General features: G+C 35.4%; 7 protein-coding genes across 13 annotated transcripts; all 7 read left to right on the top strand.

Moving 5' to 3' along the window:
• Positions 1–7,651: 7,651 nt before the first annotated feature.
• LOC108226422 (serine/threonine-protein kinase STY46) lies at positions 7,652–16,074 on the top strand. The gene is made up of 16 exons (XM_017401375.2): positions 7,652–8,068; positions 8,537–8,651; positions 9,394–9,467; positions 9,569–9,688; positions 9,771–9,825; positions 10,986–11,096; positions 11,387–11,437; positions 12,203–12,378; positions 12,453–12,560; positions 13,368–13,441; positions 13,572–13,747; positions 14,034–14,129; positions 14,774–14,854; positions 14,949–15,002; positions 15,108–15,242; positions 15,715–16,074. Exons 1-16 carry the CDS (start codon positions 7,875–7,877, stop codon positions 15,778–15,780), a joined length of 1,686 nt encoding a protein of 561 aa, XP_017256864.1. The 5' UTR covers positions 7,652–7,874; the 3' UTR covers positions 15,781–16,074.
• Positions 16,075–18,823: 2,749 nt separating this feature from the next.
• LOC108225963 (mechanosensitive ion channel protein 8) lies at positions 18,824–21,444 on the top strand. Its single transcript, XM_064080101.1, has 3 exons — positions 18,824–20,548; positions 20,934–21,057; positions 21,145–21,444. The coding sequence occupies exons 1-3, from the start codon at positions 18,957–18,959 to the stop codon at positions 21,442–21,444; spliced, it is 2,016 nt and encodes a 671-aa protein (XP_063936171.1). The 5' UTR covers positions 18,824–18,956.
• A 1,891-nt stretch (positions 21,445–23,335) lies between these two features.
• Positions 23,336–41,994, top strand: LOC108226421 (serine/threonine-protein kinase ATR). 6 transcript variants are annotated; one of them, XR_010284529.1, is made up of 18 exons: positions 23,337–23,598; positions 24,350–24,494; positions 25,777–25,889; positions 26,526–26,854; positions 27,056–27,180; positions 28,268–28,412; positions 28,562–29,137; positions 29,212–29,287; positions 30,356–30,671; positions 30,889–32,148; positions 32,655–36,042; positions 36,135–36,698; positions 36,890–37,513; positions 37,876–38,070; positions 38,526–38,776; positions 39,191–39,493; positions 39,666–39,701; positions 39,998–41,994. XR_010284529.1 is itself a non-coding variant. In XM_017401373.2 (15 exons), exons 1-15 carry the CDS (start codon positions 23,421–23,423, stop codon positions 38,691–38,693), a joined length of 8,202 nt encoding a protein of 2,733 aa, XP_017256862.1. In that variant the 5' UTR covers positions 23,336–23,420; the 3' UTR covers positions 38,694–39,167. The 6 variants fall into 6 exon arrangements, 1 of the variants encoding a protein (XP_017256862.1); XR_010284530.1 differs by having other exon boundaries at positions 39,924–41,994; XR_001807664.2 differs by having other exon boundaries at positions 39,630–39,701.
• Positions 41,995–42,720: 726 nt separating this feature from the next.
• LOC108226423 (uncharacterized) lies at positions 42,721–47,398 on the top strand. 2 transcript variants are annotated; one of them, XM_017401379.2, is made up of 5 exons: positions 42,721–43,022; positions 43,409–43,660; positions 43,848–43,991; positions 44,589–45,335; positions 46,912–47,398. In XM_017401379.2, the coding sequence occupies exons 1-5, from the start codon at positions 42,912–42,914 to the stop codon at positions 47,122–47,124; spliced, it is 1,467 nt and encodes a 488-aa protein (XP_017256868.1). In that variant the 5' UTR covers positions 42,721–42,911; the 3' UTR covers positions 47,125–47,398. The 2 variants fall into 2 exon arrangements, with proteins under 2 accessions (XP_017256868.1, XP_017256867.1); XM_017401378.2 differs by lacking the exon at positions 46,912–47,398 and adding an exon at positions 46,362–46,810 and having other exon boundaries at positions 42,757–43,022.
• A 272-nt stretch (positions 47,399–47,670) lies between these two features.
• On the top strand, positions 47,671–49,129 carry LOC108226424 (24-methylenesterol C-methyltransferase 2). Its single transcript, XM_017401381.2, has one exon. It carries the CDS (start codon positions 47,780–47,782, stop codon positions 49,016–49,018), a length of 1,239 nt encoding a protein of 412 aa, XP_017256870.1. The 5' UTR covers positions 47,671–47,779; the 3' UTR covers positions 49,019–49,129.
• A 2,089-nt stretch (positions 49,130–51,218) lies between these two features.
• On the top strand, positions 51,219–52,809 carry LOC108226426 (24-methylenesterol C-methyltransferase 2). Its single transcript, XM_017401383.2, has one exon. The coding sequence runs from the start codon at positions 51,472–51,474 to the stop codon at positions 52,537–52,539; it is 1,068 nt and encodes a 355-aa protein (XP_017256872.1). The 5' UTR covers positions 51,219–51,471; the 3' UTR covers positions 52,540–52,809.
• A 6,237-nt stretch (positions 52,810–59,046) lies between these two features.
• On the top strand, positions 59,047–60,581 carry LOC108226425 (24-methylenesterol C-methyltransferase 2). The gene has a single exon (XM_017401382.2). The coding sequence runs from the start codon at positions 59,129–59,131 to the stop codon at positions 60,308–60,310; it is 1,182 nt and encodes a 393-aa protein (XP_017256871.1). The 5' UTR covers positions 59,047–59,128; the 3' UTR covers positions 60,311–60,581.
• Positions 60,582–71,862: the final 11,281 nt, after the last annotated feature.

The raw sequence follows: 71,862 nt of genomic DNA, 5'->3' as shown, positions 1-71,862 counted from the left end.
AATTTCTGGCCTTACAATTGCGTGAATGTGCATGTCCATCAAATTTGGGACAGTTTTCAAATGTAAGCAACACTTCGACCATGCAAAAAAAGGGAAGAAGACGCTTACCAAACAATCCAGAAGAATCATATTGTGCCTAACAACGTTGCCTTGATTATCAAGTGTCGGCCACATCCTTGTAACCCTCACCTCTAGTGTCCATGTCAGCTTACTTGTGTCAATAGAGAAGATATGTTCGTGGAAGCTCATCACTAGAAGAGATATATGTAAAAATACAGGGTCAGCACATTGAGGAATGTGTATGAAAGAAAGCACTCAAGAACATAGTAACTGTGACAAAAGAAAACACAACCTGTATGATTGGCGTGTCCTGCAGGAGCCTTGGAGAAAGATGACAATTCTGCATCTTTATTTATAGCATTGATGTATTAAAGGAGGAAACACGGTCAAAGCCACTGATTTTGCATGTCTGATCATGCATTTCTTCTGTATTCAATCGGAAGGATATCACAGCTGCTTCAACTAAATTGTATAAAGATATGTAAAGAAAGATTTAGAGTAGAAGCAGCTCATAATTTGATAATTTTGTCGTGCTAATTGATAATAACAAAGATATCAAATATTTAAATTAGAAGGACTGTTGAAGAAGATCACTGATGATTGATATTCTTTTCAATGAAAAGGAACTCACAAATAAAAATACCGTATCACTAATGGATATTCTTGTCAATAATATCAGTAAACATAATTTTCTATATAAAAATTTGTTTGATAACATACCAAAAATCTCATCTCATTATGATTGGGACATCATTTGTTTTGTGTCACATATGATTTTTTGTATTCCTTTTAGAATATACTGAAATTTAGTTATAAATTTTATTTTGAAAACATACAAAAAATAATTAGACTTGTCATACAAAAAGCGTAATGAATGGCATGATCGAAGGAACAGCATTAAATGCAACGCTCTTGATATGGCAGGAACATGCTGCATATCCAATGGAAATCGGGTGGGTCGCATAAAAACCCGAAATATGCTTTCATAGTGTTAATTTGAATGAGAAAACTGCTGGGTCGATCCGGAACTTAACGGGTTGATCCAAGAGAATGTGAAATTACTAAAACAACCTTAAAAAATGACTCATGCTTTAAGAATTATTATATAGATTAGTGTTGTGTTGCTCTAGGTTAGTTAGATGACAAATTCATAATGCAATCATTTCCTATGCATTGACATGATCTATGATACTATCGGGTGACACAAGGGATCTAAATAAGAGTCCAAATTTATTTTAATAATATATTTTTATTTTGAATTTAATTTCACAAAAATGTATATGTTTATTTTATGAAATAATTTGTGATTTTAATATCATATAACCAATTTTATATCTAATAAATTGTAAATTACTGATAAATTTATTTAGATACATAAACAAACAATTATTTTTCACTCATGAATAAATAGTACTTTTGTATAGATAAATAGTCACGGGCTATCCGTTTCGTTTATCAGTATGCGTCCTATCAGTGTACAAGGAAAAGAAGTAAATGGATCTGGACTGAAAATCAGAAACTATACGTTATGGGCTAAAAATGGGTCGTGTTCATCTGCAGTTTCTATTTCCAGAAAATAGACAGTATCAGTTTAAATATCTTTAGTTCGCACTTGATAAATTATACATGTCCAACCTTTTAAATCCCGCTTTTCTTATTCATCTCTCGTGAAAGAGGAGAACAAGCATCTCGCAGGAGTGGGTCAAAAAATATTTACGGTTAGAAATCAATAAATCACAGAAAGATTATTACTTGATGAAAAAGGAATACTAGTCCAAAGAAGTAAAGGGACTTGCAAAATCAGTAAAATATATGGGGTCCTGCAGTCCCAGAATATGTGTGTCAGTAAAACCTACTATAAACACACAATTTTATAATTGTTGATTTTGTTGAACAACTAGAATAAGTATTTATATATTTTGTTAATTTGTTTCATTAACCGTTAAATTGATTATATATCTAATCAACAAACAAAAGATTTTGGAAATACTTATACAAAAACACATTTTATAACCGTCGATTTTGTAAAACAACTTAAATAAGTAGTTACTTTATGCGATTTTTCCTGTTAATTACTGAATTGATTATTTATCTAATTTAAGAAAAAAATTGTTGGACATTACGGAATTTTATTATATTCAACCGTCCAAAATTCATGTATCATTTAAGACTCGTATAACACCCAGATTTTGCCAAACAAAAAAATTAAAAGAAGAGTTGTACGAGTACAAAACCGCAGGGTAATTAGATAAAAGTCAGCTGAAAAGGTGAATTAGGGGGCGTTTGGTTGAGCTTAATATAAGTGCTTATTGCTTAAAATAAATGAATGGAGTAGAAGTTAGAAGCAATATAAGACTTATAAATGATTAAAGTGTTTGAGAAATAAGTAGAAACCCTGAAATAAAAACTAGCATTTCTAACTTTTTATAAATGCTTCTTAACTTATTACACAAACGGTACAAATAAATGCTTTAATTTATAATCTCAGAAGCTGGACTTATAAGTGTTAAACAAACACTCACTTATTCTTGAAGGTTTTACTAAAATACTCCGGTCTTTTCTAAGAAAGCAAGTTTTTGTAAGGTGGAAGAATGGTCATAGGTCCCTACACATTGGAGTAGATAATGAAGATTGTATTTGGGTGAAACTGAACCTGAACCTGTTAATTCGGGACTGTCCTCATGTCAAGTATTCCCTCAGTCCCACGTAATGTATATTGGTGCACGGAGAGGCCAAACGTCTTTTTTTTTTCTTTTCAAAGAATTAGTTCAACAATGACAAGCCATATGACATCTACAAGAACAATCGAGTCGAATAACATAAAACAGATTATATCACTGATTAATTTAGTTTTTACAAAGACACAATCAGACGATTTGTTGAAATTGATATATATACATGTATTGCCTTCACTAGAACCTTCACCAAAACCAATTTGAGCTATCGATTGTAGTTGCAATTTCATACCATCACCGAATCAAAGCCATGACAATCCGGCAGATCTAACGTCGCGGACATCAAATCACACCAAAACACACCAAACTCTCACAACGAGAATAAATAAAACTCAAATAAATTGCGAACAAATTTCAACCAAAAGAAAAATTTTATTAAACAAAAAGACAATCTCCAAATATAGAACTCAGGTCTCAGGGGAGGAGTATTATCTTTGGCGATTATTTAAAATCTAAATTAAATACATTCCTTTGAAGAGTGCATGTAAAAGTTGTGCACATGACTCTTTGTATATCCTATAAACTAATTTTATAATGTACTTATTTTAAGATACTAATGTATCTTGAGTCCTTGACGATTCTCCGTGTAAATCTCAAATATATATTTAGATTTCATGTTCTAAAAACATTTTAATATTTACAGTAGAAACTCTTTAAATTAATACTCGGTAAATTAATAAACTCCCTAAAATAATAAATATGTCCGGTCCCGACTTGGGCCAAGATAAAAAAATTGAAAAACTCGATAAAATAATAAGATAATAATTTTTCGGAAGATCCCTTAATAAATTTCGGTCCCAAGAAAATCATAAATTAATAATTCATAGAAATTAAAAAAAAATATTACACTCGATTGAAATATATTACATTTACTGTACAATACTTCAAAAGTCATTATTGATTTCCATTATATATGAACGTTACGAATTTATGTTGTCGTTATTGATTTCCAATATATATGAACACAGTTACTAATTTACATTGATTCCCAAGGTTCGCTGCAATGTAATTTCTAAGAGAAATAGACTAATTTGTCTTTTTCTTTGGTATGCACAATATAATCGGTTAAAAACTCTTTAAATTAATAACTATTAATTTATGGATAAATTAATAACAATCTAAATTAATAAATTTCTCCGGTCCCGATATTATTAATTTATAGAGTTTTTACTGTATATTGTTTGAATCTAATATGTTTTTTGGCGAGACCGGGCACATATTAATATCAAAAGTCAAAAATGTTCGAAAGAGAAGAACCACATGGACCATGGTTGTTGCAAAACCCTGGGAAGATAATACAACAACGTCACAATCTACTTTGCCTGCAAGGCTGCAAATATTTGTACTTGTAAAATATCTGATGCTCCTCTTATCCTTCCACTGTTCATTTTCAACCTTAAAAATTTAGCATCACCTTTATTTTTATTCACATTTCTCGCATGAACTACTCCTTACTTTTCTCAATAATTGACCTCCCACCAGAAAGACCTCAAAACTATTGAAACAAACCAGACAAGCCAGAAGTAGATCCATAAACTTATAACTAAATTAAATAATTGGACAGAGCGATTCGTATTCAAAACACTTTCAGACTTGAAATTGATACTACATCTTGTATTAAAGTTAAATGATTAGAAACAAATTTCTACTACTATAGTTAAATAATTAGAAACAAATTTCTACTACTATTTAAATGAATAGTAAATTCATCTTAAATTTTAATCTTGTCATATGAAATTTAATAAAATTTTATAATATTTAACAATTATAATTTTTTTATCGGCATATATATTCGTAGATGAATTGTATTATCTAAGGGATTTTCTTTAAGTTTATCATAATCCGAAAATCATGCAGTATATCTCGAGACATTTAGACCATAACATTCTAATGAATGAGAAGAAAAATATCCATAAAAAAAAGTCACATGTATTAAATCTCTCATTACTAGAAATATTGATTCTTCGGTACAGCTTCGTCCTTTTATAACGTGAGAATGTCATACACATAAAAATATTTTTCAAATAGCCTAAAGGTAGAAACAAACGAAACAAATAACACATAAGTTGTCAATTCCATGAGCCTCTTCTTGATTCTCGATATATAAAAAGATTATAGATATTACAAAACTAATCCTAAAAGATAGTATATTCAATAATAAAACAATAATAAAAGCGTGTGTATCATAAAAGAAAGAGAAATAAAAAATAAATCGGCATATATATTCGTAGATGAATTGTATTATCATGATAAGGGATTTTCTTTAAGTTTATCATAATCCGAAAATCATGCAGTATATCTCGAGACATTTAGACCATAACATTCTAATGAATGAGAAGAAAAATATCCATAAAAAAAAAATCACATGTATTAAATCTCTCCTTACTAGAAATATTGATTCTTCGGTACAGCTTCGTCCTTTTATAACGTGAGAATGTCATACACATAAAAATATTTTTCAAATAGCCTAAAGGTAGAAACAAACGAAACAAATAACACATAAGTTGTCAATTCCATGAGCCTCTTCTTGATTCTCGATATGTAAAAAGATTATAGATATTACAAAACTAATCCTAAAAGATAGTATATTCAATAATAAAACAATAATAAAAGCGTGTGTATCATAAAAGAAAGAGAAATAAAAAATAAATCGGCATATATATTCGTAGATGAATTGTATTATCATGATAAGGGATTTTCTTTAAGTTTATCATAATCCGAAAATCATGCAGTATATCTCGAGACATTTAGACCATAACATTCTAATGAATGAGAAGAAAAATATCCATAAAAAAAAAAAAATCACATGTATTAAATCTCTCCTTACTAGAAATATTGATTCTTCGGTACAGCTTCGTCCTTTTATAACGTGAGAATGTCATACACATAAAAATATTTTTCAAATAGCCTAAAGGTAGAAACAAACGAAACAAATAACACATAAGTTGTCAATTCCATGAGCCTCTTCTTGATTCTCGACATGTAAAAAGATTATAGATATTACAAAACTAATCCTAAAAGATTGTATATTCAATAATAATTAATAAAACAATAATAAAAGCGTGTGTATCATAAAAGAAAGAGAAATAAAAAAATATAAAGGAAAAAAGCAAATCTAACCAAAGGAAAGTCTTTGCTTTGCTTAGACACAAGAGTAAATAAAATATTATGCGTATAAAATGGATGTTGATTTTTGGATTTCATAAAATGATGGATTTTGTGAGATTTATCAATATATTTTAATTTTTTTGAAATACCATCAAAATCCATGAAATTTTTAAGTATTGTACGTAAATTCTAAAAAATCCATATCAATTCCATGACACTTTTATCAAAAATCCTTGAAAAATTAAAATCACACCCAATTCATTAAATCCGTAAATTAAAAAAAATCCATTAAAATCCAATCAAATAAATCCCCTAGTTTAATGTTCAAAATTATTAACTGATTTAATCCCATAACTCCACCATTAATCACTGCTACATCACCACCAGGAATGAAGTTACCATCCAAGATGTACTCAATTTTTTAATCAAACCATATAAAACTAATATCAAACAATAAGATTTTACAAACAAAATTTTATGTTCGAATTGTTAAAAACATAATCTATTTGAGCGTTTGAATTCATTAATAACCTCTCCCAGTATAGTAAATTAGCAACTAAAACACATCCGTTACTTGCATCTGTGATCTGAAGAGTAGAAGTTGAAGTGGAATTTGCTTAGGCCGCAGATTCACAAACAAACAGCATTACTACTTTCTATTAGCTTGTTCTAAAGATAATACAGTACTATCTAAACAAAGTAAGTAGTAACAATAATAATTTTGTAAGAAGGGGATGAACATAATTTGATTCGCATTTTAAGTATCCACGTTTGCATGACACAGCACACTGTTTGGCTACGCTCGGGGTTCAGTATTAAGCTTACTACTCCGGTCTTTTATACAAGGCATCTTGATTTTTTGCATATTATTTTAGGAGCTTTGACCATATATTTAAAATTAATATTTTTAAAATTTTCTTTTTCTGAATAAAAATATAACATAAATATTATTATTCAGAAAAAGAAAATTTTAAAAATATTAATTTTAAATATGTGATCAAAACTCTTAAAATAATGTGCAAAAAATCAAGGTGCCGTATATAAAGAACCAGAGGGAGGAATAATTAATTACCAAGAATTAATTAGTTCTATTCTTGATTTTAATTTAGTTTGTAAGTTTTATATTCTAAATCAATAATTTATTGAATTTTTTTTATGTCGTGATTTATTATTCAATAATAAAATAAAATATCTTTATCTAATTGCTATGAATATTATAACATATATTCCTTACACAAATAATTTGTACACGTTTTGTTATTAAATGATATCGATATGATATATTGTTTAATCTACGAAACAACTAATACTTGTATAATAATCACTAATTTAGTAAAAAAACTGATTTAATATTTTAAGATATTTCAAATATTATATCAAAACTCAAATAAAAGATGTCAATATTTAATTTGTATACTAGATTTGATTATATTCCCAAATTAGTCGTGATTTGTCCTTTGACACAAAATAAATTTTAATAAGACGGTAGCAAATCATTTGACAAAAAAATAATCGGCAAATCCTACTCCTAAGCAAGCTTAAGTGCCTGACGACCAAACGCCCCTTATAATGCTTCAAACAGCAACATTCTTATGAACAACAGCCTGCTTTAAAATCCCTTTTAATTAAATATCATAACAGTATTATGCGAATAAAGAATACAATTAAGAATATTAAACTAGTAAATATAATTCATAAAAAAATACAACCAATTTAAAAAAAAATCTTGGACCTAGGGGAAACGGGGAGAGTACATATATTAACAGGTGGTGGTGGAGTATATACACACACATACTTACATTCTCGCACAGAGAGATACACACAGCATTTGTGTGTATGTATAATGCAAATAAGTGTATTAATAGGTCTGATTGATGTGTTTTCTGTTTAGTTTCTACCCTCAATTTTTCTGTTGCATATCCCAGGGAGAGAGATAGGGAGAGAGATTGGGAGAGAAATCAGGGAGAGAGGATGGTGATGGAAGACAACGAGAGTTGTAGTAGTAGAGTGGTGGAATCAATGGGTGTGAATAGTAGACAAGAAAGAATGAAACTTGAAGTTTATAATGAGGTTCTTTGGAGGCTTAAAGATTCTAATCATCCTGAAGCTCAAGATTCTGATTTTGATGATCAGCTTTGGGCTCACTTTAATAGACTACCCACTAGGTACTTTACTTTTTACTCCTACACATGTTTTTCTATGCATATGTTCTTGTTCTTACATGTGTTAATGGGCTAGATGATGTTTGTTTTAATGTGTTTTCTTAGTGGTGAATTTATGCGATTTGTGTTTGTTTTGTTTAATTGGAGTCTTGCTTTGTTTTTTTATTTGGGGATAGGATTGCTTGGTTTTTGTTTTAAAGTTTGGATTTTCATGGTTTCTGTTTGATAGAGTTGTGATTTACTTGTATTTTGATATGGGTAATTTATGAGCTAGGGGTTTTTGTTTGAACTTGATAAATGGGAATTGGTGTAATTTGTTTGAGATTCAGGTTGTGTGATGGTTGGTTATATTTGTTTTTGTGTTTCTTGTTTTCATTTGGATTGTTGTGCATAAACTTGTTTTTAGCCTAATTGTTAACGCCATCTATTGAAACTATGACCATGTTAAGGATATGATATTTGGATATGAAGGTATGCGTTGGATGTGAATGTGGAAAGGGCGGAAGATGTTCTCACGCATAAAAAGTTACTTCTTGAAGCCCATGATCCTGCTAATAGACCTGTATTTGATGTTCGTCTAGTGCAGGTGAGTCAATTTTGAAACAACTTTAGAATTCATTTGTTGGTCCTAAGGGTTCAGTGGCAGTAAATATTTGATATATTGTTAGCACACCTAATCAAAAAATTCTGTGCATTTCCATAAACAGTCATCTGTGTTGATTTCTCATGAGCTTGGTAAATTTTTACTCTGGTATCTATGTAATAAACAGGACTTCTGTTTGTAATTTTCTAAATCAATTGGCAAATTTGAATCAGCTATTTTTGTATTAGTGATCATAATTGCTTTCTTACTTCCATGAAGATAGAACAGTTTGTTCATCACTATAAGTTTTCATCAAATTGCAGCTTTTCAGAGTTCCAAGGACATCACATTTAAATACTCTTATCATTGGCTTGCAATGATACGTTTTGTTGAATTTCAACAACTGATTATAATGATTCAGTTGATATGTGTTCTGCTATATTTCTAGTAAAATATCCAGTTGTGAGCTTTTATTGTCATATTATTATATTTTACTTGTTCCGTGGACTTGTGAATTTGCGTATGAAAGATTAGGTACGAGTCTTAATATGTCAGTCCATGAGGTGACATTCCAAATTGTCACATTTTTCCACAATGCACAAATATTTTTTCTATAGATTTGGCTATCTTTATTGCTTTATTTTATGTGTAAAAGGGTTCACCCTCAAGAAGTAATTTGGTTTGAAGAAGTCTGATGTTAATGGATTTTTGGTATGTAACACATATACGTGCTGCTCATTCGAAGGTTTCTCCTGCTTCAAATGGACACACAGATGATTCTATTGATTCAAGTTCTCCAAAAAAGGAGGTTGTCCAAAGGTCTGATCTTTTGGTGAATAAGTATTTTTTTACTCTGCTTTCGTGCAGTTGTTTCTTTGATATTTAGCGAGGCTACTTATATACTATCTTTGTCCATACAGCATTCATCCACCTCCTGCATTTGGTTCTTCACCAAATCTTGAATCCCTTGCAATCGATACTAAAAAAAATCATGCTCAAGACAGGGATAGTGCAACAAATGCATCTACAAAATCTTCTAGGTATGTAATTGTCATTTTAAGTTTTGATATGCTATAGTCATTGCCAAGCTTCATATTAAGCCCCTTCCTGCTAACTATATAGGCCAATGCATGAAATCACCTTTTCAGCTGATGACAAGCCAAAACTTCTTAGTCAGGTAATTTTTTTATCAAAGCATCATTTATATCTTTAATAGATTATCAAGAGTCTTTCACTTGCACCAACTCCAAAATTATGCAGTGTAAGCAACAATTCCAGTATGCATGTACATCACAGGTAAAGGTATATAGGCTAGAACTACATATAAATATGCATTTTACACTGCCATTTGAATCAATTTCTGAATGGGCATGTGTTTGCTAATTATTTGTCTTCTACCTCTATTTCAGAGTGGGCATGTGTTTGATAATATATTAATATTCATATTACAAATGTAACAATGGAGCTCGAGTTATTTTTTAAAAAAGCTATCATTATAATTTTAATGAACACTCCAGCACCATCAAGCCTAAAAATCTGAGAGTTTATTTTATGACATTGCATGCATGGTCTTAACAGTTAATGCTATAAAAGTTAAGCTGCCTAGTGATTGTATACACGACTAAAGCTCCATAGTTAAAATGGTTCTTTGGTGGAAAATGCATGTTTTAAACTTCCACCAGAGGTTATTTCGGTACAAACCCAGTTCCCACTTCCCAGTACCAGTCCTTCAGTATAACATAAACTCCCTCCACCCCATTCATTTTTCCATTCAATTGAAATCCATGTTCTTACCAGTTTACCATTTATAATTTATTTTCTAAATATTTTTTTAATAAATACCATATTTGTAAAATCTTTCCAGAGCTTATACCTTAAATATTGAATGCGGACAAACTTTTTCGGACAAATAATATAGAACACATGGTCAAAATGAATGGGCGAGGAGTATAATTTGGTGTACTGAAGGATACATGTTCAGGCATCCAAGTGTCGTTATTCGTCAATAGTATGCTAACCTAAGACGTTTTGCTTAACTTCTGTATTCCAGGGTTCCACTCCATTAGAACTTGGCCTCCCTATTTCCAGTTAAATTTAAAATTTGATCAAAAGATACAACTGTATAAGAAAGCTGTATCTAGTCTTGTGCTATAGACGATGCCAAAGGAAGCGCAGATAAGATGCTTAAAAGTGCAGATATAAATAAATAGATTCCTGCACCACCTAAATCTGTGGGCAGTGTGTTATTTCATCTATGACTATCAATATTGCTATGCTTTCATTAATGTTGCAAGTTAGTTCTTGAACTTGACAGTTTTCTTCAATGCACACTTGCAGTTAACTTCTTTATTGGCTGAGATTGGGCTTAACATTCAAGAGGCACACGCGTTTTCCACAGTTGATGGTTACTCCTTAGATGTTTTTGTTGTTGATGGTTGGCCGTTTGAGGTATATCCACTCAACGTTTAATTATGTAGACACATATATATATTTCTTTTGTCATAATTATGTAGACATAATTTCAATGCTTACAGTAAGTTGATTATTTACAAGAATCATATACCTTTCTATACTGTCTTGTTTGTATTTGGTGATCCAAAGTGTCGAAACACGGAATATTTTTCTTCAATAATCCCGCTTATAGACTAGTTCCTCTATTTTCAAGTTCACAAGCCTTTTCTCTTCCCCTGCAATAATTTCAACTAAACTGAATTTTGACTTGTTTTGGCTTGTAATAGGAAACTGAGCAACTCCGAACTACCTTAGCAAAAGAAGTTCTAAAGATTGAGGTATTTCTTCTTTTTTACTGTGTACTGCAGTTCAACTAGATGTGCTCTTAGATTAGTCAGATTATTTAAAAACGCTAAACCGGCAGCCTATTCGATTGTGCTTATCCATCAAAACCTTGTCCATATAAAATTTATGATGCCGTTATATGTCTTGATGACGTTCCTTTATAGTTCAGGTACAGTTGAAGCAATGAAGCTATTCTTGCTTGTTTCAAGTTAAAGGGGATACATTAATTTTTGGATTATTACGTCAATAGAGATTCCCGGAATTTTCTGTCAATGAAACTGACATGGCAGATTGCAGAACTACCCCTCCCCCCCTTCCTTCGTGGACAGGGCGGGGCAAGGGTTCAATCTCTAAATGAAGTTAATTAATTTAATAATTTACTAATTTAGTACAAAACATGTTTTTATTTGAGGACATTGGAATCTGGATCAACAACTATTTAAGTAGTTAAAGATTTAAAAAAGAAAATGTGGTTATATAATATCTTGGTTTTAAGCATGTAATATGAAGAATTGGTTTCTAGACAATGTCATTTATAAATAAAGTAAATCTTCAAGTCAGAATTGAGCTACTATACAATAATCAATACTGGGAACCATTGTACTAGCAGCCAATCTTCTAGTGTTACATCCAGTATTACAAAAGCGTATATCTTCTTTCTTACCCTGTTAAATGTAGGGTGCGTTTTCTCCTATATGACAACTGTTGTTATATGTAAAAAATATATAGTTGATCAAGGCATTTGTGTCGGGTTGCAGAGTCGTTCGTGGCCAAATCAACTTCCATTAGACCCTCTTGATGTAAATGAGCAGAGTCCCATCAAATGTGAAAATGATCACTTGACAATACCTAGCGACGGAACTGATGTCTGGGAAATCGATCCCCAACAATTAAAATTTGAGTGCAAAGTTGCGTCAGGGTCATATGGTGATCTGTATGTATCATATTCATTGCTGATTCCATTTACTTATATGATTATTCTGCTCACCATCTATTATGAACATTCAGATATAAAGGTACATACCGTAGTCAAGAAGTGGCTATCAAAGTCCTTAAGGTTGAACGTGTAAATGCTGAGATGCAGCGGGAGTTTGCCCAAGAAGTTTATATAATGAGGTCTGTCAAAATATCTCTCCTAATTAAAATTGCGCTGATAATCATTAAGCACATGGAAAATGAATTGAAAACTGAACCAAGCTAATATTATTTCTGGTTTACATAGGATGACAATCTGATAAAAATTAGTAATCAGATTCAGATCATCCTCCTGGTTAGAATATTAGCAACTGTAGTCAATCTTTGGAATCTATGTAGACCTGAAACGCAAGACAATATGTTTCTGTAGATGTTGTCATGAGAGTTTTTTTGCAGGCTACGAACTAAAATGGCTTCCAACTTTACAAATTTAAATACTGTTGAACACATTTCATCATAATATTTTAATTAGAAGGCATAGTATTATATTTTTGTTTGTCATATGGACACAGTTGACTCAATAAAGGGGAAAAAGCTGCAATCGATGTGGTATAGATATGGCTACTATCAAGTTAATATATTTTTGATATGCACACTTGGAGATGATGTTTTTGAACTTTCTGCTTCACTGATGCAGTCGCCATTCATAGTAGACAAATATCCAGGTTCATTGCGCATGTCATAACTCAGACCTAGTTAAATGAACTGTTCTTTAGGTTTACATATTATACTCATTGATAAACAATTTACTTATAGGAATATGTAATTAAGTCCAAAATATACAATCTACTGCATGAGCAGAACTGGTACATAAATGAAAATCTATACAAGCTTGTAAAACTGCTATAATCAGACAGAAAGGTGCCATGTCTTTCTGATTTTCATATCATAATAAATTATTTTGTTTATATATTGCTCTGATTGACTGCTGTTGGTCAACAATTGCAGGAAAGTTCGACACAAGAATGTGGTGCAATTCATAGGTGCATGTACCAAACCTCCAAGCTTATGCATTGTAACAGGTAGATTGTGTATCCTGACATGATCCTTGCATAACGCAGGAGCGTAGAGACAAAAACTTCTATTTTTGTTAGCCTTATCATTAGTGTTAAAGCTTATATATAACATTTCAATCTATGTGCTCACCTTCAGAATATATGAGCGGTGGAAGTGTCTATGACTATCTGCACAAGCACAAGGGTACTTTCAAGCTTCCATCTTTACTCAAAGTGGCAATTGATATATCAAAGGGAATGAACTACTTGCACCAGAACAATATAATTCATAGAGACTTAAAGGCTGCCAATCTTTTAATGGACGAGAATGAAGTAAGATAGAGGCTCTATATCATATATATATTCTATGTTTTGACACATGAAGAGCATATTTGTTATCCCTTGTATTCTCACAATGCAATTTCTTTTGTATAGTAGTCAGAAACTTACCAAATTACCCCATAGAATTATGAATGTTATACAAACTTATATGGAATATGTTTTCACCTTTTTAGGCCTTCTTTCGCTAAATCACTTATTAACGTGTCATACATTTGTTTGTCATGCTTCATAGAGTATCTAGTATGTTTTGGGTCTAATATTATCTCCTGTCTTCTAGGTGGTTAAAGTAGCTGATTTTGGTGTTGCTAGAGTGAAAGCACAATCTGGAGTTATGACTGCAGAAACTGGAACATATAGATGGATGGCTCCAGAGGTGCACCTACGAGTTGAATTATTGAGTTTAGAGTAATTTTTGGTAGCTTTATTTATATATCCTTCCAATTTTAGTAGCCAAATCTAAGTACATTTAATAAAAAAAGCTAAAAGAAAGCTACAAATATAATCATGAACCAGCCACTTATCTCAAGCTTATGTGAGTCTAAACTGGATGGGAATGGAATTCCAATCAGCAGAATCTTGAATCTGATTATTTCATTCTGATTTATAGCTTGCTTACTCGCATTAGCTATAACCTGCAACTTATCTCAAGTTTATGTAAGTTTGAACTGAAGTGGGATGACATTCCGTTTGCAGTAAGCTAATTTCGAATTTGATCTTTTCATTCATAGCTATAGCTATAGCTTGCTAACCCACATTATTAGCAGAGTCCGTCACCAATTTTTAATAAACTATGATATAGCTCCATCTCCAAGGAGTGAAGACTGAAGAGTAAGAGTGACATATTGCTATCTGTAGTAAGAAGTATAAATTTACGTCAGATGATTGGGTTCTTTACCACCCCTACCACCCCCATTTTCTTTGCCCGGTTGTAGATTATATCAGTTAGTTGCTAAGTTGTGCTTCTTTTGGATGCTAATCATCTTGCATACATTAACTATATTTTTATTTTTCTTAAAGGTTATCGAACACAAGCCCTACGATCACAAGGCTGATATATTCAGTTTTGCAATTGTATTGTGGGAGTTGTTGACGGGGAAGGTAAACTTTTATACATCGAGGAATTTGTTTTTCCCCACACAAACCGTTGATTAAGTTAACACATTCACCTTATTTTTTTTTTTTGGCTTTACAGATTCCATACGAGTACCTAACGCCCCTACAAGCAGCTGTTGGAGTGGTCCAAAAGGTAATTTTGCGCTTAGTTCTTGCTGTGTATATTGTTCAAATATGATTTGAACCGCTTCACTTTGCTCTTAAAATATGAAACATGTTTGGTTTACATGCTGTTTAGGGACTACGCCCAACCATTCCGAAAAACACTCTTCCAAAACTTGCTGAACTGCTTGAAAGATGCTGGCAGCAAGAGCCAACATCAAGACCTGACTTCACTGAAATAATTGCAATCTTACAGCAGATTGCCAAGGAGGTAGCATCTTGTTTTCCTTTACACAGCACGCACCCAGACAAAGAAAAGAAAAAGGAAAAAGGGCAACATGTTTCTAAATTTGTATCATGCTTTTACAAGTGACATTGTAGCTTTTGGTAATCCTACCTAGATGTAGAAAGATAGTTAGCAGAACTAGAAGTATCAAGAGGAAAGTATTAACAGTTGTTACTTTGAAAATGTTTGGTTTTTCTACATGCTGGCATTTTTTTGGTGGATTATTTATCTTTTGATATGAATTGTTTTCTAGCATATGGGGTGGGGAAGTAGGGATTGCTATCCATGACTAGGTTATCCCTGATTCTGTTTTTTAGCTCGCGTATAACATATTGGCGTATAAGATTTTTTAATGATCATCAGCTTCTATCCATTTAGATATAATACCATGCTCAGATAATTTTGACATGCAATCCTGCTCCAGTGATCAAATTGACAGCTGAAGTATTTGGGACAGGTTGTAGATGATGGAGATGATCGTCGCAAAAGTGGTGGATTTCTTTCGGTCCTTAGACGTCACTAAATTGCGTCTCAGGATGGGTCATATAACTTTCATGCATGGTCTTGTAATGTACAGTATTATTGATCTTAATCAGCTTTCATGCTTAGCTCTTTAAATTTGTCTAATAGCAAGATTCCTCCTAATTCTTCCCACCTATTTTAGGAAGTCTATTCCGAATATGAAGTTGCTCGTCAATGATCAATTATTCAGAGTATCCCTAGTTGCAGTTTCTTAATTCTCGAGATGAGCCCATCTACTGTTTATTCAGTGAACAGAATTTTGTTAGTGTAAATATAAACATGTTCTTTTTTTCAAGTTTCTACATCAATTATTATTTCAAGAACGTTTAACTACTACAACAAATGAAAGGCAGAAAAACTTAAAAAGTAAGCATGTTACTAATTACTATTATGTCTGGTGAGGCACGGAGAAATAGGGGCCTCAGGGCGGAAGGGTTCTCATCCTTAAGTAGAACTGGCTTCAGCAACCGATTCTTTCCGGGAGATACTGTCATTATGTCATATATAATGAAGAGTGAGATGGTGGTATAATGAAGGAAGCTTGTTAACAGTTAATAAAATGTATGTCCGACTCCCAAGTAGAATTAACATGAGAAAGAGGAATTTTCAAGAAAAAAAAAAACATGAGAAAGAGAAAAGCATATACAACAAGAAATGCTGGATAATTATCGGAACGTGTTAAGGGCATCTCCAACCGTGATCCAAAAATCCAAATTTGGGGAAGTTTTGGCCCAAACCACTCCAACAGTGGACTAAAAAGTGATCCAAATTTGGATCAGTGAATAGTACTGTTCCAAATTTGGATCACTACTATTCACTGATCCAAATCTTTTTAATATTAAAATATTATTACTTTTATTATTTGACAATTTTGTTAATGTTATTAAAAATAGATTAATTAAGATTAGAATATAAATAAAACATCAATTAATTTTAAATTAAAAATAAAAAATACATAAAATTTCAACAATTTATCAATCGCTACAGAAAAATTAAAGATTAATATTGCTCATCATGAACTTCGAAATGCACTAATTGAGCATTTGTGGGAAAAATATACTAATTCCGAGAATTAGTATTTTAATGTAATATTTTAATATTTTTAATTTATTTTTATGTACCGTTTTAACTTTTTCGAATTATTTTATACTATTTTATCTTTGTCTTGTCATCAATTATATTATTACAATTAATGGTGAAATTAGTTAATTATTTTTAAGAATGTTTAAAATCAAAGTATATGAATATTATAAAGATGGATGAATTTGGATCCATATTTAGATCACATGGTTGGAATAAAATTTGGATCCCGCTCTAAATTTGGATCATTTGGTGATCCAAATTTGGATCTATGGTTGGAGTTGGCCTAAGCATGTACAACAAGGAATGCTGGATAATTATCGAAACGTGTTACTAAAATAAAGCGTGTTACTAAAATATACGACTAGAATTAAGAATGAGACAAAGAGAAGTAGAAATAATGAAGTGTAATAAGAAAGAGAAAAGCATATATAATGACGAATGCTGGATAATGACCGAAGTGTATTAATGTATAATGAGAAGGAGAAAAACATATATAATGACGAATGTTGGATAGCTACCGAAGTGTGTTAATAAAACGTACGAATTAGAATTGTAAATGAAAAAAATGAGAAGAGAAAAGCAATTTTTTTTAAAAAAAACTTCGTACTTGCATTAAACACCCTCCATGACAAGATTACAAACGATAAAATCAGGTGCGGTGTAGTACCACTTTTGTGAATCTGACATAGAATAAGCAACCTGAACTAACATATAGGCTACATTATTCGCAGATCAATGAAAAAAAAATAACAACAAAGAGAAGTATAATTAAAAATGTTTATCTCATTTTAAAATATCAAGAAGGGAAATAAGGATGGAAAAGAGAACTATTTAACTTGCAAAGAGATGAAGAGAGGTAAATTAAGGGTGTGAAAGGAAAGACTTTTATCTGGGTGTGAAAAAGAAAAACGTCTTTACTTGAGATTAGTAGTTCTGTTAGTATAATTAGGATTAGCAATTTAATCGTATGAACAAATTATGAAATGTAATTGATCATAAGAGTATACTGCGTGGTTGAATTATTGTCTGAAAATACTAAAACAAGATTTGGTCAAATGAGTCTGACTGTTGGGAGCACGGATACTAAAACAGGAATTGGTCACATGAATCGAGTAATATTGAGAAAGAAAAAAGTTGTTATCCTGGATATTAAATAAGAATTGATCACATAGTCAAGCGTGAAAGAGAAATAATAAGAAATTAGGCTCAGCCCGTCCGTTACCTTTTACCTTTAATCAACTTTTGTTCATGCTTTTGTAATGTTTTATCAATTATGATGTTCTTGTAATGCTTTTTTTTCTAATTATTAATATATTTTAATTATGAATTAAATATAATATTTTTATTTAAAATTACTTATATATTTATTTATTTAAACTAAATATAGTTATATAATAATAAAATATTTATAAATTATATTATAAATTGAAACAAATATTATATAAAAAAAGATAAGATTCGATGGGGGTCATCATAATTATTTGATGTTTATGTGATATTAGAAAGGATTCACGTGTAAATAGTCCAGAATACGTAAATAAATTGCCTTATCATGAATATTTAAATAGTATGGAATAGGTAAATGATCAGTGTTGAGAAATTTATATACATTTCGATGGAGTATCTAAAATTTGGAGAGACGAAAGGATCAATAAATGAGATTATGAGATTGAAAAAGCTGAAATTTGGAGAGAGAATGAGTGAAATTATGAGATTTTGATTTCATAATAAACACGTTAACACACTCACTAGTCACCAAAAACGAAAATTTAAATGTAATTTTCGTACACATTTAACTATCTTTCATACCAAACGAACTTATATGTTACAAGAAATTTTGTACACCTATTTTTCCTTTTAAAGTCGTACCTTTCTGTTTAATACTAGTCCATAAAAACAGTGAAATGTAAACTATTATACTGTAGTACTCATTCAGTAGTCTAAGCTAAAGTCCCGGCTTATTTTCTGTAAATGCCATCTGCACTTATTCACGACTACAACTGTGAGGCATGTATGTGTTAGATTTGATATTTTACATATCTGTACATGCAAAGTTAGAGTGAGAGTACAGAAGAGTTTGAACACATAAATTTAATGTTCAAGAGATCATTTAAAGTTTCAGGTGATGTCTCTGATGTAACAAACGAACGACGTCCAATTCTGTCGGGTCACCAGAGTGAGGTCATTCTTAAAATCGAAGACAATGCCACTGGCAACGATGATGATGTCAGCGGAGTTGTCGCGGAGGAGAGTAGCAGCTTTCAGTTTTGTACAGACGCTGTGAAGGATGAGAGTGAGGTTTCGCTAGGTGTGAATTCGAAGGTTGGGAAGTTGGAACCGTTTCAGAGCGTTTCTGGACCTCCTAAATGTGAAATTGAGGTTAGAGAATCGAAAGTGTCGTTTAAGGCTCAAATCGAGGTGTCTTCTTCTGATGATGATTTGGATCCGGATGATGATCTGGTAGATGATCGCCTGAGGAATCGACTGTCAAATGTGTCTCACAAGAATGGGGCTAGTAATAAAGGGGTGAAAGGGAAGAGTATATTGAGGACAAAGGGTAGGCTAGCTGACCAGCCTGTATCGAGGAGGAGATCGGGCCAGGGAAGCAATGCAGGTCAGAGGAAGTCGGGGGAGGGTTCGGGTAAAGCATCGGAGGAAGATGATGATGAGGCTTTTAATGATGATGATGTGCCTCTCCATCTCAAGAAATTGAACTTTAACACCCTGGCGAAAATAGAATGTACTAGTCTTGTCTTGATTGTCACGTTTTTGATGTGTACTCTTGGGATTTCAAAGTGGAAGAGGAAAAAGTATCATGGATTGCATATATGGAAATGGGAAGTTTTGTTACTTGTGTTGATTTGTGGTAGATTGGTTTCTGACTGGGTGATTAGATTTGTTGTGTTCTGTATTGAGAGAAATTTTATGTTGCGGAAACGTGTTGTGTATTTTGTTTATGCTTTAAGGAAATCTGTTCAGAACTGTGTGTGGTTAAGTTTGGTTTTGGTAGCTTGGAATGAATTGTTTGACAAGAAGGTTATGGTTGCACGTAACAGATTCTTGCGGTTTGTGGACAGGTTTCTGTGGTGTTTGTTGGCGGCTACATTGATATGGGTGGTGAAAACGTTATTGATTAAGGTTTTTGCTTCATCTTTTCATGTGAAAACGTTCTTTGATCGGATTCAAGATACACTGTTTAATCAATATGTGATTGAAATGTTAACGGGTCCTCCTATGATTGAGATTCACGACAAAATTGAGGAAGAAGGGAATTTGATGGTTGAGATTTCAAAGTTTGAGGATGCAGACACTGTTCTTCCTCCTGATCTCAGGGCAGCAGCTTTCAGAACTGTAGCATGTGGCGAGAATGAGCTAGTGAAACAATATTCAGGTATTACTCCTAATAAGAAAGACGACGTAGGGGTTTTTAGTAAGAAACAGGATGAGGACAAGTTTCTTGTTTCTCAATTGCATAAGCTGAATCCTAAGAATATCTCTGCTTGGAATATGAAAAGGTTGATAAAATTAGTTCGTTATAGGGCTCTTACTACTCTCGACGAGCATTTACAGGGCGTGCCTACTAATATTCAAGACCCTTCTACTAATCAGATTTGTAGTGAATACGAGGCTAAAGTTGCAGCCAGGAAGATATTTCATAACGTAGCTAGAAGGAAGTCCAAGTCTAAGTAAGGAATTTACTTTTCTGGCTTCATTCTTTCTGTTTGTCGTCTAGAAATGCTTAGCTCTCCTGTTTCTAGTTAGATATGTGTTTATTGAGATGATGTTGCGATTTTATAATTGTTTCGCATTTGGTGAAAGTACAAGTGATCCGACTAATGCATTACTGAAAATGAATAAATGATTAAGAAACTCTAAAGTTTAACAGATCATGACAGTGGTGATGTAGAATCTGAAGTCGCGGACTTAGTTTTGTGACAGAATAAGGGATCCGAAGATCTTAGAATATGATCATTAGTATGTGTGTTGCCTTTCTTGCAACTCCAGAATCATAAAAACATGTTGTACTAACAGGCCCACTGATGCTAGTTTTGATATCCTGGTCTATGACAGATACATACATATGCAAGACTTGTTACGTTTCCTTGGAGAAAATGAGGCTGAGAGGGCTATGGAGATTATAGAAGGAATTCCTGCATCTAATAAAATTAGCAAAAGAGACCTCAGGAATTGGGTGGTAAGAATTTAGTCTTAGACTAAATTTTATATGATTACAAGGCCTAGGCATGTAATATCAGTGATTGCTACCTTTTGATTCTTGTAGGTAAATGCTTTCAGAGAACGAAAAGCACTTGCATTTTCGCTAAATGATACAAAAACAGCGGTCAACAAACTGCATAATATGGTGAATGTGTTGGTCAGTATCATTATTGTGATTATAGGCCTCGTGATACTGGGAGTTACATCACGCCAACTTCTAGTAGCCGTAAGCTCTCAGCTCGTTCTGGTGACATTCATATTTGGAAACACGTGCAAGACAATCTTCGAAGCTCTCATCTTCTTATTTGTGATGCATCCATTTGATGTGGGCGATCGTTGTGAGATTGGAGGAGTTCAGGTATGAAGAAAACAAAGTCTGAACTCATGCAATTATTTTGAGTCCATATGTCTATCAGCCACCATATTGACAAGAGTGTGTCTAGTATAAATTATTTATCGTGTAGGCTATTTTGGGCCTAATTCTACACTTTTCAGATGATTGTGGAAGAAATGAACATTCTGACTACAGTCTTCCTCAGATTCGACAGCCAGAAAATCATCTATCCTAATAGCACTCTTTCAACAATGCCTATTCATAACTTATATCGGAGTCCTGATATGGATGAATCCATTGATTTTTTCTTTCATATTGCTACTCCTGTAGAAAAGGTCAATGTGATGAAACAGAGAATAGCAAGGTTAGTTTGGTTATGTTGAAATTCTCTTGACCTATTGTTTCTTTTTATTAATGATACTGCCTTTCTCAAAATTGGCCACATATTACGTGTACAAAATCTGTTGTGACGAATTAATTGGTTTCTGTATACTTTCCTCCGCAGTTATATTGACAACAAGAAGGATCACTGGTATTCGAATCCTCCCATTGTGACGAGAGACATGGTAGAGTTGAACAAGGTTCAGATGTCATTATGGCCAACACACAAAATGAACCACCAAAATGCTGTAGAAAGGTACGAAAGAAGAGGCCTTTTGGTCGAAGAGATTATTAGAATCGTCAAAGAAATGGACATTGACAATCTGTTCCGCCCCATTGACATCAACATTCGCAACATGCCAACTGTAAAATCTTCTCGAACAAATTTGGATTATTGATGATGAAATCATCTACGAGGCTGCAAAATGGTGACATTACTAAACTTGTGAGACGAAGGGAAGATCGGAAGAGGAAGACACTTTCCACTGTCAACATTTATATGAATCAAAAAGAATAAGTCTGTTCTGGAACATGTACTGGGATCTTCTGAGAAAAGATGCAGCAGAACAATGAATGTGAGCTAGTATTCAACTCGTAACTGATATGGAAGAAGCTGCAATGGCTCTGATGAGGATTCTACCTATTATTTGAATCTTTGCATCTCAAGTTTGATTTTTCCTATCTTTATAATAATTGAGAAGAGCATATTATTTTGTCGTTTATTGATAACTAATGTGTTAAAATATTTTTTTTTATATCTCAAATTAGGTGAAAAAATTAAAATAATAAAATTCTTCGTCGAATAATATGAAAAGTAGAATTGAATAAGTTTGGAGCAAAACATTTGAGTACGTCCATTAACATTGAAATGCATAGGCTTCAAAAACTGTTAACATAATAACATTTATACAACCAAAAAAATAAAATAAAAAAATTACTACCTCCGTCCCTTTTTACTTGTCACTTTGACTTTTTGCACGTAACTTAAGGTGATTAAAGAACATATTTCTACTTATTATTTTTAAAATTTTCTTTTTCCGAATTAAAGTTTATAGTTTATATTTTTATTCACAAAAAAAAAAATTTAAAAATAATAAGCGGAATTATATTTTTTACTCACCTTAAGTTACGTGCAAAAAGTCAAAATGACAAGTAAAAAGAAACATAGAAACAGAGGTAGTACTTTCTAAATTCTAACATCTAGTTTAATACAGTATCAAATTACTTGCTCCCTCCGTCCCCCTGAGTAGTATACATTGGGGGACGGGGACGCGACACAGACTTTAATGCTCCTGTAAAACGTAGTTGTGTAATTTATTTTTAAATTTTTTTTTTCTGAATTAAAGTTTGAATGTTATATTTTTATTCAGAAAAAAAAAATCCCAAAAATAAGTTACAGAACTATGTTTTATAAAAGCATTGAAATGCGTGTCGAACAGTTGAAAAGAAACGTATACAATTAAATGGGATAGAGGGAGTATTAGATATTACTCATTCACCCCATTTTGTAACAATATAAATGGCAAAACTAATATCGAATTAATAAATTTTAGCATTCAATTGAAAAAGGAGGGAAGGGAGCGAGCGAGCGAGAGAGAGAGAGAGAGGGCTTAGAGAGGGTTTCAATGGCGAAGAACTTATCAAGTCTAGTGCACGAACTTCGAGAAAGAATAGCAGCTTCATCATCCACACCGCCACTCAACCGAACCGGAGGCGATGATCAAAACGACGACGCTTTGGAAATTAGGTTCCGCGCTGTCATCCCCAATCTCCTCCACACTTATGTCGTTCCTTCTTCCACCGGTACGTAATTATGTAATCTCACTCATTTCTATATACTCACACTCTGTTCTCGCTGTATTGAACTCTATTCACTGTGTTCATTTCCTCGATATTTATCGATAATCGCATTCCTATTAGGCCTGTGTGTTTCATTTTCTGCATTCCTATTGTATTATGTCCGTGTTAGGTGTGTGAGGTCTGTGTGTATCATTTCCTCAATTTTATTGTTTATCTGGTAATTGCATTCGTGTTAGGCCTAATAATTTTTTCCGATAAATGCATTTGTGTTGTATTATGTCCTTGTTGATGTATTATGTCCTTGTTAGGTGTGTTAGGTTTGTGTGCATCGTTTCCTCGATTTTATTATGTCTCTGTTAATCCTAATCGTGTTTGTATCAGGCCTAATTATTTTATCCGGTAATTGCATTCGTTCTAGGTGTATCACTTACACACTGTATATTAGTGCAATGTTCGTAATCTTATGTATATTGTTGTGTATGTACACATACACCATGACACACTGTTGTCTTGTTCGTTTTCTCTATATATTGGTTAATTATGTATACATACATCCACACTGTATAATTGCGTTTATATTATTGCTGGTGAATTTTTATATACATATACACATGACATTAATCTGTATGATGCATTGTGATTCTGTGCATCCCTCGTTGGCTGATGTATAATTGCATTCAGGTATGTGTGTATATGCTCACACTGTATAATAAACTGTTGGATTCATACTTTTTTTCGAATTTGTTTTTGGTAGCCAATGATAGAGAAGTAACTGCAATTTTGAAGCTGTTGACATATACTGCTAACAACATTCCCGGAGTTTATTTCCATGGAAATTCTGCTGCTGTCTTACCTATCATTTGTCGCATATTGCCTTTCTTCGCCGAGCCTTCCTTCTGGTATGGTTTATTTTTGGGTTAAATATCAAAATGATCACTGAGGTGGAGGTCATATATCACTTCAATCACCGATCTTAACAGGGTATCATTTGAATCATTAAAGTCACAACAAATATCAAACAAGTATCTCTAAATCTGAGTTCAAGCAGTAAAAATATTATTTATAGAGTTTTACACATTTTGTTGAATGTTACCACAATCAAGTAAAAGGTTATGACTCCTGGTATTTATGATAGTATATTTAGATTTTATTAAGTTTATTTTACTATTTCTTTTTAATTAAAACAAAGAAAATAACTATATAATAAAAAATAAATAGTAAATAAACTTGATAAAATTTAAATATATTATCATAAATAGTAGAAAACATAACCTTTTACTTGGTTGTGGTTACATTCAAGAATAATGTGTAAAACTCTATAAATAATATTTTTAGTATTTGAACTCATATTTAGATGTACTTGTTTGATATTTATTGTGACTTTAATGATCAAATGATACCACGATAAGATTGGTGAACGAAGATTTATGACCTCCACTTCAGTGATCACTTTGATATTTAACCCGTTTATTTTTCAGCATTTAATCAATTTAAATTGACTTTATATATTATATTTAGATATCATGCAATTTCTGTTATTAGAATTAGTATTTAAAGACGCAAGAACTGAGAGCACCAGAATTTAAGTATGTTTTGATAATTGATATATTTCCTTGCAAGTTAGTGAAGGGATGTATTGCAGAACTCCTAAATCCCTAACTGGATCATAATGATATTGTAAAAACAATTATAAGAGTATATAGCTGTTTGGAGATTACTAATGCAGAAGTACGACATGTTGAAACCACACACCTCTGAAATATATAAGATTGTCTGGGTCTCTCACTTTAATCACTTTTAGAAGTGGTGAGGGCAGTTTAAAGGCCTTCAGACGGTTGTGCCGAAGTTTTATAGGCATTAGATTTTTGAATTACAAGACTGGGTAGGACAGACTTCCTACCTCGCAAGATGACCAGATGATTGGCAACTTAAGACCACTTAAACATAAGAAACTACCCAAAATACTAAATGGCTTAATAGACTCCCATACCCTGGATGCCTAGTCTAATGGTATGCTTGATTGAGTGATTGTAGTCAGTGCTCTATTTTTACACTACAGTTGCCATACAAGATGCTAAATACTTTGATTTTGTTGCATATAGAAATTTGTTCCTATGTTTTTTTACAAACATGCCTGATTACATTTTTGTCGGAAGTGAAAAAATTACCTTTATTTTTCAGCTCTCGCCATGGAGTGATTTTTGAAACAGTTGGATCCCTTTTATCCTTGCTGCGTACTGGAGACCGGGATATGTTTCGTCAATTCTTTATGGACACCATGTTGGTAATTGAAGGTCTCACTGCAAACCTCACATAAATAGTCATGGAGGCTTGATGTGTAATACATGTTGGATACATATTGTTGACAGATCAATGCTTTTACCATTTTATAGCATGCTGTTGCGTCTCGCCTCAATACTTTTTACCGCCTGTAAATTCCTTGTCTATATTCTGCAATCACATTTGCATGTATCTTATTTTTATGTGTTGGAATGACATGGAACCGTCTAATTCACACTAATCAGCCATTCCACCTAGCTTTCCTTATCTGATATAACCCCATAGGCTGCCTAGCTTTCCTTGTATAATATTTTCCATCCATTTCAGAAAAGAGATGCATTTGATTTAATCCATTAAATTTGCAATATTCCAAAATGGAAAAATCTAGATTGTTATTCGAGTGTCTCAATATAAAAAAAATAGTGAGAATGTTTGAAATTTGTACACAGTCAGGCTTTGTCAGCAGTGTGCAATGCTGACTTTGACATCTATTGAGGTCACATATATGCACACATCAATTCTAAACCTTAAGGTTTTCCAAATGAAGTTTAAAGAAATCCATTTGCATATTTACCTTTGGAATTGAAGTAGTAGCTTATACCCTAAATATGACAAGTGAGATAGTTAACCTGTTTCATGTTTTCATGTAGACTTGCAATATGTAGCTTCCCAGTCTGATCTTGCTAGCCATTCAAACTCTAGCAAAGTATCTCTGAAGTGTTTCTGTGAATCGCTTGGTGGTATCTCGAGTACTGCTCTTCTCAGTGATATTCCAGCATGCAGCAAGCCTACCACTGGCTATGGTATTTTGATCAACCTGACAGGCAGAAGCAGGTGGCAGCCTTTTGCTATTTGGACAATTAAGCTTCTCTCTAAATTTTTGACTGAAGGAACACTATATGTTGAAGGACTCATCAACACTTCATGTGTTGTGGCTGCATGTACTCTTTTGTGCTATGGAAATGGTGATTTGCAAATGGTAAGTAGCATTATACTGCAAATTTGCGTACTTCTGTTCTGATAATATAATAATATCTGTATGCTATGAAGTTCACTGTCAGTAATTGTTAACTGCTAATATTTTTGTTCATATACTGTTTACCGTTAGAGTTTGTTCCTGTGTATTGTGTAATATAAGACTTGAGGTACTTGCTTAATTACTAATCATTTCTTTCTGAAGGCATGCTTTGACTTCACACGTGTTATTGGAGCAGTTCTGAATTCTGAGATGGTTCCTAGTGAAAAAATAATTAGGTCAATATCTACTATATTAAGTGAACACGAGGAGTTACCCTGGGTTTTCAGGTGCGTCTCTTTATCGATGCTCACTGCCTTTTTATTATAATTTTTCTTTCTGAAGTTTTTCCTTTGTTTTGCATGTTTACATTTGTAACACCTGGCTGTTAAATTTTAATGGCCAACCAAATAGAGATAATTGAATGTATGTCTTGGGAGGGAAAGGAATGTATCTTGATTGCAGTGTATACCGTGGCTTGTTCATTTTTGCGATATTGTGCATGTATGATATATGCATCGATATCATGGTTAAGTATTAAAGACGAATGTGATATTAAAGTCGGAAAGCGGCATTGGCTATACGTGCTTCTAGAAGAGGTTTGATATTTGTAGATATTAGAGACAGACTGCTTTGAATTAGTTTATTGTAATAGGGTGGATGGACCGTAAATATGCAAATTAATACCTATTTAGCTCGTCACAAGTTAAGTTTTGAAAATATCTAAACATATCCTTGTGTTGTTTAAGTGATTTAGAAACACATTACAGCTTTATGGATTAACCAAATTCTTTGATCCTTATTCCTTATAGCATGTTTTTGGAAGATATGATTTAAAATGTGAGTCAATTGCAAAATGCATCCCTTTAGTCAAAACAGACAAAAATGGGCCAAAAGGGTTCAAGGTGAGGCGCCAAAATATGTTAAGGGATGCATTCTGCAATTATCAAAAGTTTAGGTAATAAAGTGCAATTGGCCCGAACTGAAGGGATGCGTTTTGCAATTAACTCTTTAAAATGTTTGCACTTGCTGGAAATTGTTGAATAATTAGCTTTATGGATATTGACTCGCCTTCTTGAACTTGTTTACTTATCAAAAAACCTAAGAATATATTTCCGGCAGTAAGCATGAGTTTTTCTTCTTGCTTCAAGAACAACTGACTGTAGAAATTCACAATCTATGTGCGCTCACAATATATTTCATGTTAAGTAGCAATTAATTTTTTTATTGAATAGTCAATAGTGGGAAGAGTTAAGGATAATTTACTGCTGGATTTTTGGGTAAGTCTAGCTCTTGTTTTATCGTGGCAACAATCTTGGTTTCTTGGTTTCATGTCTGCGATAATTTCTTAATGACCTATTACAATATATATGACAGAAATACAAGTTATGATTCCTCACTTGGAGAATGCCTTAATGCACTTCATTCGATTTGTCCTGATGATGTTGTCAAGCTGACTGCTACGGATTTTGTCAATGTCTTTGCTGTATCTATGCAGAAAACAAGAAGTCCTGAGTTAAAGGTTAATCTAGTTTATTAATTATATTCTGTACACTGTAGTCAATATTTTGTGAGGCTTTCTTTCGAATATACTGGTTTCTTTATTTTAATGATCAACTCATTTCTTTGGCATATATGATGACTCTCTACTTTATGTCTCTGCTTTTACAGGCTGCATTGTGCAGTGCATATGTTCGAATTGCAAAAAGTTGCCCCCCTCACATCTGGAGGCCTGAGACTCTCCTTGATATGATTTGTTCCTCAAAGCCCTCTTTTGTATTCATAGAGTGCTTTCAGGTTGCCCTATCTACCCTTGTTCCTGATCTTCTTACCGAAGTAACAAAAAACAATGGCAGTGTGGACCATTCACATTTAGCCAACAACAAATTTGAAGTATTGAGGGTTGGAGAGAAAAGGTCTTGTCAGGCTGCCGAAGTTCTTAAAGCAAAGCGCCGTAAAAAAACTGAAGTATTCATCGAATGCACTTCCGACTTTCAGGATATGGGCAAACTTAACTGTATAACATCTGAACGTGAAAAGGAATACGCCAATTACTTGCGCAGCTCACTAGTTTCGTTTCTTGAACGGCTACAACCTCCTGATGACAAAACCACTTTCTTAGCGCCAGATATTGCTTTAATGGCTCTTAGCACAATTTGCATCGTTTTCTGTGGATATGTCCCCACCGAATTTTCAAGATGCATGCTTGTGCATATGCGTGGTTGGATTTCCTGGGTCTGTGAGCAGGTACGTTAATTTGCAAATTTAGTTATTGTAAGATCTAGTCTTGCCCTGTTTCAATAGATGGTTATATTTTACAGGCGAGACAAGGACTTTCCATCACACTTGAGTTATCTATCTTCCTCGAGGCAATTCACTGTGTACTACTTACAGAACGTAAGGCAATTTATCAAGTTTAAAGGATTGAGCACAATTTTTTATCTGTATGTTTTTTATACTGATACAAGACTACTTGGTCCAACTATACTTGTCCAGTGTCCCTTAATTACAATCCTTAAGGATGCTTAGTGAGGCAGATATCATAACCTATATATATTATAAGTTGTCAGCTTAGATAGTTTAAGGAACATATATTAAAGATTTGAATTTTGAAAATGTTATTGTCAGCTACTGTTTAGATAAGTATATATCAAGTCTTGAAAAAGTAGTGCTTTAGCATACTCAAGGACATTATGTGTGTGTGTACTAACAGAGGTAGTAAAGCTCAAGTTTGTAGATTGGGTCATTATAATTTTATTATCTGGTAATACCTGGCCAAACTTTTATAAGCTGTGATGGTGAAGGCGAAAGTGGCTCGATGACATCTTATGTGGTGCAAGATCAAAGATTAAACTAAACCATTTAATAAAACTTGTAATGATGTACTATAGCTTTTTAGATCTGAATGTCAGGCCTCTTCTCGATTTTTAGATTCTTTTTAAAGGTAGAAAGGCAAGTTGCTCATGGTTCGTATTAAAGATTACGGATTAGATATCATTTTTCTTTTAAAAGTTGTGTTTCTTTTGGTAATACTAACGCTATGTTTGTTTGCCAAAATGAAATTTTAGACAGTGGTTTATGTGCTAATTTTGCACTACAAATAATTGTTGCTCGCATCCTATCAATTGTTCTTGATTTGTTGTCGCCTCCTGGGTCGTGTAAGATATATATCCTATCTCATGTCCTTCATGGATTATTTTCCCCAATCAGATGGTACAGAAAGATATTGAGGTCAGTCGATAAGTATGTAGGAAAAAACGTCAATTTTGACCCTAGCTGCTCCACTATAAATATACGTGCAATGGACTGTTCCCTATATTTCTTCTTTTGTGTTCTTTATGCTTATACTTGAAAGAACATGTCCTCAAAGTTTGCTCATATACTGGAACATTGCACTTCTATGATTAATTTTTTTTTTTTAAATTTACTTTAACTGCCTTTTGTCAAATTCTTGCATGCACTTAGGTTTTTTTTCCATGGAGAACAAACTTTTCCAAAATGAGAATAGTGCTGCAGAATTCATGCAATATGTCCTAAAGCTTCCATGGACCAATTCTTTTGGAATAACTGATCAGCACCTACAATGGAAGGCAAAGTGTTTGTCTCTTCAAGTTGTGTCTAAGATGGTCTCTTTGTCACAAAGTGGCAGTAATCTTGAAGTACTGGATTTGGGCCTTCGTGATGAAGCCGAAGTAGTCAGGATGGAAGCCATTATTGCTATGCCGGTGATTGTCTTCTGGTCTGGTTCTGGAATGCTGACACATATATTGAAAAGGATGGGGTAAGAGGAAGACTATTACCAATGCTTGCCTTCATATCTTTATATGATGAATCCTTTAACTTAGATAAAGCTCTACTGCCCTTTCTGGTTCTTACGAGTAGAATCATATTCTTTTTTTCCTCACATTACTTCTGCATGTTGTCCATTTGGCATTCTACAATCTTGACCACTAAAAATAAAGGTTAGAATTTTGTGTGGTGGTGTTTCTATTTCACAGGTACCTGGAGAGAGAGCATAATGAGCAGATAAGGAAAATCATTCCACATTGCATGGGTTATCTGGCATGCCTTTGTGGATCTTGTACTGGAGTTGGTCTTTGCGAGTCTGAGTGCAAATTATTCCTGAAAATTAATAATGAGAAGCTCAACTGGTCACTAGATCACCTCATGCGAGGATTTTGGTGCTCGAAGTGCGATCAGAGTGTTGCAAATAGTATTGGGTTACATTCGTTAGATATGCACCATCATAAAATTCTAGGTTTGCAGTTGGATTTAAATACTGATTATGTACAGCTTCTGTCCATTTTTTTTGATCTTCTATATGACAATTCATCAGAAGAGGTTCAAATTTCATGTGTTGAAATGATTCGACGGGTCCTTGCACATGGGACCACCGAAGTTCTTCTTGAAACTAGGTCTGTTTGGATAAAATGCATCGACTTTCTACTCTTTCACAGAAATAAGGCTGTGAGAGACGCATTTAATCCTCAAATTGGCTTCTTCCTTGAGGATCGTATTTTAAATTGTTTGTTTTTAGATGAAGAAACAGGAGAAAAAACTAAAGAACAGAAGTTTCTAGACAAGATAAAGCATGCGCTGGCAGCAGCAGATGATCCCCATTTGTATGATACTCTTCTTGAGGCCACTTCCGAGATCATGAATACAGTTGATACAAACAATCAACTCTTCTTGTTCTCTCTTATTTTGTTGGTTGATCAACTTGATAATCCACATGTGACTGTGAGAATGACTGCCTCGAGATTGATACACAGATCTTGTTCTTTCCATTTTAAAGGAGGGTTAGAAGTAATCCTTAACAAAGTTGCTTATATTCGAGATGAGCTATATGACTACCTCTGTATTAGGCTTACAACTCGACCAGAAATAGTCAATGAATTCGCTGTTTCTGTTCTTAGTGTGGAGATGAATGAACTTGTTAAAAGACTAATACCTGTTGTTCTTCCGAAGCTTATCACGATTCAGCACAGTAACGATCTTCAAGTTGTTACCTTAAATAATTTGGCTAAGTGTTTGGACACAGATATAGACATGGTGAAACTTATAGTTGACTGGATACCAAAGGTGCTTGCTTTTGCTCTTCATCAAGCAGATAGACGAGTGTTGGAATCCGCTTTGCTGTTTTACCACGAGCATGCTAAATCAGATAAGCAGGAAATTTTTGCAGCTGCATTGCCTGCACTTTTAGATGAACTGGTATGCTTTGTGGATCAGGGTGATTCAGATGAAACAAGCAAAAGGTATGTAATTTTTTTCTGTGTCAGTATAATGTCAAGCTGATGTCAAATTACCAACTGTATATACAGCAACTTAGCACGTTGAATTACATTATCAAGAGTTAGCGCCTTATAATTTATCTTCTTTTAGGACTCCGTTGACTTCCTTTGGAGTTTAGTCAAACAAAATTTTTAACTGGTGGTGGATAGAATAGTGCATGTCAGCTGACTGTATCGGTACAATGGTAGATTCAAACTAAAAGTTCACATATTAGTTAGCAGAATTAATCTATGAGCAAATTGACACAAACTCTAGCTCATTGCGGGGAACGATAGTGGATCAGGTTGCTGTCTATGAAATCACAATAACTGATTTTATTTATATTAGGATACAGAGGGCAGCAGACAATTTGAAATTCCAAATCAGATGCACAAAGCAGTTAGCAATGAGTTATTTTATTGACCAATGTCTGTGTGTGTGTTCTGTTTTAAAAATCTTCATGTTTACTGTAATTTGGTATTCTTTACAGGCTGTCTAGGGTTCCTCAGGTGATAAAAGAAGTCGCAAGAATCCTAACTGGTACTGATGATGATCTTCCAGGCTTCCTGAGAAATCATTTTGCTGGTCTTCTCAACAGAATCAGTAGAAAAATGCTTCATTCAGAAGATATCTCATTGCAGATCCAAGCCATGAAACGAATTGAAATGCTGATAGGCATGATGGGTGCCCACCTGAGCACTTATGTGCCAAAACTGATGGTTCTTCTCATGCATGCCGTTGATAAAGAATCACTCCAGAATGAAGGTCTTGCTGTTTTACATTTCTTCATAAAGCAATTAGGAAAGGTGTCACCATCAAGTACTCAACATGTAATATCTCAAGTGTTTGCTGCCCTTACTCCTTTCTTGGAGAAAGATAAAGAAAATTCATCTTCACATATGAATAAAATTGTGGAAATATTAGAAGAACTCGTGTTTGAAAATAGATCGATCTTAAAGCAGCATATTCGCGAGTTCACACTTCTGCCCAGAATTTCCGCCCTTGCAAGAGTAAACAAAGTAATAGAAGAAGTACGCGGGGTAATCACTTTGAAAGATCAGTTGCTAGATGTTGTTGAGGGGCTAAATCACGAGAATTTGAATGTCAGGTATATGGTAGCATGTGAACTGAGCAAACTGCTGAACCTGAGAAGGGAAGAAGTCACAGCTGTTGTCACTGGGGAAGGGGATTCAGATATGGATGTTTTGAGCTCATTGATTGCCTCTCTTCTTAGAGGATGTGCTGAGGAATCAAGGACTTCTGTTGGACAGCGTTTGAAATTGGTCTGTGCAGATTGCCTTGGAGCACTTGGTGCAGTTGATCCTGCCAAAGTAAAGGGTTTTTCAAGCCAGCGTTTCAAAATTGCATGTTCAGATGATGACTTGATCTTTGAGTTGATTCACAAGCACTTAGCCAGGGCTTTTAGAGCTGCACCCGACACCAATATTCAGGACTCAGCTGCACTGGCAATACAAGAGTTGCTAAAAATGGCAGGTTGTGAAGCATCCCTTGATGAAAATGTTGCAGCGTCTACATTGCAGACAGTCAAGGATAAACAATCATCGAAGATTCCTGTATTTAGAGTCGGGACCAACAGTGCTTCTAGTAAAATGAATGGGAGGGGTCAGATACTTTGGGACCGTTTTTCTAATTATGTCAAAGAGATTATAGCCCCTTGTTTAACATCAAAATATCATCTGCCAAATGTGGCAGATTCAGCCGTTGTTGGTCCTATTTATCGGGCTTCAATGTCGTTTAGAACATGGATTTATCTTTGGATAAAGAAGCTCACTGTCCATGCAACTGGTTCGCGGTCTTGTATCTTTACTGCATGTCGAGGAATCATACGCCATGATGTGCAAACAGCAACATATCTGTTGCCATATTTAGTCCTTAATGCTGTCTGCCATGGTAACGAGGAGGCACGACATGGCATAACAGAGGAGATCTTATGTGTTCTAGATTCAGCTGCTTCAGGAAATAATGCCGCCGCTGTTCCTAGAATCAGTTCCGGAAAGAGTGAAGTTTGTATTCAAGCTGTCTTTACACTTCTAGATAGTCTTGGCCAGTGGATGGATGACGTCGAACAAGAACTCGCTCTTTCACAGTCTCTGCAAGTATCCACTTCTAAGCAACAGGTTTCTAAGTTGAAGGATCAAAGTAAAGATCCTTCATCTAATCCGGACCAGTTATTAGTGCAGTGTAGATATGTCTCAGAGCTCTTGGCTGCCATTCCTAAGGTAACCCTTGCAAAGGCCTCCTTCAAGTGTCAAGCTTATGCAAGGTCCTTACTATACTTTGAATCTCATGTTCGGGAAAAGTCAGGATCTTTTAATCCAGCTGCAGAAAGGGGTGGCGTATTCGAAGATGAAGATGTTTCATACCTAATGGAAATATACAGCGGTTTGGATGAGCCTGATGGCTTATCTGGTTTGGCATGTCTACGTAAGTCTAAGAGCTTACAAGACCAGCTCGCAATAAATAAAAAAGCAGGTAACTGGGCTGAAGTATTGACTTCCTGTGAGCAGGCTCTGCAGATGGAACCCAAATCTGTTCAAAGGCATTCAGATGTCCTCAATTGTTTATTGAACATGTGTCATTTGCAGGCTGTTGTGACTCATGTGGATGGATTAATATCTAGGATACCCCAGTACAAGAAAACATGGTGTATGCAAGGTGTTCAGGCAGCATGGAGACTTGGCATGTGGGATTTGATGGATGAGTTTCTTGACGGGGCTAATGAAGAAGGTCTAGTCTGTAGCAGCTCCGAAAGCAATGCATCTTTCGACATGGATGTCGCGAAAATTCTTCAGGCACTTATGAGAAAAGACCAATTCTCTGTTGTTGAGAAGATTGCCATGTCAAAACAAGCTCTGATAGCTCCTCTAGCTGCTGCAGGCATGGATTCTTATACGCGGGCATACCCGTTCATCGTGAAGCTGCACATGCTGCACGAACTAGAGGATTTCCACAGTTTACTTGAAGGTGATTCTTTTAGGAATAAATTGTTCCATGTTAGTGAACCCGAGTTTGCTAAAAGAATGGCAAACTGGGATAGTCGCCTCAGATATACCCAACCATCTATCTGGGCAAGGGAGCCACTTCTGGCTTTTCGCAGACTGGTTTTTGGTGCTAGCAGGCTTGGTTCTCAAGTTGGCAACTGCTGGCTACAGTATGCAAAGCTTTGTCGCTCGGCTGGACATTATGAGACGGCAAATCGAGCAATTTTAGAAGCAAAGGCATTAGGTTCACCAAATGTTCATATGGAAAAGGCAAAACTTATGTGGAGCACTAGGCAATCTGACAGTGCCATTGCGGAGCTTCAACAGTCACTTCTAAACATGCCCATGGAGGTTGTAGGTTCTGTCACAATATCTTCCATCACCAGCCATTCACTGATTCCTCTAAATATATCCCGTATGCCGCCATGCAGTACCCAAGTTACGAACGAGAATCTGGATATTGCAAAGACTCTCCTCCTTTATTCAAGGTGGACACATTATACCGGGCAGAAGCAGAAGGAAGATGTGATAAACCTGTATGCTAGAGTGAGGGAACTGCAACCAAAATGGGAGAAGGGGTACTTCTATCTGGCAAAGTACTATGATGAGGTGCTTGTTGATGCTAGAAAGAGGCAAGAAGAGAATTCAGAGTTGGGAACAAAAGCCATCCTATCGGCTGGGAGTTCAAATACTGAGAAGCTGTGGTGGTCTTACCTTCCTGATACACTGATATGTTATGCAAAGGGACTCCATAGAGGCCACCGGAATCTCTTTCAAGCCCTTCCAAGGTTGTTGACTTTGTGGTTTGATTTTGGCAGCATTTATCAGAGGAGTGGCTCATCATCCAGTAAAGACATGAAAAATGTCAATGGGAAAGTAAGTACCTTTCTATATTGTATTTCTATCTGCATTTGGTATTCCTCTCGTTAATGATTTATATCTATTCAATGTCTTTTTCCCTCTTGCAGTTATTAGGTATCATGAGAGGGTGTTTGAATGATTTGCCAACCTATCAATGGCTGACAGTGCTGCCTCAACTAGTTTCTAGAATTTGCCACCAAAATGATGAGATTGTTAGATTGGTCAAACGGATCATCACTTCTGTTCTTAAACAATTTCCTCAGCAAGCTTTGTGGATAATGGCAGCAGTTTCAAAATCTACTGTTTCTTCTAGAAGAGAGGCAGCTGCAGCAATAATGCAAGAGGCACGTAAAGATTTTCCTCTTGTAGATGGAAAGACATTGTTTGTGCAGTTTGCCTCTTTAATCGATCATCTTATCCGATTGTGCTTCCATGCGGGTCAATCGAAGTCGAGGGTGATTAACATTTCGACCGAATTTAGTTCACTGAAAAGGATGATGCCATTAGAGATCATTATGCCTCTTCAACAATCACTTACAGTTAGTCTTCCCACTTATGAACCAAAAATGACCAGCTCACTTACATCCTGCATTTTTTCATCAGATCTTCCTACAATATTGGGAATAGCTGACGAGGCTGAGATTCTCTCATCACTTCAGAGGCCGAAAAAGGTTAGTTTCTTGTATTCCTTCAACACGCTTGCAGTAAAGCAGGTCAAAATTTGCAAGTTTGCTGCTTGCGGTGTTATTTCTATAATCCCCTTTCATGTCAAATCACTCAACTTTTTTTGTTCAGATTCGTTCCTAGTAAGATTATATTTGATACAACCTGGCATCTACACTAATAATTTGTTTATTTACAGATTGTTCTTCTGGGCAGCGACGGTATCGAACGTCCTTTTCTCTGTAAACCAAAGGATGATCTTAGGAAAGATGCCCGTATGATGGAATTCAATGCAATGATAAATCGTTTATTATCCAAATCCCCTGAAAGTCGCCGAAGAAAGCTCTACATTCGCACATTTGCAGTGATACCACTTACAGAAGATTGTGGTATGGTGGAATGGGTGCCTCACACTCGTGGGCTCCGTCATATACTCCAGGACATTTATATAAGCTGTGGAAAGTTTGATAGGCAGAAAACGAATCCTCAAATTAAGCGCATTTATGATCAATGCCAAGGCAAAATCTCGGAGGATGAAATGCTAAAGAAAAAAATTCTTCCAATGTTCCCTCCAGTTTTCCACAAATGGTTTCTGAACACATTTTCTGAACCAGCAGCTTGGTTTCGTGCTCGGGTTGCTTATGCACAGACTACTGCAGTTTGGTCAATGGTTGGACATATAGTGGGCTTAGGAGATCGACATGGTGAGAATATTCTTTTTGATTCTACAACTGGTGACTGTGTTCATGTTGATTTCAGTTGCTTGTTTGACAAAGGCTTACAGTTGGAGAAACCTGAGCTGGTGCCTTTTAGGCTTACTCAGGTATGCTAAGATCTAATGTACCCCTTGGTCCTGAACTAATTATAAGTTTTGCTTCTTCTCCCAGATGAAGTGTTATATGACAACACCATCTATCTCTGTTACTGAATATTAACTCACAATTGTCAAGTATATTTCTCTCTTCAAGTAGCACAATACTTGAATAATAGGTTATTCACTACTCTTGGTAGAATTAATGACAAAAAGTCGTAAATATTCGCAGCTTGAAAACAGCAACTTTAAGTAGAAGTGAAATTTCTGAGTTTGGTCTAAGTGCGGCTTATTAAAGACAAGCAGACTAAACATTATGTGTTTCTTCTAGTTAGATTCTTATATTAAATCTGGAACCTGAAAATGATATGCAGAACATGATTGATGGCTTGGGGATTACTGGATATGAGGGCATCTTCCTGAAAGTCTGTGAGATCACACTTTCTATACTACGGACACATAGAGAAACTCTGATGAGTGTTCTTGAAACATTTATTCATGATCCGTTGGTTGAATGGACCAAGTCACACAAGTCCAGCGGGGTGGAAGTTCAGAACCCCCATGCACAGGTTTCTTCTTGACTTTTTTCATTTATGATCTTAGCATCTTGTGCACAATTACTTTTAGTTACTGATGTCCAGGTAAATGACATCTTCATTTTTACATGTATCTTTTGCAATGAGCAGGCCTTCAGTTTTTCTGCCTGGTACAGTGGTACTGTAATGTGGCTTGATGTTTTTTTTGTGTGTGTGTGTGGGGGGGGAGCATTCTTGTTTAATCACGTAGATTTCCCACTCTGATATGTTTGTGAAGTCACTGGCTTTCCTATCTTATTAAAAGTAGCCCAATTCTGCGAAGTTAATTTGCTGATATGTAATGTTGAACAGCATATGTCGATAGTTTACCTCATAGCTTCAAATATGCGTGTGTGTGTGTGTTTGCTTATCATGGTTGCAGTCTAAACATCTCTAACTATTGCCTGTTGTGGATGTATACTTAAACTTCAACTTGTTAAAAACTGCAGAGGGCTATCAGTAATATTGAGGCACGGCTACAAGGAGTAGTTGTTGGTGTTAGAGCAGCACCATCTTTGCCACTTGCAGTAGAAGGCCAGGCTCGTCGCTTGATTGCTGAAGCAGTGGCACACGAAAATCTTGGGAAGATGTATATTTGGTGGATGCCTTGGTTTTGACTTTTGAAACTCCAAACTAGTTGCCATTTCTTTCATATGAGAATTACGCAGGCATGCTATTGACATATTCTGCTGGTGGCCGGGTAAAACAGAAAACTCTTGTATCATTAACTGATGTCTTCGACATATATTACGCCTGTATTTGCACCTAGTAGACTCATCAATGTAGCTTGGTATTATTTCATAGAAATAGCAGCGGTCTTGTATTTTTTAAGTCAATCTTCGAAATCTCTATATTTTATGTGCAACAGAAAGAACTAGTTATTGGTAGTTTGTTCTAATGCACAAATTTGTAGTCTCACGTTACAAATTTGTACCTCAGTTTTTAGGTCTATATAGAAAGCTTAGTTTGTTGAAATACGTCATCATCCCTAAATCATTTAAGTGAATCCTAACATTAAGTGTTTTAGATTTTTGCGGTGCACATCCATTAGTTTCTCAACTATATTGGTTTGTTTAAGGTTTATTAGATGCATAAAGTTTGTGTTGTCGTGCAGGTTAATTTATCAACAGCTTGCGCAACCTGCTCGAAACTGGTTGATTGACACAAACAGTTCAAAACATTATTTCTTATTAACTTCTGTTGCTGCTGGGTTCCTTGTGCCTATCAGGAAATACATGTAGTTTTTGGTCAATCTCTCAGCATATAAATGAGGCTTTAGGTTTATTAAAGAAGCGGTGCTGCTGTATGAAATTGAAGATAAATCATTTTCTGAATGATATGCTGGCGCAGAAATCATACTCACCATCTACATCATTTGTTATGGCCGTGTATCGGTATCGCCTTCAGTTTATTAGGGGTTAGTAAATTTTTTTGATCAATATAAAGTGGTTGTCTTGCATCTTCTGTATGAAAGAAGATGGTTACCAGTGATTTATACAGAACAATTCAACTAGACTTTAGAAACATTGAAATGATTTTGTAAATGACTACAGAATGGTCGAAATTCACTCTATATGCTCGTCTCGCAGCGTTCTGGAATTCCCTACATCTGAAGCTTTTCAAAGGTATGTCTTCACTTTTCGTTTGCTATTTGTCATGCATGTAAGGAATCTTTTTTTTTTTTTTGGTTGTGTGTGTGTGTTGGGGTTTTTTTTTTTTGGTTGTGTGTGTGTGTTGGGGGGGGGGGGGGGGGGGGGGGGGTCATGCTTTTAAACTGAGATCATGGCGACCCAAACTAGAACCTAAAACTGTAGGCATACTGTAATAGATGCTTTTTGGTTCTTCAGGCGGTATTCAAAAATTCAGTCAAGGCAGGAATATTACTGTTTTGCTTTTTAGTTATCATGCCTGCTGTTTGCAGGATTTGCTAAAGAAAATGAAAATGAGGAAGCTTGCCAGTATATATTATCGTTCAAGCCCATGAATTTTGGCCTTAATTCCGGAACACAAATTATTCATCCAATGCCACTCTAATACTCTATGACACATTTTTATCTATGAAGAATCTGAGTGAGAGCAAAATAGATGAAATTTTGAAGCGGAGCATGATGATTACGAAGCGGAAGTACAATAGATGGACATTTGAACCGGCAGAGCCCCTGAAGCATGTACTAGGGCTGAGCAAAAAACCGAAAAAAACCCGAACCGAAACCGAAACCGGCAAAAACCGGTAAAAACCGAGCCGAAACAAACCGAGCCGAAACCGAAACCGAAAACTAAAAAACCGAACCGAGTTCATGGGTTTGGTTCCGGTTATTAGTAAAAACCGAACCGGAAAAAACCGAACCGATAATTTAAATAATATAAATATTTATAATATTATATATATATATATATATATATATATATATATATATATAAATTTAGGGCTGTCAAACGGATAATTCGGATACGGATATGCCTATATCCGTATCCGTATCCGTAATGGCCGGATTCAGATACGGATAATATCCGCATTATTTCGGATACGGATAATATCCGCTTTTTCTCGGATACGGATGCGAATATTTCGGACGGATGTCGGATATTTTTGATGACTCTACCGTATTAAAGATGATTTTCAAACAATTTTTTGATGACTAAGCTCTAATAATATTTTTATATATGTATAAAGTGTTTGAGTATTTGTACAATTATATAAAAATTATGTAAATGTATTATTTAATGCATATACACACAATACAAGCTAAATAAAATAAAATTTTAATTACATATACTTATATATTATATAATTTAAATATCATATATGTATTTAATTTCGGATTCGAATATCACGGATTCGGATACGGATAATATCCGCTTTATTTCGGATACGAATAATATCCGCTTTTTCTCGGATACGGTTGCGGATTTTTCGGACGGATATCGGATCTTTCGAATTTTTTTGACAGCCCTATATATAATTTATAAGAAATTTTTTATTTAAAATTATTTAAATATATATATGATATTTATAATTTGGGCCAGTGTTAATTGATTGTTGCATAAAATATACAGTCCACTGTCCAGTGACTCCGGTCTAGACTCCACAATCCATATACTGATACAGAAGCTGTCCTGATGATTTAAAATGAAACATTGGATCTATTGCTATGCTTTTGTGCTGGATATTTATAAGCATGTGTTTTAAGATGTGTAATTAGTTATCTCAACGACTTAACTTCACTGGTTTAGGAGATGATAATCTCTCCCTTTCAGATTAGCAGCAGTCCATTTTGACTTCTTTTGTTTGTTACAAAATTGATCAAACAGGTCACAGGTGCATCAAAAGTGTGTAATTGTTCCCCAACTAGTAACTGCAGAGTCTGCAGTGGTATTAATGTAAATCCACTGTTTATTAATTATGTTTCTAGATTGCGCGGTTCAATTTGTCCCCATATTATTTGTCAATTTTGTAGTTGTCGGTTTTGTAACCGAAACCGATCCGATTATAACCGAACCGGCTTTTTTAAACCGGAACCGGAACCGAACCGGCGGTTGCGGTTTTCGATTTTAAAAACCGAGGATATACGGTTGCGGTTCCGGTTTTATCCCGAAACCGAGCCGAACCAGCCCATGCTCTCCCCTAGCATGTACCCACAGGCCACATGTGGCTTTCTTTAGTGCCTAGGCTAAATGAGATATGTACCCCCATTTTCTTTTGTCTTCGTTTCCAGTATGAGTACTACTAGAATATATGCTGCTTTGGTTCTTTGAACCTTCAGCACAATAGCACATACAAAACACAAGGAATGGTGTTAAAGAACTCATGGCAAATGCCTAGTAGTACAAGTTTTCATCAAAATATGTACATGTACTGCTCAATTCCTAAATTAAACTCGAATTAACTGAATATATTATAAGTGAATATATTATTAAGGTAGTTAATGTGCCTTTTGTTAATTTTATCTCCAAACAGAAGTTCAACGTGGTCCTAATATCCCTTGATCAAAATATTCTCTAATCAAATTGATAACATTAATAATCCCAAAGAGAGTCCATTTTTTTTAAATATCTGACAATCAAAATAAAATTCAAGAAGGCAAGAAATTAATACTAATATTTATATAATGTTCTGGGGAAATTACCTATTTCAAGAGCCGAAGACCCTTTAGCTAATCTCCAACCATGAAGACCTTTAACTAAAATCCAGTTGTCATACCAAAAATAAAAAGTATAGCTAATGGCTTCAAAAATTTACACTCCAAACATACCACATGTTATCTATAATTATAACCGACCTTCTATGAATGACTATATTTGTCGATGCACTACAAGTCTGTAAGAAAATTTGTAAGAAGATTACACATAACTTAAAGTAATTAAAGTAATATATTCTATTTATAACAATCCAAAATATTAATAAGATACTATTTTTAAATTATAGCCAACCAATATAATCAATACCATTAAAGCATAATGTCTCACAGGTTCAGCAAATTTTATCTAATATCTCACAAGTTCAATTTAACGGATCATTATAACCAACACTGTCGGAGATACTCTAATTATGAAAATTGTTTAAATCCTCCTGAAATTAAGTCGTCACCCTCATGCTGTGATGACATCTCAATATTCCCTAAAAGAGCTCCACGTGTGGATAGCGAGATGAAGCATACAATTTACAAACATAAAAGACACTTGAACCCCATGCCCCCTCCCCTCTTTCATCTCTAGAAAACACCTCCGATTCCAACCCCCCCCCCTCTCTCTATATGCATCTTGTAATTGAATAGAGCATCGCCTTTATTTCTCATTATAATCACAATAAAAGATTTAATCGAAAGAGGATTAGAATGAAAAAGCGAGGTAGACACAACCTGGACTCGGCGATTCTCGATGTCTCGCAACGCGAAGTCGGCCAGATCTCTAATCGCATCTTCGCTCAACGTCTCGCTGCTTCCGAGGTATCTCGATAAATCAATACTCGATAAATTAATAATCTCGATAAATTGATAGAATAATGTGTTTTAGAGTTACATTGTTAGTTTCGATAAATTAATTAAAGTGTACTTCTAATGTGTCGTGAATGTGAGTTGTGATTAGTAGTTTGGATTTATGTTTCAGTGATGAATGTTCGACTTGATTATGATTTACACCTCTATGATTGTGTATATGTGTGTTTTGTGTTTTTAGTTATTAGTTTGCTTTTAATTAATTACAGTTTGATGTGTGGTTTGTTCATTGAGTCCTTTTCTTTGGGTAATGTTGGAATGTTATTTCTGTTGTTTTAATGTCGAGAAGTTATGAATTTATGTTTCCCGGTCATTGAGAGGTTACTTGTATTTTTCAGGATCTTGTGCTGCGTCTTGATCTTCATGGGAAACTGGAGATGCACAGAGGTTGCGTGAACACCGTAAGCTTTAGTTCTGATGGTGACATTCTTGTTTCAGGCTCTGATGACCGCAGGGTTATACTGTGGGATTGGCAATCTGGGTGTGCTAAACTGGCATTTCACAGTGGTCATAATAACAATGTCTTCCAAGCGAAATTCATGCCGTTCTCGGATGACAGAAGCATTGTCACATGTGCTGCTGATGGGCAGGTATGTAATCTTTTTTTCTTAGGCTACTGCTGTAGGAGCTCCAGATCATTAGTTGAATATGGTCAAGAATGTGAAATTTAATCAATATCTGGGCTTAGTATTTGGTATTTCAATTTTTTTAAACAATTATGTTGCAGCAGGTACTTCTTGAAATTTGAAACTAATTATTAGTATTGTCTATATATAGGTGAGGAGTGCTAAGATTCTTGAACGTGGTCATGTGGAAACTAAATTGTTATCTAGACATCGTGGACGAGCTCATAAGCTGGCAATTGAACCTGGAAGCCCTCATATCTTCTATACATGTGGTGAAGATGGACTGGTCCAACATGTGAGTAGAGTCATCTGTCAAACACTACTTCTAGTGATATTTGTGTTATCACCCTCTACCTCAGCAGAACTTGAAATTAGAATCATGAAAGCCTAATCAAATAGGATATGCGTAGTTGATTAATATATTCCTTGCAATTGCATGTGTTGTCCGCGTGGTCGGGGTACTATTGGTGTGAGTTGTATGGATGCAAAGCTAGAGAATACGTGCAAATACATTGTCTTTAATAACATTTGTGTAGTTTCTCATCATGCTCATCCCTTTCTCTTTTTTTTAACTCTTCATTTTTCTTCCAATAAAATGGAGTCAGCCAGCACAAACCTAAAACTGTAAAAACGTGTGAAGTTTCTCTCTTCAACACTTAAAATGTCCAATTTAGAAGTGACAACTAAGAGCTAAGGTAGGTGTGGTGAACTAGTAATCTTGTTAGATGCAGAAGAATGGCACATGTAGTTAATATAGATGGATCTTTGTCATAGGTTTGCTGTTTACTGCTCTTAAGATTATATATTAGTTTCTCTTATATTCAGTCATTCTTTTGTACTGATTATTTATATATAAGTAACACAATTGATTAACTAATATAATGTCTGACAGTTTGACCTGAGAACTGGAGCTGCTACAGAACTATTTACTTGCCAATCTACCCAAGATGGTCTAATGCCAGTTGTTCGTCTGAATGCGATTGCAATAGACCCAAGAAACCCTAATCTGTTCGCAGTTGCAGGCTCAGATGAATATACTAGGCTCTATGATATTCGGAGGTACAAGTGGGATGGCTCCTCTGATTTTGGTCAGCCGGCTGACTATTTTTGCCCTCCACATTTAATTGGGGATGGGCTGGTGGGCATAACTGGTTTGGCATTCTCTGATCAAAGTGAGCTACTTGCCACTTACAATGATGAATTCATATATCTGTTCTCGAAGGACATGGGGTTGGGACCCGATCCAGATTTCGCCTCTCCTAAATATATGGACAGTGATGCTGATGAAATGAAATCTCATCATGCCTCGGCTGAATCGTCCTCCGGTAACAATTCTAATGTAGTAGCTTCTCCACAAGTTTACAAGGGGCATCGAAACCGTGAAACAGTGAAGGGTGTAAGCTTTTTTGGGCCTAGATGTGAGTATGTTGTAAGTGGGTCAGATTGTGGACGGATTTTCATTTGGAGGAAGAGAACTGGGGAGCTCTTACGAGTTATAGAAGCAGATAAAAAAGTGGTTAATTGTATCGAGGCTCATCCTCACACAGCAGCACTGGCTAGCAGTGGGATCGAGAGTGACATAAAACTATGGATTCCAAAAGCTGCTGAGAGAGCTACTCTCCCCAAAAACATTGAAAAGGTATGCTTTTATTACTGTTAATTAATTGTTAAAACTTTACGATAATTACCGTGGTTTACGTTCTGATTGCAATGCGTTGTCCAAAAATTCATGGCAGCCTGAGGCAATATTTTCTGTATCATTCTGTTCTACACAGAGACGTGAAATGTGTCTTTTCAGTGTAGAGATGATCCGTTCTTACTTCATCCCAAAAGAATCAGATTAGAACTGTATATTACTTTGTATGTGCATCCATAACAGTTACTACCGCCCTGTGGAAGGCCAGATGTCTGGGCAGCATTTTTTTTTCTTTTAAGTTTAATTTTGTATCTGATATATTTACATTTTTATTCTTTAAATGGGTGACACCATTTGGAGCAAAATGGCCCTTAATATTAGAGTCCGTAAAAATGACCCTTTTGTCACTGAAAAATTCAACCTCATATTACGTTTTTATTAGTTTTTTTAAAAAATATATATAATTTTGTTCCTTTGAGAACGCAAGTTAAATTTGTTTTCTTTAATAAAATGGAAAACGTAAATATAATGTGTGTAGGCATAAACAAGAAATAGGCTTGGAAACACAAAAGTACTATGTGTATAGACATGAAAATGAAATAGGCTTGTCTTATGCAATCTTGTTTATTTCCCAGGCCCAATTAACTGAGTCGTCTGGGAAAATGTAAATGCATAAACGCAATGATAAGTTGGGTTTGTTTGTGACTGCAACGGCCACCACTATGAGTTGTGTTCTTCTGGGCATTTTAAAACCAAATTGTAATTTAAAAAAAGAGAGGAAACATGTTCTCTCTTTAAGCATTGATGATCAATCAGAATGGTTTGTGTCTGATTTTGTCATGATTTATGTTTGTTTTGGGATTATTTCCTTATATTTGTTGATATATTGGAATTTTAACATTAGATATCTTATATATCGAATTGAATTGATGTAAAGGTTCAATGAAATTGTATTTGTGTTTAAGTCTACAAACTGTATTGGGGCAGTAGAGGAAGTATTAATTTTCTGTAACTATCTTTTTGCACAAGGTTCTGATGCATGGTCCAGTTCATTTCTTTACTAGTAGTGATGACGAGGATTACTTTTTTGATTTCACCGAGGACGAGTATGATTCTGATAATGATGGCAGTGACAATTCTTCTGATGGTGGTGGTGATGATGATGAGGAGGAGGAGGAGGTGGAGGAGGATGATGATGACAGTAATGATGATGACGATGACAGTGATGATGATGATGGCGACGATGACATCGATGATAATGATGTCGATGTTGATGATGATAACTATGAGGATGTTGATATTAATGTGGATGATGTGGTGGGGGAATGAAATGGAGAACATATGAAGGAGGTTACTAGTGATAAACATGTTGATTAATGAAAATTTTGTATTATTTTGGTGGGGATGGTGATGACTATTAAGTGGACGACTGACTTGAAGGCCACTAATTGTTTGCACACATAATTAGAGAAATGGTGTATATAGCTGTTATTGACCATGCAAGTGACTGACTTGACGATAATTAGTTGAGCTGGTGCTGTTATCTTGATGCTTATACTTTTCTGCTTTGTCTTTCCAGCTAAGACCTAAGGCTAGGGGCTGGATGTCCATGGCTTCACCTGAGGACCTGATGTTGCAACTCTTTTCACTTCAGAGGCGGAGGACAGGTTCTGAGGACAATGACCAGCAGTCAATGATACGCCATGAGCTGCTTGAGCTTATGTACGATGCTAACAGTGATGGTTCTTCTGAAGCTGATGGCTATACCTCTAGTGAAGACCTTTTTGGTTGAATGTTGATGTCTCCTTGCTCTTAGCGGGACTTGGGAATTGTAAATAGTATAACAAATAAGTGTCAATACTTTGGAAACTTGGTGTTGTCTTTCTCATCATTTTGTCTGGTGTAACTTTCTGAAATTCTACAAATCTTTTGTTCAGTTATCTCTACATAAGTAATTGGTCAATACGGCTTGTTATAAGCATGGCCGTTGGACCTAGTTTATATACTTCTGCAATAACTTCCGTCTGAGTACTTAAATTTCAGTTCAACAGCATTGTTATCATTTATGTACACAATCTTGTAGAAGTGTAGTAGGAGGCCGTTTTCTTCGAAAAATCCCTTTAGACCCTTTGGATTCTATGGACTTGGACTCGAAAGAGTCTCACACCATCAGATGTTTCATCAAAGGAATGTGCCCCCTAGAACAATGAGCAAGTCCACAATAAGTGGAAGCAAGATGTGAACCCTACAAGAAATGAGACGAGAGAAGTTGTTTTCATTTATGTGCCAAAAGAGAAAATACAGAAGAAAGACGGCAGGGTGATGAATCATATGCTTAAAGCAATGACCTTGAGCATAAGACAGTGAGAGCAGGAATTCTACTGCAACAGCATCAACACGTCGAAATCAGACACTCTCAAACTAGCACATCTGGCTATGTGAAGAAAATGCTTGTTTACCGAAACTTGACAGTGACAGCATATATGTACACGCACATACGTATGAAGATTCAACGGCCGGCTGTCGGGAAGTGCCATAGGTGCAACCGCTCCACTCCTTTATCGTTATATAAACAAGATGCTTCATACTTGCTACACACATATCACACTCTTCGAGCCATGGACACTCTCCCTATGTTGTTCACCACAGCAGTGATCGTGGGAGGCCTCTACTGGTTCATCTGCATCTTAGGCTCCCCTGAACGGAAGGGCAAACGTGCCATCGACCTCTCTGGCGGCTCAATTGACAATGACAAGGTCCAAGATAACTACAACAAGTACTGGTCGTTCTTCAAACGTCCTAAAGAAATTGAAAAAACTGATAACGTTCCTGCCTTCGTAGACACTTTCTATAATCTTGTCACAGATATCTACGAATGGGGCTGGGGCCAGTCTTTCCATTTCGCTCCATCTTTACCTGGAAAATCCTATCTTGAAGCTACTCAAATCCACGAAGAAACAGCCGTGGATTTCTTGAATGTCAAAGCTGGTGATAAAATTCTTGATGTTGGTTGTGGCGTTGGCGGGCCTATGAGGGCCATCGCTTCTCACTCAGGTGCTAACATCGTTGGCATCACAATCAACGAGTATCAAGTGGAACGGGCTCGTATGCACAACAAGAAAGCCGGGTTAGACACCTTATGTGAAGTTGTTTGTGGAAACTTTCTTGAAATGCCTTTTGATGACAATAGTTTTGAAGGGGCTTATGCAATGGAAGCTACTTGTCATGCCCCTAAACTAGAAGATGTTTACACTGAAATTTACCGGGTCTTAAAGCCCGGACGTCTATTTGTCTCGTACGAATGGGTAACTACTGAATTCTACGATGCCAATAACAAAGATCATGTGAAAATTGTGCAAGAAGTCGAGAGGGGCAATGCCTTACCGGGGTTAAGGCATTACAGTGACATATCCAAGATTGCGAAAAAAGTTGGGTTTCAAGTAGTAAAAGAGAAGGATTTCGCCAAGCCACCGGCTGGACCCTGGTGGACAAGGCTGAAAATGGGGAGAGTTGCTTACTGGAGGAACCATGTTCTTGTTGTCATTCTGTCGTTCTTAGGGATCGCGCCCAAAGGGACTGTGGATGTTCATGATATGCTGTGCGTGACTGCTGATTACTTGACTAGAGGTGGCGAGGCCAAGATTTTTACTCCCATGCATACGATCCTCTGCAGGAAACCTGAATAATAAGACTTGTCAGGTTTTTCTCAAGCCTTTCCTCTGTTTGTCTGTAATCCTTTTTGCGCCTAAGCTATGTGCGTTACTGGCTTTTACAATAAAATTATGCTTTCTAGTTGATTCTTGCTGCTAAATTACCCTTGAACTGCTCTCTATCCTGGGAAGGAAATCTTCTTTTATAGTTCATTTCCACTGGATTTTAATATTTTAATTAATTTTTGTAATTTTCAGGATGTAATAATTAGCGATATAACTAAGTTGAAATAAATTTATGTTTATATATATAAAGGTGATATATAAAATTGATGCCGGGGCAGATACTTGTGGGAGTAATAGTCTTATAATAATAAAAATATATAATCCCAATTGCATATAAAAATAATCTATAAAAGGAAATAAAAAAATTTTTAATAATATTTTTCTGACCCTAATGATATTGTCATGCAGACGTTCGGCTTATGTAATAAAAACCGACTAATTTGTTACTATAATTCTTTCTATATCATTTTGTAAAATGGTAATGAGTGGAATACAAACCAGTCCAACTAGCTTACCCAAAATACAAACTAACGAGTGGAATAAGATTAGACATGGCTAGTGGCTAGTGCAAAAGAAGTCGTGGTCTAGGATGTAGACAAATAAATAATAGAGATACTTGGAAAGAAAGTCATGATTTACGAGATGATACTTGTGAAAATTAAGAGATGAAAACATGTGTGAAGAGGTCACTTCCACCCGGTATATGAATGATTAAAGAGATCAGCTGGGCACTGAGGATGATAAGGGTTGAGGGTTTTGAAGAATCTGAAAAGTACATAGGAGAAGTTAGAATCGTATACGGTGGGTCGGTCCTGGATAAGAAATATGTTATGCATAAGGGGCGGATCTAGAAACGAATTTTTAGGAAGACACTAAGCAAATTTTCGAAAAATATCTATATAACGCTTTTATCAGGTTAATTTAGTAAAACTAATCCTCTCGATTATTTTCACTGAGGACAATTATGAGGATGTTATCTGGCCGCACGAAAATCCCCTTAGTCATCAATTCCATGACGATCAAGATAAGATTTAAAAAGTACTGGTCGATAGGGGTAGTTTGATCAATGTGCTTGATCATATATAGTATATCTAAATATGAAGTTAGATGGTGAGCTGCTCGAGTCTTGTCATGAGGCTTTTTTAGACTTTATATGACTTCGATAATTAACTGGTGCTGATCGAAGGTACAACCACTTTACCTCTTTTACTCCGTAGATCGTCATATACTATTGTAAAGTAGGTGAAGGGCTATGTGGTTCGGATAGACAGCCCGTACAACGCAATTTTGGAAAGACCGGTCCTTGCATCTGAAAGTGAAGTTCTTGATCGATAATGGAGTGGGAGAGATGAGAGGCGATTAGAGAACAACTCGGATTATCATGTTAGAGTATCTAGACAAAGACAAGAATTCTGAGGGCGTTGAAGGGAATAAAAGTCGCAAGACAAAGGACGAAGCTGTGGGGCGTGGGCACTAGTCATGCCATGCACATTAAGCTGGAGAAATTTGGAGCTGATTTGTCTAATCCAGTAGCCGAATGAAGGACCGAAATCGAAGAGGTGGATTTCTATGCCAAGTGCTCAGCAAAAATGGTGCACATCGGAAAAGACATGAAACTTGAATAAAAAAAGGTCATAGAAATCGTTCAACAATACCATACATGCTAGGTCTGGATCCAGGGGTCCCCGAAGCCATCGATTAAGCAAAATAAGATGAATTTTGCTATGTAAAGACAAAAAGTGATCGAAAGCGAATTAGAAAAACTCCTCGAGGTCAAATTTATCATTAAAAAAAATTAAATTTATCAAGGAGATTGAATAGCCGGATTGATTGGCTAATGTGGTTGTAGTGAAGAGGAAGAGAAGACTTTTGCTATATTAGATTTCACAAAAAATGATATATTTATAAGTAAATATCCAAAAATTGATATATTTATGAAATCTCCTTCTATTTTTTATGCTCGTTTTAGCAAAATCATAGTACATGCTATAAAAACAAACCAACGGCTCATAAATTTAGACAAAATTGCACAAAATTTAATTACATGGCTCTTTAATCCTAGTATTTTCTTAATGGTTTTTCTGATGTGCGCGTATGGGTATACAGGATATGCTAAGTACTAAAATCTATAAATTTGGAAGATTTTCATTGATTTACACTTTCTAATAATAATAGACCTCTTGCAATTACAACAACCAAAATACTTCAAATTCTTAGATTTCGGTGCACACTCTTTTGTTAATTCTCCTCTCCCCATGGTTCCAGCGTGTCCGCACATGTTAGAGATCTAACCCCCAAGATTTTTTCTATCAAAAGACCGAGAAACTCAAACACAGACTAAACTCAATCAAACCCCTCTCCTCACTCTCCTCACTCTCCCATCTATATACACACACAACACACCCAATTATACACACACAGCCATGGACACTCTCTCATTACTGTTGACCACCGCTTTAATCGGCGGCGGGTTCTACTGGTTCATCTGCATCCTGGGGTCAGCCGAACGAAAGGGCAAGGCGGCCGTGAATCTCTCCGGAGGCTCCATCGACGACGACAAAGTCCAGGACAATTACAACAACTACTGGTCTTTCTTCAAGACCCCCAAGCAGATTGAGAAGACTGAGAAGGTCCCAGCGTTTGTCGACACTTTTTATAATCTGGTGACCGATATTTACGAGTGGGGGTGGGGCCAGAGCTTTCATTTCTCGCCGGCTCTTCCGGGGAAGTCGCATCTCGAGGCGACCCAGATCCATGAAGAGATGGCTGTAGATCTGCTGAATGTGAAGCCCGGGGATAAGATTCTTGATGCTGGTTGTGGTGTGGGGGGGCCTATGAGGGCTATTGCGGCGCATTCGGGTGCCAGTGTGGTGGGGATTACGATTAATGAGTATCAGGTGAATAGAGCTACTTTGCATAATAAAAAGGCTGGTTTGGATAAGTTGTGTGAGGTTGTGTGTGGGAATTTTCTTGAAATGCCATTTGGGGATAATACTTTTGATGGGGCGTATTCGATTGAGGCCACTTGTCATGCTCCTAAGTTGGAGGATGTTTATGCGGAGATTTTCCGGGTTTTGAAGCCGGGTGGGATGTATGTTTCATATGAGTGGGTGACCACGGAGTTTTATGATGGGGAGAACGCGGAGCATGTGGAGATCATACAAGGGATTGAGAGGGGAGACGCGTTGCCCGGGTTGAGGCATTACACTGATATAGCTGAGGTTGCCAAGAAAGTTGGGTTTGAGGTTGTCAAGGAGAAGGATTTGGCCAGGCCACCTGCTCAGCCGTGGTGGACCAGGCTCAAAATGGGGAGGATTGCCTATTGGAGGAACCATATTCTTGTTATGATTTTGTCGTTTTTGGGGATTGCTCCCAAAGGGACGGTGGATGTTCATGAGATGTTGTTTGTCACTGCCGATTACTTGACTAAGGGCGGTGAGGCCAAGATTTTTACTCCTATGCATATGATTCTCTGCAGAAAACCCGAATAAGACTGCATTGCTTGGGTTGAGACATTATACTGATATGGAGGTTTTTCTCAAGCTGTTTCTTTTTTCTTTGTTTTGTTAAATTAGACCTTTAATTCTTGGTTGTGTTCTTTTAGAGTGATTTTCTTCTTGTTGTCAAGGTTAAAAGCTTGAGGTTGCATCTTTAATTGTAGCTTATATTAGAGTATTTTACCATATCCTGCTACAAGAATACTCTTAATGTAACTTAAGGTGATTAATGTTATTCAGAATTTGGGGATTTTGATTGTTAAATCTATTGATGTGGTGTTTTGTCTAAAAGAGCTCAGTTCTTAAGCCTTCCAAGAGTTTTCCTATTATAGTTATTATTCTAGTTTTGTATGTCTATTATTGTTCTAAAGCTTATATCTTTCTTATGGACCACTCGCTATCTTGTTGGCTAAACTGGCATTTAGCTGTGAAACCTCTGGCCGGGTAAATAATTTTTAGAGTAGACATGTCATGTGGTATGATTAGCTGTAACCATATGTTATCGTTTCACATTGGTAGAATTCATGAGGTCCCCTTGTGGTCCTTTTGTATATTAGAGGGTGTGAGATCTATTCTGAACTTTTTTACCATTCCGTAGAGTAATATACATTGATAATGTTAGATCTGATGCAAAGTTTTATCAGTTTGCCTTTATTAATTTGATAAGCTGGAAGTGTATCTTTGTGGCAGGAGTATCATGTGCTTAATTTCTATTAAAAAGAAAGAATTAGATAACTGATAGAGTTTATTAGGAATAACTTTATAGGACATTGTCTTGAGAAACCCACTGCACGTATACATTGCATGGAAGATCTGAATCTGAATCTCCTTTTAAGTGACATAAGGGGCTGATTCTAACAAATGGTGTGGGAGATGCTGTATACATAATGCCGCAGTACATGAGAATAATGGAATTGATTAAACATGTAAATTTCATACAAGGACAGATTGTAAATTAGGAACTATGAATTATGAGTTTCCAGAATATCTTATAAATACTTCAATCTTAGCTTCATAGCTCATACAACTTGAAAAACCTTCTTCATATGATAACTTTTTTTCTGCTACTGCATATACGAAGCTGTTGCAGTTGCTGTAGTAGATGATAGGAGGCAGTAATTCAGTAATATAACTCGCTGGCATTTGGAGTTAATCTGATAAGAGTGAGAAGGCTGTGAGTATCTTTATGTCCCAAACTCTGTACTTGTGACAGACAGAGTTTCCTATCCGCTTGTCGTCAATTTATGAATTTGTGTCATCCACCGTATCATTGAATCATCCTTTTAATCTGTTGTATTACTAGCTCTCTAGTTAGTTGCCCAACTTCTATGGTTACATCCCTTCATAAAATAGATAAACATGCCTCTGTGTCATTTAGTACATGTGCTCTGTGTTCGATTATGTTAATTAATATATTAGTTTGCAGATCTCTATGTAATATGTCAGGTAGGGGCATCTTACACATATAACTTTCTTGTAAATTATAGTAAATTATACAAGCAAACAGAATTGGCCTATATTTTACCATGGGAATGACCAGTTTTCCATCGGTCTTCATATGGATGCAGGATTAAGTTTTCTTTGTCTGTGGTTCCTTAGAAACTCTTCAACCTTTTGTTCATTTTCCATCAGTCTTCATGTGGATGCAGGATTTAATTTTCTGTGTATGCCGTTCTTTAGAAACTGTTCTATCCATTCGGAAAATGATAGAGCTAGTTGAATATTGCAAGTTGCATAGAAAGTATCTTTTAGGCTTTTGGACCCATTATATGATCTTAAAATCTCCCTGAAATTATCTCCTTTTTTTTTTCCTGGTTTCGGTTTTGTGGTGGTGGGGTTTTGATGAACATTATAAAACATGTGCTATCGCTTTTGTTGCGTGGTCGACCATATGGTGCTTGCCTCTTCTACTCTGATGGTTTTATCGTTTTTGATCTGCTTTAGCCATATTGCATATGCATGTGCTTCCTTATTCTGTCCGAAATAGATGGCTGTATTGCAAATGCTCTTTCTTTTCTGCAAATCAAGCCTTAGCCTTTAACCTGGGTACTCTTGAAAGTTGAAAGTTCTTTGCATCGCACGTATCGATTTTTAAAGATTGGCTAATAGAACAGCCCATTCGATGCTCGTGTCCCTTGGCCGCTAAATTGCTTTGCGAACTTTACGTCTCCATGTTCAATGTGTTGGATTCAGTGATGTATGATGCGAGATTTCAGTAAAGAAAGTCGTTTTTCTTTAAATAAAAAAGAAATGTTGAATATAAGTATCTATAAAGAGGTAGATGGAATAGTTCTCTACAAATTTGCCCTACGCCACTGTTAAAAATGATCCTGGATAAGGATATGAGTTGGCTATAATTATAAATAAAGGCCGGGTATAGTTGGAGTGTGATTTTTTGAAAACATTGATTATACTTTTTGTTTTTGGTATGCCAACTAAATTTTAGCTACGGACTCTTCGTAATTGGAGATGCCCTTAGATTTTTACTTATTATTAGTTTATGACTCGGGTCAGATACTTTTTGAAAATATTATTTTAATAACTCGCATGATGTATGAATAATATTTAAAAAATATTTATATGAATATATATAATATGGATTATCGTACTAATGTTTTATACATAGATTTATATATGATTAAATCATTATTGTGAAAATAAAAAGATTTAGTGATGATATAACAATCATATTTGAATTCAAATTGAAAATATGGGGGAGATTAATTTATATAAATTTTATAAAAAGTATCATATTCTATATATAAAACCTCATTTTATTTAATTTAGAAAATCTTACTCATTATCAAATAATAAAATTTAGGGGTTTTTTCGTGACCATCTACCTTTTTTGAATTCTTTTACGAAAATATTGTTGCCAACTTTTAATATTTTTAGAAATACCATATTTTAGAAATTTTTGATAAAAATACGACTTGCAACTTCTGCAACCTCTGCAACCTCATTTGCAACAATTACAAACAGTTGTAAATAAGAAATTTCATTTGCACCTATGCAACAAATACGACTTGCAACTATTGCAACTTCGTTTGCAACACCATTTTACAACAGTTACAAATGAAAATTAAATTTGCAATTTATGCAACCTCATTTGTAGCAGTTGCAAACTGATGTTGCAAATGAGGTTGCAGACAAATCGTATTTTTGTAAATAATTTGAAAAATGATATTTAAAAAAATTTTGTAAATAATTTGTAAATGTTGATATGTTTTTTTTGAAGTAAAAAAGTTGATATTTTTATAAATATTCCTAAAGTTTAATGTTTTATTCAGTGTTCACAAGGTATATAGACTATAAGTAATATTTAATTACAAAACCTACTTTTATTTTATTTTTATTTATCTCTTTTTTTTGTTTAGAACCTAAAGAAAATAGGGAACATCATCTATCTGCAAAAACTACTTTTATTTTATTTAGAAAATCAGAAGTATAAGTTTTATTTTATATTTAAATATTATATGTATACATGTATAATAATCTTGACCGTTTATCAAATACTAGGATCTAACGGCTCGTATGTATTTTTTTTAACGTAGAAACCCGCAGTCACTACCTTTTGGCTCGTATGTATTTGACGGTACAATACCAAACTATCAAATTCAGTGCACTAGTCTGGTTCACAAATGACTAACACTGATTTTGAATTTCGTACTAACCTTGATAAATATCTTGATCATTCCATTCCGAGTTAGACATGTTCATGAATAATTAGTGTCGACACTAGAATCCTCTAGCACTTTATACTAAATCTGTAGATAGCATTTGATCCCAAAACTTTTGGACTTTGTTATTCACTGAGTTTTGAACATATTAATGAACCTTTTCCAATGACGTGTGAATATTTCATTTTATTTGAATGTCTGATTCTGTATCCACTTGATGTTCGATATGTAGATTCTTATATCATTCAGTAATATTTACTTTAGAAATTAGTGATTTGTGTTGCAGAAATTGGTGAAAACCTCCAGAAATTAGTGAAATCTCTAGATCCGTGCTTGTTGTCGATTCTAGTGGTGGTGACGATGGTGGAGATGGTGGAGGTGGTGGACATGGAAAGAAGGGAACATGGAGAAGGCGGAGAATGGTGGTGGTGGGCGGAAACATCGAAACCATCCTACAGAGTGTTGAAATAAAAAATCAGAGAAACTAAAGTAATGACCAATCCCACTTTACAGGCATGGATGATTTTTATTGGATCTTCTTCTTCGAATTTCTTCGCTTTGCAACTTGTATCTGCTATGCTTAACCATAGATTTAGTGCTAAGGCCTTGAGCTAGGACCATGCACGACCAAATGGTCCAGAAATTAGACAAATTCAGACATTTTATAAGCTTGGAGGATGTGATGGAGAGTGCAGTGGAAGTGTGGCGACAAACATAGAGTAGCCGAAAGTGGAATGGAGTTGGAGAGGATGGAGGTGGAAATGGGACTGATGAAAGATTTTTAATAATATTCTATTTAGAATTTAGTGATACTATAACTGTTTTTAATTTGTAGAATAAGGGGGTTTGTAATAGAATAAGATTTCCTCTCTCTCTCTCTCTCTCTCTCTCTCTCTCTCTCTATATATATATATATATAGGCAAGTGCTCAAATACAAACTCCTTAATGTACAAACGTACAAACAATCACTTGAACAGAATCACTAAATGATTGAACAGAATCACTAAATCTACCAGGGATCTGACCCCCTGATGGAGAGATAAGGGGAGGATAACACTTACGGGGCGGCATAGCCGAGTGGTGGTGCAGTGCGGCCGGCAGCAGCCGTGACACCAGCGCGAGGGTAGTGCTAGAAACATGATTGAGGGAGAGAGACACGATGTAGGGAGATAAGAAAAGCAGTGATGAATGTGTGTGTGTATACCTCTGATCGGTGAACGAACAACCAGAGAGTGAGAGAGCCGCTGGCAGTGGTGGTAATTGGTGGTGGGTGAGAGAGAGAGGCGTTGGGCAGTGGTGTTGGACGTGTTGGTTGGTGGTGGATGGTGGAAAGAGAGTGTGGCGTTGGGCAGTGGTGGTTAGTGGTTGGTAGGGTGGTCGTGGTGGTGGTGATTGGAGGTGGTGGTGGTGGCGGGGATGATGTATGTATGTATGTATTTGTAAAATTAAAATCTAGTAATCACTAAATATTATTGTCATAATCACTGATTTGTACGTTTGTACAGCAAGGAGTTTGTACTAGAGTAAGACCCTATATATATATATTATATATATATATATATATATATATATATATATATATATATATAGATAGGTAATTGTTCAAATAGAAACCACTGAAATGAAAACTAAAATACAAATGAAGAGAAATTATTCTTAAACGAAATTACCCACGCCTTATATGTCATCAGCCACACCCTATATGTCATTACCCACCTAAGGCCCACCCTCGCTCCCACTCAATTCACCCGGGGACCGTTAGAGTCTCGTCAAGGCTTCGCACAGACCCTAGACAGCCCTAAGAGCCAAACTTTGCCCCATCACGGTCCCACTAGGTCCCACCCGGACCCTACTGGGCCTCATTTAGACCCCGTCTAGGCCCATCTCGAGGTCTATCCCCGGTCCCAAAATCCTCCGCATTCTACTTAATCGAATTGGTTTGTATTTTAGCAGTTTGTATTGCAGTAAGACCTTATCTATGATATAATTTATTACATATTATAATATATATAAATTTACTTATATATTATATATTTTACATTATAATATATTGCAATTTATACATTATTTAATAATTATATAATATTTTTAGTTAGTAATTAAATCCAGGACATGTCATATTGAGTACATGATATTTTATATTATAATACATTATAATTATTGTTTTATGATAGTTATCAATTGATGTATTTTAATTCTTGATGATATATTACAATCTCGCATACCAAGAAATTTAAGTGTATTAGAAGTTTAATGACCAACTATTAATAAATTTAAATGTTTTGGTTTTGATTTTACGATTTCAAATTTCAAATTTTGGTTATTATCCATATCAAATATTAAAAAAGTTTGGGTTTCGGATACACTAAACTCGACCCAAAATCTATTGGATCGAATTTGATTTTCTATTTTTAACATAGATAAAAATTTGGATTCAGATTTGAATTATGTCATGTTCGATCTGATCAACTATATTACCCTCACTAATAAAAACGAAGTGTTCATAAATTTGGATAACAGTAGAGTAGTTTGGATAAGTTTAAAAAAAAATTATGTCTTGCTTCAAACAAAGAAATAGAATAGAAGTGAGAAGTAAATAAGTTAAAAAAATGTTTGAAAAAAAAGTAAAAATTCTGGGAGAACTTATTTACACAAAAGCGTGAAATAAGCCGAAGCTTCTGCTTATGGTAAAACAAACATGCCCATTATTTTTAAGCACCAAAAATTAATTTCTAATACTCGTTTTAGTAAAATCAAGGTACATGCTATGAAACGAACGGCTCATAAATTTAGACAAAATTGCACAAAATTTAATAACATGACTCTTTAATCCCTAGGATTTTGTTAATTCTCCCCTTCCCATTGTTCCAGCGTGTCCGCACATGTTAGAGATCTAAACTCCATGATTTGTTCTAACAAAAGACTCAAACACAAACTAAACTCAATCAAACCCCGCCCCTCACTCTCCCATCTATACACACACACATCACATTCACACCCAATCGTACACACAGCCATGGACACTCTCCCATTACTTTTAACCACCGCTTTAATCGGCGGCGGGTTCTACTGGTTCATCTGCGTCTTGGGGTCCGCCGAACGGAAGGGCAAGGCGGCCGTGAATCTCTCCGGCGGCTCCATCGACGACGACAAAGTCCAGGTCAATTACAACAACTACTGGTCTTTCTTCAAGACCCCCAAGCAGATTGAGAAGACGGAGAAGGTCCCCGCGTTTGTCGACACTTTCTATAATCTGGTGACGGATATCTACGAGTGGGGGTGGGGCCAGAGCTTCCATTTCTCGCCGGCTTTGCCGGGGAAGTCGCATCTTGAGGCGACCCAGATCCATGAGGAGATGGCTGTAGATCTGCTGAATGTGAAGCCCGGGGATAAGATTCTTGATGCTGGTTGTGGTGTGGGGGGGCCTATGAGGGCTATTGCGGCGCATTCGGGTGCCAATGTGGTGGGTATTACCATTAATGAGTATCAGGTGAATAGAGCTACTTTGCATAATAAAAAGGCTGGTTTGGATAAGTTGTGTGAGGTTGTGTGTGGGAATTTTCTTGAAATGCCATTTGGGGATAATACTTTTGATGGGGCGTATTCGATTGAGGCCACTTGTCATGCTCCTAAGTTGGAGGATGTTTATGCGGAGATTTTCCGGGTTTTGAAGCCGGGTGGGATGTATGTTTCATATGAGTGGGTGACCACAGAGTTTTATGATGGGGAGAATGCGGAGCATGTGGAGATCATACAAGGGATTGAGAGGGGAGACGCGTTGCCCGGGTTGAGGCATTATACTGATATAGCTGAGGTTGCCAAGAAAGTTGGGTTTGAGGTTGTCAAGGAGAAGGATTTGGCCAGCCCACCTGCTCAGCCGTGGTGGACCAGGCTCAAAATGGGGAGGATTGCCTATTGGAGGAACCATATTCTTGTTATGATTTTGTCGTTTTTGGGGATTGCTCCTAAAGGGACTGTGGATGTTCATGAGATGTTGTTTGTCACTGCCGATTACTTGACTAAGGGAGGTGAGACCAAGATTTTTACTCCGATGCATATGATTCTCTGCAGAAAACCCGAATGAGACTGCATTGCTTGGGTTGAGACATTATACTGATATGGAGGTTTTTCTCAAGCTGTTTCTTTTTGCTTTGTTTTGTTAAATTAGACCTTTAATTCATGGGTTGTGTTCTTTTAGAGTGAATTTCTTCTTGTTGTCAAGGTTAAAAGCTTGAGGTTGCATCTTTAATTGTAGCTTATATTAGAGTATTTTACCATATGCTGCTACAAGAATACTCTTAATGTAACTTAAGGTGATCGATGTTATTCAGAATTTGGGGATTTTGATTGTTAAATCTATTGATGTGGTGTTCTGTCTAAAAGAGCTCAGTTTTTAAACCTTCCAAGAGTTTTCTTATTATAGTTATTTTTTTTTTATGTCTATTATGGTTCTGAAGCTTATATCTTTCTTATGGACCACTTCTATCTTGTTGGTTAAACTGGCATTTTGCTGTGGAACCGCTGGCTGGGTAAATAATTTTTAGAGTAGACATGTCATGTGGTATGATTAGCTGTAACTGTAAGACATCGTTTCACATTGGTAGAATTCATGAGGTCCCCTTGTGGTCCTTGTGTATATTAGAGGATGTTAGATCTATCTTTAACTTTTTATCACTATTTTGTAGAGTAATATGTACATAGATGATGATAGATCTGATACAAAGTGTTATCAAGTTGCTGTTATTAATTTGATAAGCTGGAAGTGTATGTGGCAGGAGTTTCACATGCTTAATTTCTAATAAAAAGGAGAATTAGAAAACTGATGAGTGCTTATTAGGGATAACTTTATAGGACACTGTCATGAGAAACCCACAGCACTTGTACATTGCGTGGAAGATCTGAATCTGAATCTCCTTTAAAGTCACATAAAGGGGCTGATTCTAACAAATGGTGTTGTGGGATATATTGTATACATAATGCCACAGTACATGAGAATAATGGACATTGATTAAACATGTGAATGTCATAGGACAGTTTGTAAATTGGAAACTATGAGTCGTGAGTTTCCATTACATCTTGTAAATACATTAATCTTAGCTTTATAGCTCATAGAACTTGAAAAGCCTTCTTCACTTGATAATTTTCTTTCCACTGCTGCATATACGAAGCTGATGTAGTTACTCTAGTAGATGATAAGAGGCAGTAATTCAGTAATATAATTTTACTTGCGTTCTTGGTTAATGTGATAAGAGTGAGAAGGCTGTGAGTATCTTTATGTCCCAAACTCTGTACTTGCGGCAGACAGAGCTTCCTATCCGCTTGTCATTCTATGGATTTGTGTCATTCAACATATCGTCGAATCGTCCTTTTAATCTATTGTATTACTAGCTCTCTGGACAGTTGCCCAACTTCTATGGTTACTTCCCTTCATAAAATAGATAGACATGCCTCTGTGTCATTTATTAAATGTGCTCTGTGTTTGATTATGTTAATTAATATATTAGTTTGCAGATCTCTATGTAATCTGTCTGGTAGGGGCATCTTATGCTTATAATTTTCTTTTAAATTAGTACTATTATAGTAAGCAACACAGAACTAGCTTATAATTTACTATGCTATGACCAGTTCCCTGCTCTAAGAATGTGATAAATAGCTGTCGTTTTGCTGTTATATGGAACGTAAGGTTTTAATTTTCTTTGTGCAAAGTATGATCTTTAACTTGATTTCATACAACTGTTGTTATTTTCCATCAACCTTCATGGGGATGCAGGATTTAGTTTTCTTTTATGTGGTTCTTTAGAAACTCTTTGGCCTTTGTTGTTTTCCATCAGTCTTTGTATGGATACAGGATTTATTTATTTATTTTGTATGCGGTTCTTTAGTAAGAATTATATATGTTAACTGAGAAATCTGTGAGTTAAGTTAACAAGATTGAGGTTGTTATGGGAATCAAGATTTGTGGCGACAGCTCTTCGTCGGAATGGGGGTGATAATGTGTATAGTGTTGGCTGAGATTTGAGGCTAGGATTCGTGATTGCAATTTTAAGGTATTTCGCTATCAAGAATTTTCAGTGCCCACAATTTACCTGCGTACTTTTTCATTGGGGATAAGTCATACGTAATCATAGTCGCCTAACAAACCTATCCGAATTCGGTTTCCCCTTCTATTGCCTTCCTGAAGGGGCCCTCGTTGATTGACTCATTGTTTTTTGAATCTCATTTGGATTGGAAAAAAATTTCTCCCAGACTCAACGCAACCGTTCCTTGTTTTATCTCAAATGCAAGAGCGCTTCTCTACTCCTCAATGAGGACTACTCACCAGACTAAATTATGTTTTCGAGAAAATTCCACAAGCTCCCCAACAAAGACAACGGGCCATAATACAAAATAAGGCTTCTCTAGTCTTCTTCCACTACTTCCTAATGAGAATAGCCAACCTTACTCATGAATCCGGCCCGTCCGATGATTATTGCATGTGTCGTAGAAACGCTTTTGGACCCATTATGCAATGTTAAAATCTCCCTCACACCTTTCTTTTTTGCTGAATCTTATCTTTCTTTCTTGTTTGAGCTTTCCGGTGGAGGGGTTGTGATAAACATTTTAAAATATGTGCTAGCGCTTTTGTAGGGAGGTCGACCATATGCTTCTTGCTCTTTTACTTGATTGTTTTATTGCTTTTGATTAGCTTTATCGGTCTTTCTAATATGTGCCCAAGGACACAATAAACTCCAATTCTCGTGGGCACACCACAGACCACAGAAAATCCCTGTCTTTTATCCATACTGCATATACAGCACCTTATCCGGAAAAAGTCTGCTTGCTTACTCAGTCCAGAATAGATAGTTTTTTTGCAAGTTACCTTTTTACTCTTCAAACTTTATTTAATAATTTATGCTCCCACTCTAAAAAAAATAAATCTATGCTCCCACTCTCAAAAATGTATTTACTCAATTTTGCACGGGGGCACATGCATTCTGTTCATCCATAAATTTTATTTTAAATCATCTTATTCTATTTATCCCAGGGGCCTATCCAACCAAACAACCATAATCTCACATTCTTCACGCTATTGCATACACAAACAGGGCCGCAGTGGCACCGTACATTTCCTTCTTATAATTTCAATTTACTAAACGGCCTAGCCCCATAATTAAACAATTGGTTTGCAATACAGACTGTACAACTAAGCAAATACTCAGTATTCATTACGTAAATAAATCACTTCTTTTGGTTTTTTTTCTGCAGATGATCATGAACTAATTTCATATGGGTTTTGCAGATACTCCATTCGATTCATCTAAACTTTTTTTGTGTTACCGCTAGTTTCTTTAATCATCACATAATAAAAAGTAACAATATTTTCGTATTGAAAAGATTTGGATCAGTGAATAATAGTGATCCAAATTTGGACCAGTATTATTTACTGATTCAAATCCGGATCATTTTTTAGTCCACGGTTGGAGTGGTTTAGAGTAAAATTATCACAAATTTGAATTTTTGTATCACGATTGAAGTTGTCCTAAACTCTAAAAACTCACATTGCATGGCATGTGATTCGAAAAATCTCTTAAACCCATTCTCATAAAGATTGAAGAGCCAAGAATAGGCTTGTAAAATGATCCGGGTGATACCAGATATCTCCTCTGTTCAAGTATATGATCATATTATTTTTAGGTTAGTCCAGATTTTTAGTATTGTATTTCTAATTTTTTAACGGGGTAGTTTATAATCCCACGAATATAAGCTTTATTATATATAAACAACTATGTTCTATTGCACACTCTTAGGAATTGAAATATTCAACTTACCACAATCAATAAATGCCAGAGAAGTATTGACTTATTAAATCCAGATGGGTCTATGTACAAAAGCCCCTCAGGTGTTAGTGTTGCTGATAGGAAACTACTGCTTCCTCCTGCCAATAAGAGAGCCACTGCCACTTTCATTCGCCGCCTTGGAATAGGAAAGGCCAAGCTCAGGTCCAGGAATATCAACAACAAGTCCCTTTTATTAAGTATCGAAAAGGTCAGTTAAAATCGACTAGTATTCCTCTGCCTTCACTTAGTAATGAAGATATCTAATTGCTACTTAAATTCTTTCCATGCTTGCATTCTGTATTCAAACAATTCCATTAGCTTAAGTAGTTCCCTGTCCCAAATTTCAACTAACAAATCATCAAAGAGAGCACATGAACATTTCCTCTACTCTATCAAATAGACTGCAGAGGAACAAAACTCTTGCGGAATTGCTAGGAAGCTGTTTGATCAGATATGGCAATGTAAATTTTATCTTTTTATAAGTATTGATTAACACATTCAGACGTACAAGAGGATTTAAGGCAACTTCGCCGATAATCATGAGATTTTGCTAATGTCAAGCATGCATAAGATGTTATTTGAAGTTGCAAAAATAAGAGCCAAGAAATCTGAAGTATTAAGAAATAAGAGCAAAAAAGAAAAGCAATTAAAGATAAACTAAATACCATCTGGATCAAAAATTAAAAAACAACTACATTAATATCTTATTTGATTACTAGCCTGATATTAAGCCTAACAATTGTTAAAGATCAACAAGTCTAGTAATCATGGCTTTAAGTGATTCAGTATTCTTGAAACAACAATGATTTTTGTAGAATTTGAATATCAGCAAAGTTAAAATCACCTTTATCTGCATTTCATGATACATCTGTTGCGATGTTCTAGGTGTTTAATTAATCTTGCATTTCATTTTTGAGAAGAGGATTTTGAGTAGAGCTTGTTGCGATGAAATCTGAAGGCAGAATTCTAGTTACTTTGGTTAGTTATTAATTTTGCTCAAGAGTTCATATAATGCTATCAAATTGCTATGATTCCATAATAAATATTATTGACATATACAGTGAGTGTTAATATCTATATAGTGAATCTTATAGGTTCTTATAGTAGGTAGTAACTGCATTCCTCTGAGCGCAGGATCAACCTATATGATTGCATGCAGGTGATAACTGCATTCCTCTGAGCGCAGGATCATCCTTCGTCAATATCACAAAATATCATGAGACGGGGTCATGGTATCAAATAATAATAGGTAAATATATTACAAATTTAAATTACCAACTAAATAACATAGTATATATAGTTCTAAATATTAATCACTTGCAACTCGGTTTTATATAGAACATATATTAGAATCTTGAGATGTGTTTTCTGTTTCATTTCTTTACACATGTTGTTTGTTTCATTTGTTTTCATATGTATTCATGAGCGTGTATATACATAAATATGAAGACATTTGTGGAGTCGACTGACATGTTATACATGTATATTAGGGACATAACAAATCAAATGAGTAACCTGAGTTATACCGAAAGCCATGGGTGCTCCTACATCAGAATTGAACGAGTTTTCATCAAATCAGCAACTCCAAGGAAGATGGTTTATGCGAAATGCATCAATGTACACCGAACTTGGTCCCATACAATACCTGATGTCAAATACCTTTTCCCACGAATGATCGTCAAATTCTTGGTTGCTGCAAAGAGTTGTTGGAATATAGTTGATCTTTTGTATTAACTTGTTGGATGTTAGTACTTTATATGGAATGGTGTATCTACAAAATAGATACTGCAAAAAAATTATGAAAAGCATCGCACTTAATTATATATCCCTATCTTAGTGTTGCATTAGGCGTGTGGTCTCACGACTGACGTGACAAAGTAACCCGTTTTTCAATCTCATATCTCCTCTAAGCCAAAACTATTCTGTGTTACGTATACATAGATTTAGTGTTGCACTATCCCTATAATACAATACTTTTCCATTGTTGCATTAGAATGGAAAAGTGTTGCATTATAGGTCAAAGACAACAACTACACATGCAACACACACAAAATGTTGGATATGTCGATTTCTGGGGGCAACATTATACGGGATGTAATGCACCAACATGGAATGTTGCATATGAGCATTTATGGCGTAGTGTATAAAGTTCTAACTGCAAAAATTTGGTTGATGATATAATTATGTTGGTGTGATAGTGGTTACATTACAAAATTTTAACTAACATAGAAATCATTTCATAGTAGTACTATAATAATAATTAACTAATAAATAAAAGTTTACACAATAATAATCAAATTTTGATATTTTGATAATTGATATTCCTGATGTTCCTAAAAATGATTTCGCTTTGTATATACTCATTCCATGCGTCGAGACCAGATATACAGTTACAAAACATATGAAGATCGAATTGCTTTTATATCTTGTCCTCATAATATTATTATAAATAAATATTAATATCTCCTCGTGCCAAACTACTCGAATTGGTCTTGTGTCTTGTCCAAATAATTCTAATTAAACTGACGGTAAAAATATTCTGCCACAATGTAATTATCCAAATCACCCTCTTTTTGAGCGAGATTTTAAGCGCAAAAATATGTCACTTCATATATGTTTGTTGTATGCAAAATCTGACTCCTTTATAAGGCGGCATACTGATTAACTAATTTTTATGGCTTAAATACTCTTCGGCCATGCAAGTTTGGTCCGAAATACACACCTACCATCAAATTTAAAAAAAATCCGGCTCGACCATGCAGCTTTCGGCAGATGTACACCCCGACCATAAACCCCTAAATAAACTGAACCGAGCCTCGTGTGATGCTCACTCTCGGTTCGTAGCAGCTGCAGAAGGAGATGACATTCACTTTTGCAATTTGAAAAGTGCACCTTGACCATTATCTATCTATTTTTCAAACATAATATAAATATGTGTATGTTAGTTCACAACTTCTGCTAGTTCGAAGTGAATGCTGGGCAGCTCCTTGAAGCAACAATGTCTTCTTATTGCAGCTCTACTGTGCCGAGTACAGATCTATGTCATTGCGGCCTCGCTCCAGTGTTGAAGACTTCTTGGACTGACAACAATCCTGGGAGGAGGTTTTGGACTTGTCAGACAACAAAAATGTAACCATCTTTCCCTCTTCATAGCTGTGTTTAGTGATTGCATCCCTGAATTTGAGATGGTTCTCAAATGTCATCCCAACTTCAAGGTTGGATGGCACTTCTTTTCTGTAAACTGGCCACTTAATTTTACTCATTCTTGGCACATTCTCACCATACATGTCCTGAAACAATGAATCCAATAAATCACAGTATGATGCATCTCCATTATCAACACCTTCCTCATCCTCTTCCTCCCCACTGTCATCTGCATCACTGAGTCCTAGATCATACCTTATCTTGCCGATCCACTCAGCACCTTCATCCACATTTTGATCAAAAAGTGCATCATCATCACTCATTGCATAATCACTGTCTGACCAACCAGGCCACTCCTTATCCTCTTCATCCAAATAAACAAGGTCATTGCTGTCCCTTCTCTCATCACTGTCAGGACATAAATTCTCATAATCCTTCTCTTGTAATTCACGGTCATCGTCTTCATCTTCGTTGAAATGTTTGACATATATGTCAACCCTGTAATTTGTTTTGTTGGGCATAACTTAACATCAAATTAAAGTCTCCAGCATTCTTCAATGGAATCAGGCCCGACTCCAAACTTTTAGAGGGATTCCTAAAATATAGGTTCTTGAAGCCACAATATCCCAAGGCCTGCACTTTGTCACCTATCTCCTCAACTGATAGTTTGGAGATACCATAAAAATCATAAACGCTCAACTCACCACAAACATACTCTGTCTGCGGCAACCATCTTAATTTCCCACCATGATACAATCTAATACTAATCATATCCTCGTCATCACCTAAATAATCAAATAACTAAACATCAAATTTGGCATAAAATAAATCTTACACTAAAACATGCAACACAACTCAGTAACAACGCCACTAATTACAACCACTGAGATGTGAGATATTTACATGAGCAAGAATTGCAACTAAAACTTTAAATCGACAGAAAAGACACTGCAAATACACAAAACAAATCAAAATTTCAACCTTTATTTGGACTGGGGAAAGAACCTTACCATATGGATGAGAATCAGTAGTGTCACCCGGTCGAACGGTCATGAAAGAACTTTGATGGTAGGTGTGTATTTCGGACCAAACTTGCATGGTCGGAAAGTATTTAAGCCAATTTTTATAAATATGAGCTAGTTAGTACATAAACTTGTCCGTAGTACATAACAGCCCCAAAAGTAAGCGTGATTTTATTGCAAGTACTAACGAACCAAAGGTGGTTAGTACAAGATCATCTTCACACACACAAGTGTTACAAGTGGTAAATTTCTCAAAAGAAAAGATAAAAGGTGATATATACTTCTGCTTGTATACTTCGTCAGAAAACTATCTTGCTAGTTGTTATTGAGACGATCTCTTCATATTTGTAAATTATGAACAGATGAATCTTATAATGAAATCATGTAATATTAATCATCAAACATAAAGTTTTCATGTAGACTAACAATTTTCGACCTAGCCTCTGAGGAATTAAATCACAGTCACAGAGGTTTGCATGGGGTTCTCTATAATTTACTACTCCCTCCATCCCATTTTAAGTGTTCTATTTTGATTTTCAACGGTCAAACTGACCAAATTTTGACCAAGCATAAAGAACAAAATCGTTATTATTTTAAGAAACTAAAAATTACATTTTATAGTACATTGTATGTACTTTATAATGACATTTTTTTTTTATTTTTCAAAATTATATTATATGTGTAAATCTCAGTCAAAATTTGGTCAATTTGACCAAAGTCAAATAGTACACTTAAAATGGGATGGAGGGAGTATAATTCACTCTAAAATTAAATATTCGTGAATCATGGAAGCCATTGGTTCAGTTATCTTTGTAATTTTCAATCCTAACATTAAAAATAAAAGACAAATTATATTATAATTTTATCCCAAAACCGAACCAAACAATTAAATACATACTCCCTTAGCCTTTAGGTTTTACCGGGAATGTGATCTCAAAGTTTTTCAATTGTTTACTTCTTACTCCTTCCGTCCCAATTTATAAGTCCCTTTTGCTTTTCCAAGAGTCAAATTGACTAATTTTTGACCAATTTACAAAAAATATTTATTTGTTGTTTTACAAAATAAAAAGTTACATATTAAAATAGACTTGATTTACCTTTTGATAATATTTTTTTAATTTTTTTTCAATTATATAATATCCATATATAAATTTCAGTCAAAGTATGATCAATTTAACTAGTCAAAAGGGACTTATAAATTGAGACGGAGGGAGTAGTTAATATACTCATTATGCGTCTGTGCCGGATGTACAGTGGCAAAACGTACAAAGGTGGCTTTTTAGCTCCTAATTAGGTGAGAGACCAGGTGCAACATCCACCACGCCCAAGCCTAAATAGTTATGCAGGAAACAGTTGACACAAATACCAAGAGAATGTACAATCATACATATGCATGCTTTGTCCTTGGTAAGCATGCTTCAACTCACCCCCAATTACCCTAGCTCATCTGCAGCACTATAAATAACCTCTTCCAGCTTTCTCCAATTCTCATCAAAACACACAAGCTTCCTTTAATTCTCATCATCAATCATTTGATTTTCAGTAATTACTTAGTTCAATGGCTTCGTGCAACAGCACGTTCTTCCTCGTCGTCTTAGTTGCCATTTCTGCTATTGTGACGGCAGCTCCCTCCAGTGCCATAGGAATTACACCTGGGCCTGTTCCCAATGTCAGTGATGTGATCAGGATTGATGGATTCCTGTATTGTACGGTCAATACCACTACTTCACCAGATGGCTGTATTGCCCTTGGCACCCCTCGAACATTCACTGGTAACTACATTTTTTATCTTGCATTTGCGATATCACAAACCCTAGAATTAATATATAGATAATAGAATTATATATTTATGATGATATATCATGCTGTGGACTAATTGTAAAATATTTTTAAACGAATGTACAGATACGGCGGCATTCTTAATGTGCGGGAATAAAGTGCTTGCAAAAACAACGGAATTTAACTTGGGGCTGTTTCGCATTACGTTGAATTCAACTCGAAAAGATATTGAAGCCCAAAAGAAGTTCTTGGTTGCCCCTGCTAGCAACTGTACTGTAGCTGTTACCACGCCTCACGCTAGCTGCAACGCCACGGTTCCCGCCGGCAATTTTATAACTCTTGTATCAAGCCTATACCAAGGACTCGTGGAAAACTTCAACGGTAGCCCCCGAATCCATCATCTAGGTCTGGGCCGTGTGCCCCTGCCAAAATAATCATCCCGTTAAAAGTATATTTCTCAGGCATCGCTAACTAAACCCTAATAAAAACCTATCGATGCATAGGATGTTCACTCATAATAAATGTTCACTCATAATAAATAATTAGTTTGCAAGTTGTGTCAAGGAGAGAATGAGAACAGAATGAAATGTGTAATATTCGGTGAATCCAGGAGATATTGTATGCTCCTTTATAATAAATAATAAAGCTCTCCCTAACTATGTTTTATCTGCAAGGTTATATATGCTTTGCTAGGTAATTATCGTTAATTTGCTGTTACCTGTTGCCTTTATAAATTATACATATCGTCTGAGGAACTTTATTTCAAAATTAACATGCAATATGAGAACAGATAGATATATAGACAATATTCAAATACAAAGATATGGACAGAGAAGGTACAATATAAATTTTGAAGTCGAATTAAGTAATTTATGTATTTTTGTTGATTGAAAAATAATATTTATTATAATAAAAAGAAGTTAGGGAGGCTTCTGCACAAAGAAAATAGTTTAACAAAGTCACAAAAGAGTAGCAAAAAGAAGTTAGAAGCCCGATTATGAGAAAAATATTTGTTCACTGCAGTTTTGATCAAAATTAAAGGCAATCATTATAGATTTTCGTAATTAAGGAATCTATTCTCGAAACTCACAGCCCAGCCCTAGATAGCTGCCTAACTCATTCACACCAATATAAATAACCTCTTCCGGGATTCCCCAGTTGTCATCAAAACACATAAGCTTCTTTCTCGTCATCAACAAGTTTTTATAATTACATAAAAGCTAGCCAAGGTTCCATGGCTTCCCGCAACAGCACGCTCTTCCTTGGCCTCATTGTCGCCATTTCTGCAATCACGGCGGCAGCTCCCTCCAATGCCATTGTTATTTCATTTGACCCCTTGTCTATCACTGATATGATCGTAATTCGCGGCATTGTGCCTTGTGGGATCAATGTTACTCTGTCACCTAATGGCACTGTCCCACCATTCCCTAGTGAGTACATGTTTGCCATCTTTCACATACTATTATATATATCGCAAACCCTAATATCCAAAAAAAATTAAATAATGCATGCTACGTCTGTGAAGTTTCCATCATTTTTTAGATTCTGATAATAAATTGACTATTTAAGATGATTAACTGACTTATACAATAATATTTGTACAGATTCGCCATTAAAATTAATGTGCGGAAATAGGACTCTTGCACATACAACGACAGACATGATGGGGATATTTGGTTTCACGTTGGTTCCTAACGAATTTCTTGGTTGCCCCTAGTAGCAACTGTACAGCAGTTGTTACCACTCCTCTCGTTAGCTGCAACGCCTCCCTCCCCAGCACTGGAAATCTTGTATCAAGGATTTTGCCAGGCATCACCTGGACCCCCTTTGGTTTTCTGAACCGCATCGCCAATATACAGCTTGGTGAGTTCCAG

The sequence above is a fragment of the Daucus carota genome, chromosome 6, assembly GCF_001625215.2.
Source record: "Daucus carota subsp. sativus chromosome 6, DH1 v3.0, whole genome shotgun sequence".
Taxonomy (NCBI): domain Eukaryota; kingdom Viridiplantae; phylum Streptophyta; class Magnoliopsida; order Apiales; family Apiaceae; genus Daucus; species Daucus carota.
The sequence above is the reverse complement of the archived record's forward strand: the minus strand, read 5'-3'. Positions and strand labels throughout refer to the sequence as shown.

Coding starts and splice junctions, on each gene's coding strand:
- LOC108226422 (XM_017401375.2), top strand. CDS start 7,875: ATGGTGATGGAAGACAACGAGAGTTGTAGTAGTAGAGTGGTGGAATCA. Junction 9,689..9,770: donor GCATCTACAAAATCTTCTAG/GTATGTAATTGT, acceptor CTAACTATATAG/GCCAATGCATGAAATCACCT. Junction 13,442..13,571: donor AAGCTTATGCATTGTAACAG/GTAGATTGTGTA, acceptor GCTCACCTTCAG/AATATATGAGCGGTGGAAGT.
- LOC108225963 (XM_064080101.1), top strand. CDS start 18,957: ATGTTCAAGAGATCATTTAAAGTTTCAGGTGATGTCTCTGATGTAACA. Junction 20,549..20,933: donor AGAAGGAAGTCCAAGTCTAA/GTAAGGAATTTA, acceptor GGTCTATGACAG/ATACATACATATGCAAGACT. Junction 21,058..21,144: donor GAGACCTCAGGAATTGGGTG/GTAAGAATTTAG, acceptor TGATTCTTGTAG/GTAAATGCTTTCAGAGAACG.
- LOC108226421 (XM_017401373.2), top strand. CDS start 23,421: ATGGCGAAGAACTTATCAAGTCTAGTGCACGAACTTCGAGAAAGAATA. Junction 27,181..28,267: donor GAGTTACCCTGGGTTTTCAG/GTGCGTCTCTTT, acceptor TATATATGACAG/AAATACAAGTTATGATTCCT. Junction 29,138..29,211: donor TTTCCTGGGTCTGTGAGCAG/GTACGTTAATTT, acceptor TATATTTTACAG/GCGAGACAAGGACTTTCCAT.
- LOC108226423 (XM_017401378.2), top strand. CDS start 42,912: ATGAAAAAGCGAGGTAGACACAACCTGGACTCGGCGATTCTCGATGTC. Junction 43,992..44,588: donor AAGATGGACTGGTCCAACAT/GTGAGTAGAGTC, acceptor AATGTCTGACAG/TTTGACCTGAGAACTGGAGC. Junction 45,336..46,361: donor TCCCCAAAAACATTGAAAAG/GTATGCTTTTAT, acceptor TTTTTGCACAAG/GTTCTGATGCATGGTCCAGT.
- LOC108226424 (XM_017401381.2), top strand. CDS start 47,780: ATGCTTGTTTACCGAAACTTGACAGTGACAGCATATATGTACACGCAC.
- LOC108226426 (XM_017401383.2), top strand. CDS start 51,472: ATGGACACTCTCTCATTACTGTTGACCACCGCTTTAATCGGCGGCGGG.
- LOC108226425 (XM_017401382.2), top strand. CDS start 59,129: ATGATTTGTTCTAACAAAAGACTCAAACACAAACTAAACTCAATCAAA.